The sequence below is a fragment of the Colobus angolensis genome, unplaced genomic scaffold (assembly GCF_000951035.1).
Source record: "Colobus angolensis palliatus isolate OR3802 unplaced genomic scaffold, Cang.pa_1.0 Scaffold45, whole genome shotgun sequence".
NCBI classification, from domain to species: domain Eukaryota; kingdom Metazoa; phylum Chordata; class Mammalia; order Primates; family Cercopithecidae; genus Colobus; species Colobus angolensis.
In genome coordinates this window covers 5,860,733-5,932,821 of record NW_012117932.1, presented here as the reverse complement: position 1 = coordinate 5,932,821, position 72,089 = coordinate 5,860,733, and positions in this window count along the sequence as shown.

Below are 72,089 nucleotides of genomic sequence, written 5' to 3'. Positions count from 1 at the left end.
AATTCACCACGAGGATCTCTAAGGGAAGAGCATTCCTGTGAGAGAGAACACTTGGTGAAAAGATGAAAGAGCTCCTAGAATAGCAAGTAGCGCTTGTGGCTGGAGTGGAGTGAGCGCATGGGACGGTGCTGGTCAAAGTCATTAGAGACATCATGGGGACCAGACACCCTAATGGAAATAATGAGAAGTATGTGATTTTTAAATGCGTTTTGATACTCTCTCATTACCAGTAATCACAATTTATAATGCTGATTACAATTTGCTAGCAGATAGATGTATGATTATTATATATTCCCATATTAATTCACCAATTTCCCAAATTAGAAGTCAGTCCCATTTTGGTACATTCTTTGAAAGATTGTTTCTTAAGTTTCAAAACTATTATTTAGTAGCATCTTACTAGTTTGTTCTCATTAATGATCAATGGAGTCTATTTTTTCTTAGAACATTCATGGTCAGGACTGGTTTTGTCTCCCACTACTGTGTAGTAAGTCCAGTCGAATATTACTTATGCAGTTATTTAAATGGTCTAGTGTGTTCATTTATGACAAAATAAACATCATTTCTACTTGTTATCTACTAAAAGTGGGGTGTTCAAATACTCAATTGTTGTGGTTTTCTCAATTATAGCTGTCAGAATTATGATGCTATTAAATTACAAGTGCAAGTTTCTGCAGTGATTTAAATGCAGGAGGCCTGCATTGATGAGTAGTGCCTGTCTACCTGCATTGACATGTGACTGAACATAGCCTGATTATAGTAGCAAAGCTCTCTAATGTGAGTCAGATTCCAGTGAAGAATTGGTTATAGATTATTTCTATTTTAAGTTGGAATTAAAAATATTGAGTAAATTCTTGACTGTCCAAAGTGAGAGGGAAGAGGACTGCTTTCCAGAATGGACCATATGCTAGTCCATAAAGCAAACCTCAACAACTTTAAAAGGAAAGAAATAATACAAAGTACATTTTCTGACCACAGTGGAATGAAGTTAGAAATCAATAGCAGGAAAACATTTGGGAAACTCACAAATATATGGAAATTATATGACAGACTCTTAAATAACCAACAGATCAAAGAAGAAATCAAAAAGGAAATCCAAAAACACTTTGAGATGACTGAAAATGAAGGAAACATAGTAAGACTTTGGAATGCAGATAAAGTGTTACTTAGAGGAAAAGTTATAACCATAAAGGCTTATGTGAAAAAGGAAGACTTAAATCAGTAACCTAACCTTCCACCTTAAGACGGAGAAAAAAAAAAAAAAAAAGGAAATGAAACCTAAAGGAGAGAGAAGAAAAGAAATAATAAAGATTTGAGCAGAAATCAGTGAAATTTAAGACTACAAAAATTATAGTAAAAATGAAACTAAAAGCTGGTCGTTTGAAAAGATCAAAAAAAAATTGACAAGCCTTTAGCTAGACAGATGATCAAGAAAAAAAAAAAGAAGACAAATTACTGGAATCAGAAGTAAAAGTAGGGATGTTACCAGTGATTTTACAAAAATAAAAAAAAGATTGTAAGAAAATACTGTGAACAATTACACACCAACAAGGTGGATGACGTTGGACACTTACTTCTCACCATACGTAAAAACTAGCTTGAGGAGGGGCACAGTGGCTCACGCCTGTAATCCCAGTTATCTGGGAGGCTGAATTGGGAGGATTGCTTGAGTCCAGGAATTTAAAACTAGTCTGGGTAACAGGGTGAGACGCCATTTATACAAAAAAAAAAATTAGCCAGGCATTTTGGCGCTCACCTGTAGTCATAGCCAGTCGGGAGGCTGAGGTGAGAGGATTGCCTAAGCGCAGGAGTTTGAAATTACACTGAACTGTGATCTCGCCACTGCACTCCAGCCTGGGTGACAGTGTTGCTTTCATTCTGTGAAAACAACATTCACAGAATGGTTGTAATGCTGTGCCATGGAACATCGTCAGTAATACCTGGTGGTGCTGGGTAAAGGATGTGAGGGATTTCTTGATTCAGCCAAGACCAGGAAAAGAAGAGCAAGTACCAAGAGGAGACCCATGCATGCTGGGGAGGCAAGAGCAGGAGAGGCAGGGTGCATGGAGGGCTTAAGATATCAGGCTGTTTCTCAACATGGTGAGAGGTTAACAAATGATTGATTTCCTTCTCCACACTCAAATTTGCTATAATGGAAAGTTTTTGTTTCAATGCTGTATTAGTTTCCTGGGGGCTGCAGTAATAAATTACCACAAATAGGGGGTGGAGAGATGGTAAAACAACAGAAGTTTACCCTTTTACAGTTCTAGAGTCTAGAAGTTCAAAGTCAAGGTGCTGGCAGGACCTTCCTCTCTCTGAAGGCCCTAGGTGAGAATCCCTCTTGATGCATCCTAGCTTCTCATGGCTCCCAGCAGTCCTTACTGTTCATGCTTGGCTTGTAGCTGCAGTCTCCACCCCTGTCTTCACAAGGTTTTCTCTCTATGACCTCTCCTCTTCTTGTAAGGATACCTGGCATTGGTATCCTGAGCCCTGGTATGGTATTCATACCACCCTGAACCAGTGTGATCTCGTTATAACTAATTATGTCTGCAGAGAACCTAGTTCCAAACAAGGTCACATTCACAGGTGTCAAGAGTTAACACTTTAACGTGTATTTTGAGGGCATACAATTTAGGCCACTATAAAACGCTTTTCCGGAGAAGAGTTAAGGCAACAGGAAATCCTTTTATATATATTGAATCTGTGTCTCTGGCTTTTTACTTGATACAGTGCTGCAAACAGTCTGATCTCATGGTGGCCTGCTGATGGCAGAGAAAATAGCCCGGTATTATTCAGCCTGGGGGCTAAGGGACTAAGTGCGATTATTATTTGACAAGTTTAACATTTTCCAGTATTTTGTAACTGAAATGCCATCACATAGCTACTATGTCGCTCTGCATGGTTGACAGGGAGTTTTAGCTCAGGGATACTATTTAGTGAGGGAATATATTCATCTAATATTACATATATATTTCATACATAAAAATCTCTCCTGGCTTTCACCTAAAGAACACAAAAAGGTAAAATAAATTGAATTTATATCACACCTGATACTGTAACTTTTTGATGCATTTTTTTAAAAGGCTACAGATGAGGAAATCTTATATAAGTTTGTAGATGAGAGTTCTTCAGAAGCAATTTTAATGACAGAAGTAGACAAAGAATTATGCAGTTCTAAGAAATGAGATAAATATATATTTTTTATGAAATACACCATTTAATACTATTCATACTCTTCTACCTTAATACTAGCCTAACTTCATAAAGTTGGAATACACTGCACAGATCATAAACCTAAAATATAAAAACACCTGAATATAGTCATGAAAGAAAAAAATGGATAAAGAATTGCAAGGAGGAAACTTGGTCTCAGTCTTCAAGTGCTTTCTCTTGCAGCAGAGCCGTTTCTGTGTTCTCACCACAGAGCCTACTAAACATGAATTGTATGCATCAAAAAAGGTACTTGATTTAATGAGCATGATTACCTGTTTCCTCAAGCTTTAAGGTCTTCTCAAAATATATTCACTCATTTCAGCATAATCAATATTTACATCATTAGATTTGAAGCAGAAAGGTCAGAAGCAAAGGGAAATAGGTGGGTGAGATCAGACAGTTAAAATCACTAAGAAGTAATAATTGAGACTGAGGGATGATAAGAATCACCACCTCCAAAAACCTTCACAAATCTGATAGCATTTAGTGGAGGGGTAGAAAATATTACAAAGACAGGCTAATGCAACCACAGATGTCTACAACGATAATATTGAACCATCAAAAAAAGATTAAATGATGTCTAGTATATTTCTTCAAGGTATAGACTTACGTAATATTTATTAGAAAAATCCCCAACAAATTTGGTTAAATATTTAATATTCACCATTGATAGGCCAAATTTCTCTTATTTGTAGTATTCTTTCATTCATAATAATCATTCCCAAAGGATACCAGACAAATGATGTGTTTCTCTACGAATGCCTTCCTTGCTGTCAATTCATAGATGTGAAATTAGGTAGTATCATGAAAACCAAGAACAACATGGTAAAGTATTTGTAAATGTTCTAACTAGAGGTCTTCAACAGTTAGAAGTACTTGGGAAGCTTCAAAAAGATTGGTCCCTGGGCCTACTCAACACAGACCAATTAAATCAGGACCTCTTGGGATTGGGTCTGAGCTTGAGGTCTTTGTAAAACTTCCCCAAATGATTCTAGTGTGAAACCAGCTTGGAGAAAGCTGTTCCAAATAAGAACAGCTTTCTGCACCCCAAAGAACTCAACCACTTTCTAAGTCAAGAATACTCCCCCTTTATAGAGAGGATTGTGAATCAGCTGGCTTCTGTGTCTTCTGGAATATGAGTCAGAAAAGAAAACTACCTTTAAAATTCTGTTTCTAAGCTTTGGAAAATAATCCACAGGGGAACGGAAAATTTTCTTACGAAAATTGTTACTTCATGAAATGTTCTAGTGATAGGATCCAACAATAAAAGGACATAGTAATTAAGGAATCTCATTCACCATGAAAACGACTTAAGGCATAAGTCAACATCTGCGAACAGCATCTCAGACATGCCCACACAAAATACATGACTGCAGTTCTATAGAAAGTTGTTCCTGGAACTTTACTTTTGGAAAGTGAGCATACAGAAAAGCACCTGATGACTAAATTGAAATTCAACCTACTAGTAATAGCCATAGAATGCTTGTCTGAGGCTTTGAAAGGTATATTTGGAGGGAAGGAAAGGAGTGGAAGAGCTCGAGTTTCCATTTTCCAAATGCAATAAGTAATCTCAAAAGATACTTTGTTTAATATAAAGGAAAAAAAAACTTTTTCTGTGTTATAGGTCTTGTAAGTGTTCCTTATTTTCAATAAAGGCTCCTCTTCAGAAAAATATATTCCAAACATTAAAACTTACTAGTTTCGTGTGATGAAACCATCAGTGTGAAATATTTTGGAAAAATATTACATTATCACTAATTATTCTCATGACAAGTTATTTACTTAAGTTTTAAAGTAACAGATCATCTGTCCTACACCAACTGTTTTATATGCGTCCCAAATGATGCCATTTGAGCTAGTGGGAGAGACACTGACACAGTGAGCTGGAAGGAGAAATGTTGCTGCCTGAGAGTAGGGTGTCCCCAGAGGAAGAGCAAAGTGAGGCTTGGCTTTGCACTTTATGCTAAATAAGCTGCAATATGAAGAGGGGAAAATGAAATAAAGCCATTGCAAACAATCTACCTGAGAGGTGCCACGCGTGAATGAACCTACCCTGTGTTAGTGATGACAGTGCAGTAGTGCGTCTCATCTGCAAAGGGACTTTCTCAGAGAATGAGAGAGATCTGGTTCCTTAATAAGAGGAACTTGAACCATTTTGTCAAAAACTAAATTTTAACACAGAGCTTCTGAACATTTAAAATTGTACTACTGTAACATGTGAAGGATCCTACGTGAATAGCATGAATTTCTATCTCAATCATTAGCATGCTAAAGTGAAGCAAGCTGCACTAGAAAAGGCCTTTGTAAAGGGAACCTAGAAAGAATATTTTACTAACAGAGTTTATAACAGGCAGAAGTTCAGGACAAAATTATGTCACAACTCAAGAAATTCTCCCCCTAGTACTCATAGTCAGACCTAGTATTTTCTAGATAAATGTATACATTTGTAGAATGTCTGTGATGTTTAATAACTAGACTTATCATTGGCCATTTTAACTACATAGCTGTAGCATTAATTATAGACCACGTCAATGGCCCTTTCAAATGGCTTTTGTTTCTCGGTGAAAATAAAATAATATTAGAATATGGCCGGGTGTGGTGGCTCATGCCTATAATCCCAACACTTTGAGAGGCCGAGGTCTGCGGATCAGGAGGTCAGGAGATCGAGACCATCCTGGCTAACACGGTAAAACCCCATCTCTACTAAAAATACAAAAAAATTAGCTGGGTGTGGTGGCGGGCACCTGTAGTCCCAGCTACTTGGGAGGCTGAGGCAGGAGAATGGCGTGAACCTGGGAGGTGGAGCTTGCAGTGAGCCGAGATCGCGCCACTGCATTCCAGCCTGGGCAAAAGAGCAAGACTCCATCTCAAAAAAAATAAAAATAAAAAATAAATATACATATCTATATATATATGAATATGAATGGTGGTGTGATTGTTTTTCAAAGAGAAATTATTTGTACTTTCAGGGAGTCAACATTATAGTCAGTATTACATGAAAATTAAGTAGATATATGGAAAGATCAGGCTAGTGTTTGTTGGATACACTTACTATGATATCTTACTGCAATTTGGGAGAAATTCAGTAAGTAACAATGGATGTATTTAATCCTTTAAAAGGGATTTCTTGATATTATAAGAGTTAATGTTAACTGGGACCACTCTGATTTACCAATTTTTAATAATCCATCAATCTGACATGTACATTTTGGCTTTGTTCAAATTATGCCCAAAAAACTGTTAATAGTAAGCAGGAAAAACATTATATATAACAAAATACTGAATAAAATAACTCTTCAAAAATTATTATTATTTATATGGTGGATCTGATCTCTGTATTGTGTAATTTCTTAAAATTGGTACTGGACCAATGTAAAACTTATTAAATACATTGATTTTAGTCCATTGGGTTTTATATGTTTTCAAGCAAGAAGCAGACATGAAATCTATTATCTTTAAAGTAAGAATATGTATTTATGGAGTATTTCAAGTTCAATAATTATTTCTTCTCAAAATAATAGTTTCTATATTTAATATCTAAAATAATTCTTATAGAAACCTAACAGTTCTGCCATATTTTGCTGGAAACTACATAAATGAAATTGTAGTTGCAAGATATTAGAATGGCTCTAACCCACAAACCCTGCTATTGAAACTAGAAAATAGAAAATTAATCTGGTACTATAAGGAGAGAAGAGAGGAGAGATGAATTACGGCCAGAGTGGCAAGAGTTGTGGGGTAAATGTTATCCTAATACCTACTTCAGCATCAAATAGTATTCACTCCAGTCTGTCTATATTCATAATCTCCCTTTCTCTTTTATTCACCATTTTTTTCTTCCCTGGCATGCTTTCTATTTAACTACACTGTAGAATAAAATTATTAAAAATACTGTTTATTCCTTTTTGAAATTTCCAAAAATATCAAATTGAAATGTTCATATTCCAGTAACTACAAGCATATATAAGCCATCAACATCAAGCGAATTGTACTTGTTTCTTTCCCCTCATCTCTAATGAAGTTAAATTTTGACCTGTCTGGGAAGAGCTAGTCTAACAGTTTTAATTGTACAGAGATGGAATAGACTGCCACCTGAGGCAGTAACCATCCTGACAGAAACTGAACAAACTTCTATGACAGCCAGCCTCCAAGATGGCCTCTGCTCACCACCCTCTCGTGGTTGGTATTCACACCTTTGTGCGGTCTTGTCCAGAATTTCAGTAATATTTGACCAATAGAATATGGCAGAAGTGACAGTATGTCTCTTCCAGGATTTGGTTGTAAAAGGCACTGCATCATGTGTGTTGGTCAGTCTCTCTCACTCCCATGGATCACTCACTCAGCCGGCTGCCATGTTGTGAGTGGCCCTGTGGAGAGACCTATGCAGTGAGGAAGTGAAGCCTTTTGTCAACAGCTGCATATGTGTGTGTAGAAGTGGATCCTCTTGCCACAGCCTAGTTGTCAGATGATTGCAGCCCCAGCTGACAGCTTCACTGCAGCCTCATGCACGATCCTGAGCCAGAACCACCCGACTAAATTGCTCCCACATTCCCAAACCTCAAATTGGTGTGATAATAAATGTGTGTTGTTTTAAATTGCTAAGTTTTGGAGTAATTTTGTATGCAGCTGTAGATAAGTAATATACCATCTGACAGGAATATTTCCTTTGGGTGCCAGATGAGATTTTATGATTACTCACATATCTTCTAATTCTTATGTTTGTTAAAACAAATAGAGGTGGGGAGAAACTTCCCATTAAGCATTTTATAACCAGACAATGTAACTGTAGAGTTTAACCAAAGTAATTTTGTAAGGCAACAAAATGCTTTTTCAAGGGAAGGAGAAATAGCAAGTAATCTTTGTAGTTTCCCATTGAGATTCCATTTATCTCTGCCACAAATTAGAAGTTGTAAAGATGAGGTGCACAGGTGGGCAGGTAAGCATAGCATTAATCATAGTATTAAGACAGTAGTTGACTGTAATATTAGACTCATTAGATAGATATACATACACACATACATTACAGTGATAGAAACAAATATCAATCTTTAATCTCACCAGGATATTGTGTTTGTGATAAGCTGTTATCATAAAATGTCCCAAACTAATATATAAACCTAATAAAAAGTCAGGCAAAAGGAAAAGAAAAGGCAACTAGATGCAAAAGAGTAAGGTAAGAGTTGTTCAACTAATTCAGCTATCAGTGCGTGGTTGAGCACATTGGTAAACTCAGCATCTGAGATGAGTGTATGGATATCAGACTTGATCAAAATGCCAAATTTATATAAAGATTACACTTGGAGTCTTTTATTTGTTTGTAAATGTTACCTAGTGAGTTACTAAAAATTGTACATATAGCCAACATGCTGATTTCCAAAATCATTTTTTAAAAAAATCACAGATAACTTGTTTGCCCAGGATGCAGTTGATTTTTGATCATTGTTGTCATAAGACATGGGTGTATTAATCTTCTGAAATTTACCCAAATATCATTGAGTTTTCAGTTTTGACTTTCCAGCAACTGGTGCACCTGGAGAAACTTGTGCTATCTGCTGTCTTTAGACAGAAATTTGCTGGAAATATGAAAGAGCAATTGAAATAATTATCTTTACTTTCTTGATCTCCTCTTGTTGCCTGCTAATCAGGGAAATAAAGAAAAAAGCGAACAGACAAAGAAGCAAAGGTCCTGCCCAGTCAGCTCTGAAGATACCTATACTCTGTGCCCCCATTGATCTGGTGAGGCCTTCAGAAATGATTTAGCCCACTAGGAGTCCTCCAGTTCTTAGGATGAGCATGTATGCCCAAATTGCCATTATAGTGACTGACTGTGCTCCCTAGTCTGTGTCATTGTTTTTTTATCATCCAAGCAAGTGATTAGTGGAATCTATTCATGCTTTATCTGTGGCAAACTCAAATTTACATTCTTTTCCCGCTTGAGGGCTTTTTGTTGTGTGGTTAGATAGAGTGTAGAGCTACTTATAAAGGGCCTGCAAGAAGAAGTGATGGAGGTTGGTTGGCTAATGGGTAGTTTTATTTAATATAACTTATTTTGAAAAATAAGCTAAAAGAAAAGCAGCTCCATGGTCAAAATGATCTTTTGTGTATTCTACAAATTTCAAATTCCATTTTATCACTGAGATTAATAAACACATAAGCAAAATATCTTAAAAGAGTTTCTCATACTGAACTATTCAGTGTTAATTATATTAATAATTGGGCATGGTGGGTGATACCTGTAATCCTAGCACTTCTGGAGGCTGAGGAGGGAGGATTGCCTGAGCCAAGGAGTTCAAGACCAGCCTGGGCAACATAGGGAAACCCTATCTCTCCAAAAAACAAAAACATTAGCCGGGTGTGGTGGTACGCACCTGTGGTCCCAGTTACTGGGAAGGCTGACGCAGGAAGATCAGTTGACCCTGCGAGGTCAAGGCTGCAGTGAGCTGTGAGTGCACCATTGCAGTGGAGCCTGAGCAACAGTGAGATAAGGAAGGGAAGGGAAGGGGAGGGGAAGGGAGGGGAGAGGAGGAAGGAGGGAGGAAGGAAGGAAGGGAGAGAGAGAAGAAAAGAGAAGAGAAGAGAAAAGGAAAGAAGGAAAAAGAAAAGAGAAAAGAAAAGAAAAGAATGGTGGCTCATGCCTGTAATCCCAGCACTTTGGAAGGCCAAGGCAAGTGGATCACGAGGTCAGGAGATCGAGACCATCCTGGCTAACATGGTAAAACCCCGTCTATACTAAAAGTACAAAAAAAATTAGCCGGGCGTGGTGGAGGGTGCCTGTAGTTCCAGCTGCTTGGGAGGGTGAGGCAGGAGAATGGTATGAACCCGGGAGGCGGAGTTTACAGTGAGATCGCACCACTGCACTCCAGCCTGGGCGACAGAGGGAGACTCCGTCAAGAAGAAAGAAAGGAAGAGAGAAAGAAAGGAAGAGGGAGGGAGGGAGGGAGGAAAGAAGGAAGGAAGATTATATTAATATGATTAAGATTTATCAGAAATCTGTCATTTGAGAGAAAGAATGTTGTCTGATGCAAAGAGAAAGGAAGGGGAGCCTGAGAAGTTCTAGGTGGATATGTTTTGGCTAGCCAGGGCAGCACTGGAAAGCGAGTGAAAAGCACGAAAGGAAATTCAAAGGTAAGATTCAAAGGTTCCAATCATCCTACCTTCCTCATGGTTTTGCCGAGGGCTGTTTCAGCCATTGGTGCACCTGGAGAAAGCCTTGCCATCTGCTCTCTTTGGACAGCCTCAAGTTTGCCTCTGCTGGAAGTGAGCTTCCAAAATTAGTTTGGAAAACTAAAAACCTCAGTTTCTATTAATTCAGCTCAAAGTCCCCAAGGACTAGCATATTTAATCTAGATTTAGCTGATTAGCCTGCATTTCCCTGTGTAATTCCCATCCTTGGCTGCTAAAATGGGAGGAAAAAAGAGCAAGTGAAAGTAACAAGTCCTGTCGGGATTTGGCTCAAGGCAGGAGTTAGAGAAGCCAGGTGGCAGACTGCCTGGGAGGAAGTGTAGAGTGGGAAGCAAGCGTGAGACAGAGGTAGAGTGTACAGTTGAAGGTCAGTGAAGGTGAAGAATGAATCTTATGAAGTAGTTATTGATGCAAGGGCAGGAGTCTAGCTACTGACAGATCATCAAGGATTAAAAGAAAATCTTACACAACACTTACGAGAGAACAATGACATTGGACTTTGTTCCTCTGACCGGATGTGGATCTCAGAATGTGAGTTCAGTGTGGGAGCCAAGCTAGCAGATACATCTGCTGGCTTAGAGGAAGAGGATCTCCAGTATGGGGACGAGAAAAGCAAATGATTGCCTTGTAATGTTTAGAGCAAATGGATACACTTTCCACATCTTCTCTTTCCCTCTTTATTTTTAGTTCAATATACAAGGATTTCTGTGGCTCCAAGAAATCTCAACATCTTTTTCCTAAAAATGCAGGGATCTGCTGGACGGACTTTATGTATTTTCCATTTTATTATTGATTTTGCCTCACCAATCCTGGTCCTACAGAATGTAATTTAACAAAGCACATATGATTTATTTATATTTATGAGAAGTTGTGGAAAAATATCTTCATATGTGATACTTAAAGAAATGTTGACTTGAAAAAGACTATTTGCTTTCATTATCATAATAATTGAGTCAATATTCACCAAATTATTTGTAATGAGTAGGGAGTCATTCATTTGGAGAGAAAATGTTTATAAATCATATCTTCTCATTCATGTAGTTTAATGTTCTGAAGTAACTGCAAACTAAAAGAAAAAAACGCATTAAAAAAAATTTGTAAAAAGAACACATGTAAAAAGAGCACTATTTGAAATCTGATAGCAACTGCCCTTTCAGAGGATATGCTGAGATGAACCAGAATTGATTAATTGCACATTTATCCATTCATTTTTCTTTTAAATATTGAAGTTCTGGGCACCAAGTACCAAGATAAAGTGAGGAGGAGGACATAGGCCTTGCCTTTATTCAACTTAAACATTTAACGGAAATATTTAATGGAAGTATTTTCATTCTAGACAAAGAAAGTCTAGAATTTTCTTTGCCCTCTTTGGCCATATTTTGTAGTCTATCAGATTTTAGGACTATTCATAAAGTCTTTTTGTATTTCTTAAATTTTGCATTTTGTTTAATATTTACTTAAATATTATTAAAATATAGCTTAATAATTCATTTAAATGAATGGAAGAATTTATTAAATCTCATATATGGGCATTTTGGGTAATTAAAAGCAGTGCGGAAAGATACCTACTGTGTTAGTTTTCTAGTAAGTAATATTATTTTACTTTGTATTGATAGTTGCAGAACCACTCAGTATGAAAATGTGTCCTGGTATAATAATAGAAGGCAGGTCTGGCATGGTGGCTCACACCTGTAATCCCAGCACTTTGAGAGGCTGAGATGGGCAGATCATGAGGTCAAGAGATCGAGACCATCCTGGCCAACGTGGTGAAACCCCATCTCTACTAAAAATACAAAAATTAGCTGGGTGTGGTGGCACGTGCCTGTAGTCCCAGCTACTAGGGAGGCTGAGGCAGGAGAATCCCGTGAACATGGGAGGCAGAGGTTGCAGTGAGCCGAAATTGCGCCACTGCACTCTTGCCAGGCAAAAAAGTGAGACTTTGTCTCAAAAAATAGTAATAATAGTAGAAGGCAATATTGTGAATACTTAACCATGTTACACCTCTGTTCTTAGTGCTTTACAAGGGTGATATCATTTAATGCACCTTGCAATTCTATGAAATAGCTAATATTACACCCATTTTACAGATCTGAAAACTGAGGGATGCTGTAATTGAGTAAACTGGCCAGGGACACATAACTGGGGATTACTGAGGGTGGTTCAAGCCCAGGGAGTCTGGGCACAGATCGTGTGCCCATTGGCACTCTGCTGTGTTGCCCACGTAGCACCTGGATATTCCTGTGTCCCTGAGGATTTTAAAATCTTTTGCTTTTCATGTTTAGACACAGGATCAGGAGTCATTTGAACAATTACCAGTTTTATTCCTATTTCCTTGCAAGTAATTAAATGCTAACAATCATTTAATTTAGTGTCATGTAGTGCAAAATGCATTCATTTGTTTCATTTGTCCTGCAGTGTGGCCACTGATTCCTGACAGTGCAAGGGCACCCTGTAAGGGTTCAGTGTCTTCTCATCAGTTATTTCTGATAATAGAGCCCACTGAGACAGATATGCACCGCATCCCTGAATGCACACATATTGTACACACGCGCACACACCTACACAGGGACTGCCCAGGAATTCCTTTTACTTCCTTAGTTAAGGGAATTAAATAGAAGATGTGCTAAGTACTAGCTCACGTTTTTGCAGTTTGTGTGTGACTGTATCCTGCTTCTCTGCAGCAAAAGCCTTCTTTGAATAGCTTTAGTTTTAATTTCATGTAGAACTATGTGGCTATGGATGTCTCTTTTAAAGATGAAAATGGATCTCCCTCACCTTTGAAACAGGGAGGAAGTAGTTGAGACTATAGAATGTTAGGATTGGAAGAAATCTTAGAAAGTACCTAATGATCTAATATAGCCTCCCAATCATGAAATCATTTTTATATGGTACTCCTGGCACTATCAACGATGGTTAACATACTTCATTACCAGGTATTCTTTTCCATCTTTAAGCAAATCTGGCTACTAGAAAGTTGTTTCGTTGTTTAAATGAGTTTCTATTCACCTTTTCTTTCCTTCTGGTATTGTCTAGCTCACTAAGTTTACTGCTTGGCACTCAGTAGGCACTTAGTATACATTTGTGATTAAGGAAGTTCATTTACCTTTTAACATGATGAACATAGAGCCCATTTCACCAGATGTCTTTTCACAGCCACAAGCAGATAGAATCTCTGCTTAGCAGTTCACCAGCTATGGAAGACAGTCATACACAGATCATTTTAATTCACTATATGCTAAAAATATATATATATAGTACAAGATGCTACAGGATTCCAGAGGAGGGGCATTGGATGGGGTAGAGAGGAGGAATAGAGAGGAAGGGGGACACAAAATGTTTTCTAGAGTAGATAAGTTTGAGCTGAATCTTAAACATGAGGATGATTTATCCCATGAAGAAGAAAAGCAAAAGAGCACTTCAAGGGGAAGAATAGTAGCAAAATTGCATGGAAACACAGCATTGTATCAGGAAATTCTAAGGGGCTCCATAATGCTAGAAGATAGAGTAAAAGTGGGAGCAGAGGAGCAGGACTGGAGAACAGGGTAAACCAGGTCATTGGAGGTTTTGAGTGCTGCGCGTGCTCACTTCATGTTTGTGAGAGCTGGGGATCAAGGGCAGCATAGAGTCCCACTTGGATGGCTACCCTGTATTCCTTAGTTCAGTTTCTTTTCGGGCAAAGCAGCTATTCCCTTTCTTTCTCTGTCTCCTCTGTGACATATTTTCAGTGCAATTCCCATCATAGACATACTCTGCCTTTTAGATACCAATGTACCACTTGAAATGAGGATTCAAACATTGAACTGAATATTCTAGAGGTTTCCTGACAGAATCAGGGCATGAAAAGATTCGTGTTTGTCCTTTGCACACTCTCATTTCATTAACACAACTTGTTGGTGTTCACTTTTTGGTAAGCTGTGTTATGCTGTTGATTTGTGTCTATAGCCAATGAAAATGCTAGATGTTTTTTGAGATATCTTACTTTATAGCCAAGATTTTCCAGTTGTTTCTGGATGTTTTTCCTTTTTATTTAACCTATGTGTACTTGTTTGTATTATCCAGTTCACCATGTCTTATTATTAGTTCCTGATGAGATCATTAGAATGCAGATATTGTCTCTAGTATAATCACCAATTTACCTTTTTGCTATTTACCTATTTGATAAGCATGTCTTTGGATCTTGAGACAAAGTATCATGGATCTGTTTCATCCTATCCCATATAAAATATATATCTGATATTTATCTAGAAATATGGGTATTAAATAATGAAAGCAATTTAGTCATATGAGATATTCATTTATATTATATTTAATATATCTTTGGTTATAATAAATTGGAGACTTGAAGAATCTATGAGAAGACTAAGACAGGCCTCATAAGTCACCTTAACTTTGCTTGATTTGCAAACATAAGTGAAACTTAACCTGAGCTTTTTCTTGTAAATGCCTATATTAAAGAAAAATGAAACTTAAGGCTTATCAATCAGAAGCCACCAACTCATGCTTCTGCAGGTGGGGACTTTCCAGCAGCATCGTAAGGTAACTGTATAACTGTAACCAATCAAATACTTGCTTTGCTTCTGTGTTCATCCTATTAAAAAGCTTTCCCTTTGTGTTCCCTCAGCAGAGTCCCCAACCCATTTCCAGTTTGGAGTTGCCTTTAACGTTTCATTGTGCCTCAGTTTACCTTTTAACAATTTACATAAACGGAACCACATTATCCTAAAGAAGATAATGATAATTTGTTTTGTTCTCATGTTAGGCAGAGGTGAAGACATTATTAAATATTTAACCGTAAGATAGATACTTCTTGTTTTCAACTTACATGACCCTAAATTTATACATAATATACTTGACCTTCATGGTTGTGACCTTTTCATTATACAAAATTGTTTTCATCTTCAAAGGAGTTCTGGTCCATGATGTTATAGACTGGAATATTTAGAAAGTAGTAGGGAATTCAATGCATAAAATAGAATAATAAAAGATAGCAGCAGTAGACTTAACACAGAGAGATGATTCTGATGGACATTGGATGTTTTGCATTTGAAAATGTCTATTTCATTAATCAACTTATCCTCTCGCTAAGGGCACAATAGGCCCCTTGAAATTAGCTGTTTTATTTTTGTTCTTTATATTATTTCTCTAACTTAAATTATCTATCAAAACACATTAACCTTGCTGCTGAATATTGAGTGTTACACTATGTAATAGCCTTGGTCAACCACTGAAGCGAGTGAAGCTCAAGGGGTTATTTAGATTTCTTAGCAATCTGGTTTATTTCTAGAGATCACATTGTCCTTCATTTCAGATTGATGCAGACCCAGAAACTAAGCCTCCCCACTACAACTGCTGAATATGTAATTTCAGTAAAAATTTCAGATCACAATCTTCTGTCTACCATTTGCCAGGAGGAAAGTTGACTGTGTGAAGTAATGAATAATTTATCTGTGCCTTCTCTACCTCAGAGTATCCAATTTGTGTATGAGTTAGGCACAAGTCTAATTCAGTGTCTTCTAAATGACTTTCTGAGGAGTTATTTCAAATGAAAACAGCAAAGTACTACATCTTTGAGTTGGTTCCACCTTCCATCCCACACACCCTAGGCTCCTCTCACTGACACCGTTGGGGCTTTCTCAGATTCCCTTTCTTCTCTTCCCTCCATTTTCACCTCTGCTGTCTCTAGATCTGACCTAATCACCTATGGCAGTGGTTCCTCACCTGTTAACTACGTACTATCTGGAGGGTGAATGATTGCTAGGAGTGCTTCAATCCATTTATGTACCAGGCACGGTTAAAACAAAAATCACAAATGCCCTGCACATATGTACAACGAATATATTCAAATATATCTAGAGGCTTTAGGGACTAATAAAATATAAAATCATGTAAAAACATGGCAGAATTTGCTTGGCAGTATTCCTAACTGATCTGTAAGGTCCACGTTCTATGAGATTTGCATTAGGAGTGTAGGAAGATGAAGGGTTGGAGGAGTCTCTGCTTGGCTCCTATTGTTCCACAAGATTTAAGATCATGCGGGGCTTTTGTTCATGACCGAGAAGTAGGAAAAGGCAAAGTTTCAGAATCTTAGTCCTTTCATCTCCTTTATTTTGCTGATCATTTCTATTTGAGTAAATGCACTCCAATAAGGAGCAGTATTGCTCTAATGAACGATAACCGGTTAAGAAACTATTGAAATGAAATCAATTAAATGTTATTAATTTTATCCAACTCACAATATAATTTAGTTGCCATGTATAATATTTTAATATTATATATTTTTTCACTTTTCCCACTTTGGTGTTTATATTTTTCTTCCCTTGATATAGGAAATGTTCACAATTATATGCCTTTTTTTTGTGTATTTTTCACATAAGCACATATGTAAAAGTGATGCTTACTAGCTGTGAGGGAAATGGGATGTAAAACAAAATGTGACTCCAAATCAAAACATTTTATCCTTCAAAAATGGAAACTTTAGAAATGGGCATTCATCGAGAGGTGGTCTTGATGGCTACGTTGAAAACAGACAAACAGGCATCCTGGGCTGGGCATCGTGGCTCAAGCCTGTTATCTCAGCACTTTGGGAGTCCCAGGCGGGACAAACAGTTGAGCCTAGGAATTCGAGACCAGCCTGGGCAACACAATGAGACCTCATCCTTGTCTCTACAGAAAAATAAAAAAATGAGCCAGGTGTAGGGGCGCACGACCGTAGTCTTAGCTACTAGAGAAGTTGAGGCAGGAGGATCGCTTGAGTCCAGGAGCTGTGATCATGTCACTGCACTCCAGCCTGGGTGAATCAATAACAATTGCTAGAAAATGAACTGGGCCGGGCGCAGTAGCTAAAGCCTGTAATCCCAGCCCTTTGGGAAGCCAAGGCAGATGAATTACTTGAAGTCAGGAGTTTGAGACCAGCCTGGCCAACATAGTGAAACATGGTCTCTACTAAAAATACAAAAATTAGCCAGGCATGGTGGCATGCATCTATAGTCTCAGCTACTCAGGAGGTTGAGGCAGGGGCAGGAGAATCGCTTGAATCTGAGAGGTGGAAGTTGCAGTGAGCCAAGATTGTGCCACTGCACTTCAGCCTGGGTGACAGAGCAAGACTCCGTCTCAAAAAAAAAAAAAAGAAGGAAAAGAAAAAGAAAATAAATGAACTTGTTAAAAGAGCTTTGGGTCTTCAACCAGAGTTTATAAAAATTCTAGGAGATAGTTCATTGAGGGATGTAAACGATATAATGTATAAACTTCTTTGATGAATAAGGTTTTAAAATAAGTTTTTGTTACAATTTAAATATTATAACAATTTCCTTATTTAACCCTATTTAGCCAGATACTGCCAAGTACAGTAACATATACATTCATTGCATATTATAAACTACAAATTGTAGATTTAATCGGGTAACCAGTTGATATCAGACTCTATATTCCCTTCTGAACTGCAAGACTTTGCTGAGTGCCCTCCTCCAGCCCCTGAATTTTACCATTTTGATACTTTAGGCATCCCACATGCCATTTGGACATTTCACTCAGTGTTTCTCTCACTTCCTTATTATAGATCACAATAGCTTTCTGCTTACCCTGGCAATTCTGTAGCCTATACTTTCAAGGGATGATTAGTGGTTTACACAATTATTAGTGTAAACATAACTAACCATGACTACCATGACTAACCCCCTTACTCTGCTTTCTATAGGCTTCTTCTTCCTTTCTGCTGTGGGTACACATGCTAACATTTGCATCCTGGGCAGTGTGTCACTCTGCTGTTCGCCTCAGCCAGAATCCATGCCAGAGTCACCCTGTGTGAGTGCTGACAGTGCTGTTCACACGTGCTCTGTGCTGGGGAAGAATCCAGCACTTACGGTCCTTCTCCTCCTTTCCAGCTGTCTGCACCCTTCTTCTTCATAAAGGCACATTTCCTGTACCCTTAGGCTCTGGAGGAAGCCTGGCATTAAAGAGCAAAAAGAGTGAAATCATCTTCATGGCACATTATGCTTCTCAAGGAAACTGCATTCTCAATGATTTATACAGTTTTGCTACTGAAAGTTCTCTCAGGAAAGCGTAAAAGCTAGAATATTCGTATAATCTGAAATATTTTATCGAAGATTATATTATTAAAAAAGCACTCATGTAACAGGAAAATGAAAACTTCAGCACATATATATGATTTTCCCCGGAAGGACCGTAAGTTGAGTACATTTTAATGTATACACATGCACGCACACCCACATATTTCCCCCTAAGGAATCGAAGTTGAGTAAGTCTGAGTAAATTTTACAAAACACAGTGGAGTAAAAGAAATTCTCTTTAAGTAGGAGAATTTATATACAGAGGTATGATTTTTATTTTATTTTATGTATATGTATTTATTTATTTCTTATAGAGAGGGGTCTCACTGTGTTACCCAGGCTGGAATGCAGTAATGCAGTCATAGTTCACTGTAACCTCGACCTCCTGGGCTCAAGCAATACTTCCACCTAAGCCTCTTGAGTAGCTGGGACCGTAGGCGTGACCCAGCATGCCCAGCTAATGTTTTGTTTGTTCGTGTGTGTGTGTTTGTTTGTTGTAGAGATGGCATTAATTTTGTTGCCCAAGCTGATCTCAGAAGAAGTATGATTTCTATTATGTGGTATTGCTTTTGATTCGTTGTGGCCACAGGGCTGGCCAGAGGAGCAGGGCATCAGAATGATTTGCTTACAGTAATGTGGAGAGTCAGTGGTTCAGCCTGGATTAACATCTACATCCTTATTAGTTGTCTTGAGTTGTCAGAGACCTCTGTGCTTGCCTTCAGTCCTTGTTCTTGCACATAAATGTTAAAAGAAACTTGGGTGGGGTGGCAAAATCTGACCTTTCATTCTCTCACTAAAGAAACCAAATAATGATTGATACTGAATTTCCTTGGGATTTGTTGAAATTTTCTAGATAAAATATCTCTAATATTTTATGTTAAAAATAGCTTTTTTAAATATGTTTTCTCTTTCAAAAGTTAAAAAACATTAAATTTGTATTTAGTTTATTTGGGGAAAAGTATAATTTTTAGCATTTCACTTAGAGGTTTAGGTAGTAACAATTCCTGGCTTCAGTGTTAGACCTGACGTATGTGGAGATGATTTCTAAGCAATAGCCCAGATTTCAGGATAGATGGAACTGTCCAGAAAGACGCAGGGTTTCACTGGTGGTGCTCTTTTCCCAGTGCTTAAAATTGGCACTTTACTGAATAGGGAAAATAGTGGCCACTGATGACTACAGTTGGAAAGATATATATATATCTTTTCACCTGTATATATACACACACACACACACATATATATATATCTTTCAACTGTATATATATATATACACACACACACACACATATATATATATCTTTCAACTGTATACACATACAGTTGCAAAGAGAGAGAATAACAGAGAGAGAGCCAGTTTAAAAAACAGTCGGAACAAAAGGAGGAGAAGAAAAATATAATTTACTTAGGGAAATGATGGACAGCAATATTCTGTTGAATGAACACACGAACTAAGAGCTCAGAAATCTGCCACTTAGGACTAATGAAAATGAGTTTTCATATTCATTCGTCAGCTTCCTTGTTTCCACCCCTGCTTCTCAAGTAGTTCAGTAAATCATGTCAGAAGGCAATGTAAAGGATAGATGAACTTGAATGTGCGCTCTGTTCCAAAATGCATCAAGTCGAAATCCCTGTGCAGAGGTTTTAATCTGGCATAGGTAAAACTAACTCCTGTCTCATTTCCCGCCGTGCCCCAGCACTTGGCTCTGCTTTGGCCGGGTTGGTTTCCTCACTAGTCCATCACGCTAATCCTGTGCATTCCTTTATGCTTTCTCCCTTGGTCTCTTCAAGGCTCAGCGTGTCTTGCTAGATGATGTTCCATTGAACTCCATTGTATTGCACACAGTGTAGCACCTTACTACAGACTGTCTTGATTCATGTTTTTGTATGTCAGTATTTCCCCTGCAAGGAAGCTACTTCAGGTCCTGTCTTATAAATGTATGTTTCTACGGCTGTCAAAGAATCAAAGGGAACTGCAAAACATTTCTTGATTCAGTGTGTGTTTCTCTGAGAATTAGGAAGTAGAGTCGTATGGTAAGAAAATGTGTTCACTTTAATCTCTTTCCAATTTTCATAAACCAGGACAGAACGACATATGCATATTTCTTGCTTTCTAACCATAGAATTTTGTCTCAATGTCTGTCCTCTAGATAATATGAGATGATATGGTTCCAAGCATTATTTTAGATTTTGGATAGTGCTCCCAAATGCAGGACAAATATACCTGGAGATAAGAGTGATGTTTTGGATAAGTCCTAATTGAGTTTAATAAGACCTAGGTATTAGACCTGAGTCAATTAAGAAAAACTGGGTATCTCAGAATTAACTTTTTGAGTGATAAAGCTTCTACTTCCAAGCTGAGTAACCATCAGCATGATACTTACTTTCTTTGGGCATAACTGTCCTTACCTTTAAGTCAGATTGGACCGGTTGATCCATCTCTAATCAACCTTTCGGTTCCCAAGTTTCGGTTTCCATTTAATTGTTAATAACTAGGGTCATCAACAGAAGCAGCCTTCTATACAAAATGGGATATCTATATATCATGGCACTTGGAGGGGGCAATCACTTCTAGAAATGAGGATTCCAAATTCATAAGAAGAAGGTACCTTCTATGAAACTTGTGCCATGAATGAGTCTTGTTCTTGCTCCTATCAACAATCCCTGCCTGACATAGTGCAGTGTGGGAGAATAAAAATGTGCTGATCTTCAAAGTTATTGTGCATCATGGGTTATATGGAAGGGATGGAAACACTTCATTGAAGCATGAAAATTTCAGAAAGGGAATGGGGGAAGTAAGGGACTCACATGAATGTGGCAGTCTCAGGCTGCCAAACCTGATAACTGAAGTGAGTAGAAACAACATACAAAGTGCAAGTATAAATCAGCGAATCACTGGAATTTAGTTGAATTCCAGTGGAATTGAGTCTCATCTCTTGCAAAATCTACCAAGGGTTGGGTAAGTATTTATGTTTTTCTGTTCCAAAACCATTTATATCTAGAGCCTTAATTGTGATCGCCATGGATAAAAGGGTAGTGTCTTTTGATAATAATAGTTCTGCCAGGCACAGTGACTCACGCCTATGATCCCAGCACTTTGGGAGGATGAGGCAGGTGAATCACCTGAGGCCAGGAGTTCGAGAACAACCTGGGCAACATGGTGAAACCCTGGCTCTACTAACGATGTAAAAATTAGACGTCATGGTGGTGTGCACCTGTAATCCAGCGACTCGGGAGGCTGAGGCATGAAAATCATTTGAACCCAGGAAGTGAAGGTTGCAGTGAGCAGAGAGCATGCCTCTGCACTGCAGCCTGGGTGGCAGAGTGAGACTCTGTCTCAAAACATATATAAAATAAATACAATAAAATAGTTCTAAGAAATCTCTCTGTTGTGTTTGCTATGTTAGAATATTTCAGAATACTATTTTCCTTTTCTCACTGAAACTTATCTTTTGGGTAAATCATAACCCCACTGCTTATTCTTTTGTAATTCTTCATAGTATCTAACACAGCATCCTGCAAAGGGTTAGTTAGGGCTGGATGAATGGAGTTTATTGGCCATAAAATCCTTCTACATAATGCATTAGTGTATTTCTTAGGATTCTTTCCTTTATGTGACTTTACTAAGGGAGTGAATGATTCTTTGCTACTTCCCCAGAAGCAGAGAGAGTCGGTGAGTACGCTGATGTACAGCTACATAATGCCGCATACTGCAGGAATTGCCTGCATTTGTCTTCTCCCAGGGATTCCAAATGCCAGCTACTGGCCCTGGGCCTGTTGATAAAAATCTTTAGCTGCTATGGTATTTTGAACTGGAAGATCAATCTCCAAGTATCTTGAAATCATTCAGCTTCAAAAATTCTTGAAAGCAAGAAGAATGTGACTTTGTTTAAGAGAAAAAGTAGCTCATGATTGGTGCCACAGCCATTGTGATGTGTGAATTGGTTTCTGATGTTCAGCTCTGTGGCGATAAATAACTCTGACATCTCGGGCAATGTTCTCTTGTCTCATAATCAGCAAATGTTTTATCTTCAATGGCTGCATTTGAATTCTGCAAAAATTATTACGGTTGAAATTGAAGGGAAACCTAACAGTTTTGTTTTGTTTTGAATATTTGGCTTTCCTTTCTTTAGCTATTAGTTCAAAGGGAAAGTTCAAATATTCTGTAAGCCAGTTGCTGTAAGAGAGTCATGAGTGCTCTTTTATGCAAAACAAAGGAGTCTAAAACATAATACTGCATAGAAGCACTGCTTTTTTTAATTCCTTACTCTCTCAATATGAGTATGCACAAACTTTCTTTCCAAGTTATGCAGTGAAACTGTTGCCCACCTCAACTTCAAATACTCTTCTGTTCCCCCATCAATACTTAAAGAGGTTGTTGTTAATTTCTGAAAAATACCCCTTCCCCCAAATTGCTCATATATCAGGCTCCTATTTACAGTAATCTAAGTGAATGGATATCATTCACACCCTCACAACCTCAGAATTAGAAAAAGGAAGCAAAACAGAAATAAGAGGCTAGCCCAAAATTCTATAGCATACCTTCCTTCCTAGTCACAGTAGAATAAAACTCTCCTCATTTGCAGACTGAAGCCTCCCTCCATGAAGGTGTTGCTCTCCGTGACCCAAGCTACCAGGCCAGCTCTCTGAAGGTCCTTCAAGGCTTGAGATGACTCAGTCCAACTCTGCTTGGGGCCACATTCTTTTTGGTGGCAGATGCCTGGGCACTTATTAAGCTGTTCAGTCCAGAACTCTGTTGACTCCTTTCCAGAGCTCACGGAGAGCCAGACTGGTGCCTGGAACAGAGCAAATGCTTAATCCCTGGGTGTTACCTCCCCATCCCAACAACACTGCCAAAAATAAATGTTAGGGCTCGGGAAGGAGAGCCATAGAAATGATGAATGGCTTAGAAATAGATAAAGAAGTTCGGGTTGTCTTAGAGACAGGGAAGCTGAAAGTGATACCAACAATCTTCCTCCTACAGAGGTAACACAGTCGTGCATTCATGGTTCCCTCCTGAGCCTCACCATAGAGTGGGGGTCAGGAACCACCCCCTTTGCTTCTTTAGACAAACTCAGCTTCCACTGTTTTTTAGTAGTGGCTGTTATGCACAATTTTATTTGCACCAGGGATTGTGGGGCTACCACATATCTTTAATCCTGTTTTACAAAGAAAAAAGTTTGTGACACACATACTCTATTTTCACTGGATTTTAAATGAGATAAAGCTGTCATGGGCATCTGCTTATTCATTTGTCAAATGAGACACTGAATTCTTTTACTCTAAGCAAACTGCATAACTCTCCAAGGAGACTGTAGTACGTGGGCTGTCTCTGACACTGGTTACTAGAGGCAGGCATCGGGGGGACACGTTAGGACTCCCGTGGTCCAACCCTGCCTGCCTGCAACTCACTGACCTCCTCTGGGTCTGGTGCTTCCATCTGTAAAGTGAAGTTCTTGGACTAAATGAGTTCTGACAGACCTTCCAGCTTTAAAAGTTGTATAATCTCACGTCTGGAAAACTTTCTTACGAGAAAAGCAATTTATAAGATTTATGTCTAAGAGGATTTTAAGGAGAAAGATAACACCGATCTCTCTTTCTCTCTATCTATCTCTGTCTCTCCCTCTCTCTCTCGAATGCATGTTAGAGTATTTTTCTGAAGGCCGGGAGGATTTAAAGACCCTTTCTTTAAAGACTCTGTCACTTCTGTGTTTCTTAAGTTTTCAATTCTTTAATACTCCAGTTTAACGCCGTTTCCTGGGGCGTTATAGATTTCACTTGTTTTGTGTGTGTTTTTTTGGTACTGAATATAGTAGCAGACTGAAGCTACATGGTTATATTCTTCCTGAATTCATGCTTTAGGGTTTTATTTTCTTTTTTCCGCTTCATGTAGGTCTGCTTTTGAATAAGTCATTGAAGCAACTGAAAGATATTTCTGAAATCTTGTTTTATAAGTTTGCTTCCACACGCTGGAGTCTACTAAATGGAAGGGATGTATTTTCACTCCATAATGGAAAGTTATTAATACATAGAACAGGTACTAAGACTCAGCTTTTCTCCATGTTTGAAATCAAGATGTTTTGGTCCTTTTTAGCAAAAATCTTGCTAAAGTACGAGATGACAGGCATAAGATACAATGCCACTAAATATGAACCACATTACAAAAACAAATGTTCCTGAGCTGAAAATAAAAATTAGCTCCTCAGTAACTTAATGAAACATGAAGTATAAAATGGTAGCAAAATAATCTTTAATAGTGATCTTCAAAATTGTTGACATCAGGACTTTCTCAGGTACAGAGGAACAGTGTGACACAGCAGCTGATGACATTATTTTTCGTTCCTGTTAACTACTCAAGGAGGTGACAGCTGTGAGTGTTGTACCTAATAGCAGAAGTGAGCTCACCACAAATTATAAATACCAAGGGTAATGTAGTGATAACTTCTCTCACCTAAATATTTTACTCTCTTGGATAACAAGGCCTTCTGTTTCACCGGGGATATCATTTCTTTTTTGAAATTGGTGTTATGAGCCCAGGGAAGAGAAAGTATCTTGGAGCAGGAGAGAAAAAAGCAGTCTCCCCAAACATCTACAGGCCTTGCCCTGCCTCCAACAAACTTCCAGCATCTGCTGAACTCTGAAATGTGATTTGCTTAGTGGGATCTAAACCCTTCACTCTGTAAAGAGGAACAGAGGTAGTTACCTACCCAGAGATCCATGACTGAAGTATATGAGCTTAAAGACTATCAGATATAGCTGTGGACAGTGGAACAGGACAGAGAGAGGAGAGTTTATAAATATATGGATATGGAGAAATTGAAACTTACATGGCCACGCTTGGTGGCTCACGCCCATAATCCCTGCACTTCAGCAGGCTGAGACGTGAGGATCCCTTAAGCCCTGGGGAGCATAGTGAGACCCCCATCTCTACAGAAAGTAAAATAATTAGCCAGTAATGGTAACACACGCCTACAGTCCCAGCTACTCAGAAGACTGAGGTGAAAGGATTGCTTGAACCCTGGAGATGGAGTCTGTAGTGAGCTATGATTGTGCCACTGCACTCCAGCCTGGGCAATAGAGTGAGACCCTGTCTCAAAAAAAAAAAAAACTTGAGAAACAAACACAGAAATCCATCATGACTGAGTGGTTACTGTACTTCTATAGAGTAAACGTATTGCCTGACTCCTTTGTGTGAGCATATCTAATATGCATAGTCAATATTCACTTGTTATTTTTGTTTATTTTTTTTTTTTACCAGAACATTCGACCACATCAGACCATTAACTTGATGGGATCCTTAGTACTATCATGTAGCCAGGTGCACTCTTGCTCTTTTTCACATCTAGTCTCTTTATTTAAAAAAAAACAAAATTCCGTATCAGGAGCTCTACGCTGAGCATTTTACTTTGTGTCCACCAGTGTTCTCGGCAGTGTTCTCTGCATGGGAAATGAAGCATGAGCAAAAGAGACTAAAAATTTGTCCTCATGTAGTTCACGTCTTGAGGGAGTATACAGCAATGAACAAAGTAAGTGATCACAACATATAAGACATAAGATATGGTGATGAGTACAATGGAGAAAAATAGAGCAGGGAAGGGGAGGGGAGTGCCTCGGGATTTTCAGTAGGGGAGTGAAGGGTACAGCCTTGCTGAGCAAGGCATATTTGCATAGAGACAGAAATAGATGCACAGGTGCCCTATGTGGGTATCTGAGCATTCCAGGCAGAGGCAGCACACACATGGGCAGGAGGCCGGAGGGTGCCTGACCAATTCAAGGCACTGCATGCGAACCAGTGCCCTGAAGCAGTGGGAGTGATGGACAGGGATGTGGCCGGTGGGGCATGAAGGTCAGGCAGGGACTGGATGATGACTTGGGCCTTACTCTGAGGAACAAAGGAAGCCGTTCGGTAGTTTTTAAGAAAGGAGTAACATGATTCGACTGACTTTTTAGCAGGATCGCTCTGCTGCTGTGTTGAGAATAGTCTGAGAGGGAGAGATTGGAAGGTCGTTTTTAAGCTTGAGAATAGTAATAGACATCCAGGTGGAGATGACTAGGCGGCACATGAGTCCAGAGTTCAGGGCAGCTCTCCGTCAATATTTCTAGCTCTGCTTTGTCTGCATTCATGGTAAGTCAGTGTGTCAATGTCTCCCGTCTCCCCTCTTGAATAATTAAACAGATTCAGCAGTCTATATAAGAAAATATGAAAACAGGCAGTTAGGCAGTTAAAGTAGAGAGCCATTTGTGCACCTGATTTGCTGGAAAATGATAAAGAAGAAAAGAAAGCTTTACTCCAGGATAAGATAAATCCTCATGCAGTAAAATCCTCAAAAATGTTACAGACTCCAATGAGTCAATATCCTGAAGGAACTGAAAGTATGGTTAGGGCTCCTGCTCTGTTCTTCGTTTCACCATGAAGGTCATTGTTAATTATTTCCTTTGAGCTTTAAAGTCATCATTCAGGCTTGTTTCCTCATTTTTTCCCACTAAACAAATTAATACAGTTATACGGGAACCCCAAGATAGGCTTTTGGAGAGGCAGCAAGGGTTTGCAGTGAAGGCCCGAGTGAAGGTCCAGGGGACTCAAGTGCCAAGTCTAACGCTACCATTTGAGGGTGACTTTCACCAAAATCACTGATATTTTTTTCATCTCTCCATCTCCAAATGCCGTATTAATACTCCCAAAATTAAAATGGTTTTGCTTTGTCACCGACATATTGAATTTTAGATCTCAGTATATCCTGAGTTCTCAGATAGTGGGAATTTGAAGATCAAATAGAAATGAGTGAAAACCTAGGTTAAGTCCCAAGGGCCATCATTTAGTGACCTTCCAAAAGACATTTAATCCTCTTGACTGCAGTATCATTACATCTCAAACCTTGCTGTGAAAAATATATGGGATAACTTTTTTTAAATTTTTTTTAAAGATGGAGTCTTGCTCTGTTGCCCAGGGTGGAGTGTAGTGGCACGATATTGGCTCACTGCAGCCTCCACCTCCCTCCTGCCACAGCCTCCTGAGTAGCTGGGATTACAGGCGCCTACCACCATGCCTGGCTATTTTTTTATATTTTTAATAGAGATGGGGTTTCGCCACGTTGGACCGACTGGTCTCAAACTCCTGATCTCAGGTGATCTGCTCGGCTCAGCCTCCCAAAGTGCTGGGATTATAGGCATGAGCCACCGCGCCCAGCCTGGGATAACATTTTTAAGGATACTTTTCACAGGAAAGAGGCATAGAAATAAGGCAGTATGTTGTAGCTATGAAAACCATGGAAGCTGAAACCAAGGCTACATGGGTTCGAATTCTGTTTCTCTTCCTTACTAGCCAGGTGAACTCAGACAAGTGTCTTAATCTTGTGTGCTTCAGTTTCCTCATCTGCAAAAATGGGAATAAGAGTATAATGTCTAATTTAGCTGGTGGTTCTAAAGATTAAATGACTTCGTATGTGAAAAATACATCACTGTGAAACACATGAATACACTCAGTAATGATTTACAATAAATATTACTATTACTACTAGTAATATAGTAATACTATTGTTACTGCCATTTTCCCCTTTCTCTTCCTCATCCTTCTCCTCCTCCTTCTCCTCCTTGTCCTATTAAAACAACTACTACTACTCCAATTTAGGTGAAATTCCAAACATAACAGAAGCTTTTTAGAGACTAGGATAATTCTAAGCCATTATCATTGAATAAAATAAGAGAGCTTATATCTAATGGGACTTTACAACCTTGAAACAAGATATGATGATGAAAGAATTGGTATCTCATTCCCATCCTCTCTCACTTTCTCTCTTTCCTTTGCTTTTTCTGAAGGAAGAAATAAAGGTAAAATGAGCTAACAGATGTCACAACAAATTGAAAAGAAACTAACAACTAACTTGAGTGCTTCTTAGACAACCTTTCTTGCTTTTTTTCAACCTTTTTTGTCACTCTTCTTTTGTCCAGTGGTATATTAACAGAACCTTGTTTTCTGTTCTAAGCAATTACCCTTGAGATGGAAGTCCTGATAAACAAGAAAGAGATACTAGGGATTAGAGGGTGGGTATGTGGGGAGACACAGGAATCACCTCTGACCTTTCAGCCTGGGGTTTGACACTGTGCGCTCCCAGGCCAGCACTGGCCCTGGGAGGATGCCTGACTCTTCACTGGAATAAGAGGTTGTGACCAGTTCTGTTCCCTGCTGAGTTCTCTGCACCCCAGAAGTTAAGAGTTTCGAAGGTGTGAGAATGTCCCAGATTGATGCTAACAATACAGTTAGTGTGCACTTTTATGTTACTGGAAAATCATACAGTTTCCACCAGAACTGTTACACATAAATGCTTTGTCCTAGAAATTCTAGATAAAATTTGTTTGGCCTTCCTGAAATAACATCTGCCATGGCTATTTTTTTTTTTCCTTTTTCTTTTTTTTTTTTTATCAAATCAGGAAGTGAAAAATATCATTTAGAACATTGCCTCAGCATCTATGTGAAGAACTTCACAACACCTAATTACATTTTACCGCATTTTAGAATTCAGTTATGTTGCTCCTACTGGGGAGTACCATGCAGGCAGCCCCCAAATAGCGCCAAGCTACATGCACACACTTTGATAGGAATAAACACACGGACTCTTCAGCGATAATAAGGTGAAGACGCACAGGGAGAGTTTGTCTCCCATCAGCAAGTGGTATTAAAAAACGAGCAGCTTTTCAGAGGTAACATTTGAATATATATTTAAGGGATTTATTATGAAAAGCTTCCCCTGTACCATGAGGATGACTTGAAGTGGAGACTTGCACAGGCAAAGCAGACGAGTAGGAGGAGCCCTGTCCCCAAGCTCTTGGCTTTTTTTTTTCAGTGTGTAGTTGTGATCATATTAGGTGAATGAAAGAGTATGTTTGCACTTCATTGATATAAACGCTCCCAACCTGTCTAGAAATAGCAGCAAAATCAAATCTTACTTGAAAAGGAAGCCTGATGCTTCATGGCAAAGCGATACCACCCGAGTGGATTCTGATGATACATCATTGGTTCCTGCTGTAAGGTCGATGAATTGCTCTGGGACGCTGTTATCTCTGTGCTGCTGTAGTCTGGAACTTGCTGCTCATTTGAAAATCTAGGCCTATTGCTTATAAAAAATAATAGCTTTCTTAAGATTCATACTTTTGAGAGATTGGAATGTTTGTTTTGTTTCATTTAAAAAACAGAGCAATAAAGCTGCTAAAACGGCAAGCTTTGCCTTTTTTCTGAAATCCCTTACTTCACTAAAGAAACGTACAGGAAAATCTCTTTGTGACATAAGCTCCCAAAAACGTACATATGTCTTTTGTAGATTTTATGTCACAATTGTAACTCATCACAATGTATGTTTTCATAATGCTGATGAAAGAAAAGTTGTGCACAAAATATTGAAGCATCAGTAGCAGTTAATATGAAAATATTTGGGTTTTACAGAATATTATTATACGGATGATACCCCTCATGAATTGAATGTCAAGGACCAAACACTTTCCTAAGCACGTGTACAAGCTTATACACTTCAAATATTGGAGCAATGTTCTGAGTTACACCGGTAGCAGCTAACAACGTAGCAGACCACAGCTCTCACAGTTGCTAGGTTGAACAATATGAAATTGCTAATGTAAGATCACTTTTAACCTCTAAAATGGTAATTTCATGTGATTTAATCTTACTATATTTATGACAGGAATAAGGGAGAACTGTTTATGGAATCTTACAAACTCTTCAGAAAATGTATTACTAGACGCTTGCTGCATTATTAGAAAAGTGCTAATGTGATAGGCTATGCTAAGTACTTGGCTAAGACCCATTTTGTTACGCTGGATGATAGCAGGTATCATTGAGCTGCACATAGCTTGGATTTGTGTTATGCCCTGGCACTTAGGAACTAAAAGCAATTTCATCCTATATCCATTAGCCTCTTAATATCCTTGTGATGTTGATGGTGATATAATCATTCCTATTTTATGGCTGAAGAAAATGACACACAGATCATGTAACTGATTCATTGTCTCTTAAATATTTTGGCTCAGGAGGGGAACAACCTTTGATTTAGAATCAATGAAGAATGAACAGCAGTATTTATTTAATTTTCATTGCCATTTCCCCCATCACTGATTTGGTAACCCATAGTTCTCATTACTCTGTTGCATCTAAAGCAGTATTTACTTCAAAAGATATACCACATGAATTGCTGTAAGCATAAATAGGTAAATTATGTGAATTAAGTAGTTTTTTTTAATTTTCAAGAGTGAATTTAATACAATACTATCAGAAATCTAGAAACATCTCAAAAAGTCTAGAAATTAAAAGATGTCATTTAATGTATAATTTTTCTTAAATGGAAAACTAAAGTCATGTGTTAAATTCTTAACAAATTCACATTAATCTGGTCAGAGTGTGGTTGTCTTAAGCATCTTCCCCTCCTACATAGGACTTGAAGGGGGAAGATGACCCTGGTTAGCCCAGATTTCCTACTGGCACTCTTATCCCGGAATATAGATTTCAAATGATTACCTTGATAGAATGGACTACATATTAAATAAGAGCTATTTTTGATGGACTTAAGATAGTATGATTATGTGGAATATATGAGTTCTTAAGGTATGCACAATGTCTACAACTTCAGGTGGTACAGAAAAAAAAGATAGCAAGAAAGCAGAATAATGGTCGACAAAGTTAGACAATGGGCACCCAGGTGTTCGTGGCATTACTATTAATTTTTCGGGAGGTCTGAACATTTTAATTTTCAGAGGTAGGGAGAAAATGTTCCAAAATATGGCTGCGTTAATTTTTAACTGCCATTTTGGCGTTGTGTGCCTTTCAGCCACAGTGTAGGGTAAAAAAGATAAGCTGGTTTCATTTGTTTTTCCAGAAATCAAAACTACACACCTGACTGAAACATCCCACTTTCCTTATTTCAAAACTGGTAACCATTTCTGGTGCCAAGGAGCTATCCCAAAATGATAATATTTATCACTGAAGTGAGCGCTCTTAGAAAGAAACATCGTGGAACATGAGGATATCACGGAAGATCATGTTGCTGTGATGTTGTTTTGTTTTGTATTCAAATTTGTGTCATCCTGAGTTGGATACTGAAATCTCTAACATATGTACCGTCAAGTGACCTCGAAATAGCTTGTTATATGACGAGATCACTGATGAAGAATACCTCTTGCTGAGGGGATGAGTTCTCTTCTCATAAAGCCTCAGAAATGCAGAGCCTTGGGAGGATCTGGCAGGAAGTCCACAAAAGCAAAACTGAGAACAAGGCTGTCCTCAGACTGTGTCCATCCATGGTCAGTCCACCTCCAAATGCCTTAGAGATGATAGCAATCAGACTTAGGAGCTTTGTTCCGGTTGTGTAAGGAGTACTTGTTATATTCCAGGCACCATATTCTGGAGTATTCATAGAGGCATAGAGGCATTCATCTTCATAGAGGCGCTTTTTACCCCAAAAGAACTATTAAGGAACTATTATTGCATCAATTTTACAGATGAGGAAATTAGAAATTAGAAAGATTTTAAATAATGTGTTCCAAGAAACAGGTGTTTTAGGTGTCCAAGAATGATTCCACTAAACACTCCAGCACAAGGCACAAGCCTCACAATACACCATCTAAGAACGGTGAGAGGGCAGGTGAGTCAACTGAGCACTCTCCGACACTTTCTCACCAAATCGGTGTGATCCGGGCCAGTGAGGACCACTCCAGGGCCGCTTTGTGTCAGTGCGTCTCTAGTCCTCATAGTGAGTACTCCTTGAGTGACCTAGCCTTCATCATGGGTATTACATGCATCATCTAGTCTTCATCAGGGGTACTGCATGTGTGATGTAGCCCTCACATGGGTACTGCATGCATGGTCTCACCTTTATGTGTACTACATTTGTAATCTACACCTCATCATGGGTATTACATGCATGATCTAGCCCTCACAGGTATCTACGTATGTGATCTAGCCCTCAGGTGGGTATTACACACATGATCGCAGGCCCACCAGGTATTGGGTTCCTAGTGCCACTGCCTGCCCTTCTCTCTTTCCTTCCCCCAGGTGTGCAAATGTTTCTAAAAAGAATTTTTGAATGAGCATGCAAGGTGCCTTTGTCCTGCCACTTCCCAAAGAAAGTTCTGACTCTTTTTTTGAAGTGGAAAGTTTTTCCTAAGTTTGCATTTCCAAGAGCAGATTTACCCCAAATCCTCCTTAATGGCTGGCTGCTTGTGTTCTCCTTCATTTCAGATACATGTGCCAGAATTCTGGGCGGACTTTCTAGCACCCACTGGAGCAGTCAGCTGCGAGAGCTGATTGTGTCCTTGAAAAGGTGATCCAAGAACAAAGTTAATTCCAGTGGATTAAAAAAAGAATGCATGAAATATTTCAAGATGTATCTTGATAGGTTCATCATATGGAGAATAGTCTTTTGTCACCTAAAAGCCTGGGGAGAAAGCTATAAGCTTCCTAAAACAAAGAAATGGAGTGTATTTTATTGTAATAGAAAGACACATTCTACAAAAAATCAGAATCATACAATACTAGGTCGAGGGCTTTGAGGATGAAGGGGAACAGCTTTTCAGTAGCAGAGATGTCTGGCGCCTGATGGTTTTCATGATGGAAGCAAAATAATGTATCATTTTTCTACATAATGGCAGATGACCATCCCAGATACATAACTATAAGGGACAGCTTAATTTACCCGTTCCACAATGTATATGTATTTCAAAACAGCATGTGGTACACAATAAATATATACAATTTTTATTTATCAATTAAAAAATAAATTTAAAAATGTTTATTAAACTTATGATAAGGAAAAAAGTCTTACAACAGTATCTCTGGCCTGTCAATAGTCTAACAGAAGTATTGCCTAAATTTCTTTCCAAAATATTCAGGACAACACTAATGTGTAGCAATCTAATGGCAGTCCACAAAAACAATTTTTAGAAAAGTAAAAGAAATATTTAAAATACTTTTTACTGGTGGCATCCCATATCCTCTAGACAGTGCTGTTGGATTTTGCATTTCTATTTGTTTCAGAATGATAGTATATTATTTCCTTTTCCTCCTTCATCTGTTTAACTAAGATTTATCTGTTTGTAAGTGCTATGTAATTTCTATCATATGTTTGTATTTCATATGAGACCATTTTTTTCTAAGAGTTGTGTTCATAGCTGACGCAACTTTATGGACGTACAGTGAGATTTCATTATCATAACTGACAGGAAATGAAAGGCAGTCTATGAAAATTTGCAGACGGGGTTCATTTACCAGTGCTGTAAGCAAAGTGTGTTTCTCAGATAATAGCACCAGCATCACCTGGGAACTTGTCAGAAATGCGACCTGGGGGGCCTAACTCCAGACTTACTGAATCAAGAACACTAGGAGTGACCTCAGCAATCAGTGTTTTAAGAACCATGGGGCATTGGAATCCCCAGGAGAACTTGCTCAATCACACATTGCTATGTCTCATCCACGTAAATTCTAACAGACATAACCAGTCACAGGCAAGTTTTGTGCACTGATAAAAGATGTGACTCAAGTCCTGGGCAACTTATTGTTTTGGCTTTTAATAGATCAAAATGAATTGCTCAAGTTAACCAAAAAAGAAATGAAAAAACTAATATTTTCTCCTTTAGTTCTCAGTACCTCAATAAACTGGGGAGTAAAGTAATAGTGAATGATAGGCCCATGAATGCTGAGATGAAACAGCAGGCACATCTTGTGCTATATTTGTTTTCCATCACCATTTAGCCAAAATGAAATTGTGTAAGTTCGTATGATTGCATAGAAACCACATGGAGGTTTTGAGAAGCCCATCATTTGTTGATCTTTTCAACAGCATGCATTGGAAGAGATTTGAAACTTTTGCCAATATCTAACAAAATACATTCCAAATTTCAGTGCTCTCACAACTCAGTTCACATCAGAAAAGAAGAAGTTATTTCTATGGATCATAACTGGAATTATCCAAAAGGCTCTGATTATGTGAATTATGTTAGGATACTTATGATTTTTATTCTATTTGTTTCATTTTCATAGTTATCTATGTATAGGAAAAGAAAACTGATGCACAGCTTAATCTCTTTTTTTAACATTTTCATTCTGGTCTTACATAAGTTCTACTTTCACCAGAAAATCTGATTTCAAGAGATTATAATTAGTCTGATATTGATATTCCAGAAACTTAGGAATCTGTCATTTTCTTTTCAGTTCTCATTTTCTTTCCAATATCTTTTCTGATTATATTTTCCTCTAGCAGTATATTTGATAAATAAAGTTAAGGCATTATGGTGTTCATTCTTACTGATAAATTATACCTACTAGATTTTAATGCATAAATATAGATGTAATAAGATACATTATCAGGGCTATAAGGAAAATTACAAGTAAGAAAATTCTTGACTTTTTTTAATTTAAAAAATTCTTATAAACACTGTGGAAACTATGTAAACAATAATTATTCACTGGGATTTCCTGGCCTATTAAAAACAACTATTTGAATCTGAAAACTAGTTTGCATTTCAGTGAAGGACTATTTGGTTAATTGACAATTCGTAACACAACAAGTAAATTACAAGACAAAGGAAATGTCTCTTTGGAGGGCTAACTTGACATGCTTGAAAGACTTAAGAAGATGAAAAAAGGTTTAAATGAACAAACAGAGCATGGAAAAGGAGGATAAAAGATATGGGGAGGAAATGATATTAAGTAGGTCCTAATGGATTCAATGTGGATTTGCAGACCCATATCTGGATTGAAAAATACTCTTGAAGTTGGACCAACTTGGTCAATCTGTACTGAGAAAAGTAGCAGTCAGTCTCTCTTTGTAAACCTTCCAAATAAATATTATTTTAGATTCTGTTTCTGAAAAGATCCATGAGCATGCAGACAACTAAGGAGGCCTGTATAGTTTGATTTTAAATTGAAGACGTTTTGTTTAGCATCTCATTTGAGGAAATGGGTGTTGAGATGCTGTAATTTTGCTGTGGCTCCAGAGCCACTCACCCTGAATATCACTTGAATGTGGGCTAATTTTCATAATATGAGACTATTTTTTAAAGCAGTATTTGGTGCCACTTTCGTATAAAAAAAGAAATCAATTTTTACAGTTTTTTTTTTCTTTAGGGACATTCTGAGTATATCCTAAAAAACTGCAGACTAAAAGCTGATAATTGTCAACAGGTAAAATTGTTTATTCAATACTTTAATGACCCAAAATTTCTAAACAAAAGATTTTCTTCTTTCTTCAGTTCCTTGGTTTAAAAAACCTAGAATTCATCAAATAAATGATGAAAAAAACTGATCTTTTTTCAGTGATGTCAATTATCCTTTTAGGATTTAGGAGATCAAAACACAACCCTTCACACGTCTCATGCTTGATGACATTGTAAAGCTGAAGATTTGAAAAGTGCACATGTGACAGATTCTCTCAGTTGCTATTTTGGTAGCTTCTCCTTAGCAACCATAAGATATGAATTAAATCTTGCTATCAGAGCTGCTGTACAGTATAAACTATGATACCAACAGCACTCTCTGAAGTTGTGCACTGCACAACGCTCCCAACATCACGTAGTGGCCCACTTTGACTGTTGCCTACTCAGTGATAAAGTCTACCACAGATGATCGAGTTATCGTTCTCAAATGATTATTCCCGTATTCTACTTCTTCAGACATTGTAATTCAATCATTTGGGGTGGAGAGGGGCCTTTTTCAAATTCACCTTATTGAAAAGTTATTTCAAGTAATTTGGATGCACATGGCCCACAGATTACTCTTGGAGAGCTCTTTGCCTAAAGGGACCCATTTCTAATGATCTGAAAGCAGCTTCTATTGCCTCATTTGCTTTCAGTAACCTGAAAGGGTAGTTACATATTTCGATTAGAATTTATAGTGCTGCTATACATATGTAATCCCTCATTACCTTGTATCATCATGTTCATATTTACTGAATAAAACTTCTCAATAAGTAGTTACTAAGTTTTTTGAAGGAAGGATACCAAAAATAGAGAGTGAAAAAGAAGTATCATTTCTCAAAACTTCTATGTTGTATTTACGTAGTTAAAAAATTTCAACACTGAGATGTCTTTTCTGCTTCTATTTAATTAAAGGAGAACACAGTTCATCAAAATATTGTCAAGAAGTTGTCAAATTGACTTAAATTAAAAAGCTAGCTTTATGCTTTCTTATGATCTGAGTAACTTCAGATGTCAGGCTTTTTCAGTCAAAGATGTAAACCTGACCTTGGGTTTTCAATAGAACATAGTTTGGAACGACTATTTAGATTGGAGTCATAACTTGCAGAAGTTCTTCTAAGAACTTTAACAGATACCATCTCATTTAGCTCACAATATTTTGAAGAAAATAGCATTATCTTTTATAATTGGTGACACAGAGAGGAAGCCTACATTGTAAAAATACAAATACAAATTGAGCATCTCAAATCCAAAAATCTGACCCAAAATCCAAAACATTTTGGGCACCAACAGGATGCTTAAAAGAAATGCTTACTGGAGCATTTTGGATGTCAGATTTTTGCGTTTGGCATGCTCAACCAGGTTGCTATACCTGAAATACTTTAAATGGCATGTGGCATCTACAGATTTGTTTTCAGGTAAGAGAGTCAAAGGAATTTTTCATTTGGCATGTATGATAATATTGCATCATAATATTTTTATTATAGCTTTACAACTCATAATAACTTACTTGGCACTAGTCATGATCAGTGATATGAAATAATTGCAAAGTGATTCATGTTAACATAACTTAGTTTAAGTTCAGTAATTCACACCGTCACTGGAGCCGTTTGTACATATTGAATTTAATCTACTCATAACTCAGGCAAAAATTGCTTCCTTTTTTTTTTCATCTCTAAATGGAGTCTATTAAGGCCTCTTGCTGAAAAAAGAAACTAACTCTGGATAACATAAGCAAGCAAGAATGTATTAGAAGAATCTTGAGGAAACTAGCAAATTTGAAGAGAAGGCGGCAGAGTCAGTCTCAGAAAAGGCAGGAACCTGGACATTCCAGAGCGGTGGGTGGTAGGAATAGTGTGGCTGAACCACTCAACTCCCCTGCTTCCCCAGAATCAAGGCATTAACTCTAACCGTTTCTTCTGTCTTTCGTTTCTCGACTCAGTTCAAAATCCCGACAAAAGGAGGCTCCAGGGACTCCTTCAGCTTCTAGGATTTATCATCATACCAAGACTGCACCCACTGGAGGAAGGAAAATTCCCCAAAAAGAACTAGGTATACTGCTGAGAAAGGGAACGAATATTACTAGCAAACAACAATGAGTACAAACTTAGAGTTTCCAGTGCAGGATCTACAGGTCTATCCTGTCCTTTAGATCACAAATAGGCAAGGACTGAAGCTTCAGATAGCGTAGTAATTGGCGAGTTCAGGATTAGTAACAGAAAGGCACACACAGTCATTTCCCTTGTTAGGACTTCCTCTGTCCTAACACCGAGCTACTCGATAGCTTCAGACAGTGAAGTCTGAGAAGAGTGGAGAAAGCACAGTCTTGACTAAACCCCTAATGTTCCTTGTCAGGGTGAATATGCCTGAACCAGAAGGAGCAGGGGAGGCATGATTCATTTATTTAGTTTTCAAGGATAGGAGAACTGTTTATATGTTTCTCTCATGCCAAATTGTGCCACAAAGCACATCTCTTTGAACTGCTCAATAAATGTTTGCTAAATTAAAATGAAGGAATAAGAATAAAAGACCTATATGCAAACAATTGGTTATGCAATATTCTAGCGACTGTTAGGGACGTGGCTTTATATGTTTGTAAATCAGCTAGAAAAGACAACTGCGCAGATATTACTTTATTTTATCTAGTAGAAGCCACCTCACTTAAGATAAATATCAGTGAAAGTAGCTCAACATGGGGAGTAAACAACATTGCATTAAAGCATTAAAATAATTCATTTAAGGGAGGGGAAAAATTATTTATAAAACTTAAAGAGTCTAAGCTATAAAGTGCAGCCTGGAAATCAGGTGTCACTTTTGACTGACCTTTGAAAATATTGGCTCAGTATGAGGCAGTGGCATATAAGCAAACAAATTCCCAAGCATCGTGAGGAAGAGGTGTAAAAGCACAAGGGAAATGATTGCAATCTCCTTCTACATGCCATGCTTCCATGGCACATTTCCTAGGTGCAGTTTGCACACTTGTCCTTCCAAGAGACATGATGGACTTGATGAAGATCCAGCGAAAGGAATGTTAAATGACTAAAGGAATTATGGCACTTCTGATAATAATTATAATTGTGTCCAACACTGCTTTAGTCCTTACTGTATGTAATCCATGTGGGAGTTCATTTTCATGTACTGACTGACTGAAACCTCACAGAATCCTATGAGGCAGGTAATATTATTTTATCCTCATTTTACAGATAAGGTTAACAAGGATCAGAAGCTTTAAACGGCTTGCCCAAATCAGAAAACTAAGTAAGTGGCTGAGGCAAGATTTGAACCCAGGCAATCTGGTCCTAAAGTTCATGCTACATGAAGACAGAGAAAAAACATTGAGGCCAGGTATGGTGGCTCATGCCTGTAATCCCAGCACTTTGGAAGGCTAAGGCAGGCAGATCACCTGAGGTCAGGGGTTCAAAACCAGCCTGGCCAAATTGGTGAAACCCCATCTCTACTAAAAATACAAAAATTAGCCGGGCTTTTTGGCACATGCCTGTAATCCGAGCTAGTCGGGAGGCTGAGGCAGGAGAATTGCTTGAACCCAGGAGGCAGAGGTTGCAGTGAGCTGAGATCATGCCACTGCACTCCAGCCTGGGCAACAGAGTAAGACTCCAAAAAAAAAAAAAAAAAAAATTGAAATTCAAATTTATAAACCTGTAAACCATGCTGACAGACATAACTTGGGTTTATCTTTTATTTCTCAAAACACAGAAAATAGGTTGTATTTTCAGTCAAATAAGAGAAAGTTTATTTAAGCAGTGGCAAAAACAAACTGGCAAAAACAAATAAACAAATTTTATTTAGCACATTATTCCAAATGGTGCTAGGAATTAAAAAAAGAGCAGGTTCAAACAAAGCTTAGATAATTTCATGGATTATAGCTCGATTTGCAGAGTAACTGCTATTTTACAGACAAACATGAGCAATTCCCAAGTGGTTCATATGATGTTACTCTCATAATGTCTCCTCTAGGCCCCCAGTTACCCCCTCACATTTGAGGGGGAGGAAGTGCAGCAAGGTCAGTGCTTCCCTAGTTTTCTCCATTGAATATATGCAATTTTTGAATTTTTAAAATAAAACAATTTTTCTAAAATTCAACTTAATAAATAGTTAATGGGTGTCCACTATGTGGTGGGCGCCATGAGGGTACAATACGAATGTGTCATTCTTCTAATTTCAATGAGTGCTTCACCAAGGGGTGGAAGAATATGTGCTTCCAATAAGCTGGAAAGCAGGTTTGAGTAGGGTGTTCAAAAAGAGACAAAAATATTGTGGGTAAGCTCAGAAAAGGGAACAACCCTGACTGGGCAGAAGTCAGGAAGCTTCACAAATGACGTAAAGTTATCTTTGAAATTTTCTTTTTCTTCCCATATCAAGAAAGGGAAGAGGAGAACAAGGGAGCAGAGGAAGGAAGGAAGATTTAAACACAAAGTTCAGGGTTCACATGCACATCCTTTTTTTATTACATTCTTTTACTTCTTTTAAGTCCTTCTTTTAGATTTATTTTCATGAATAAGTAAAGCAGGAAAAAAAAAGAATGTCAGCATCTATCCAAATTGCCATGAGTTGAAATGGGTGTAGTGAGAGTTGATGCTGAGACTTGTAGAGAGGTGACATGGTAATATAATTACTACAGTTATCTGAGTGGCACTAAATTTGTTTAACTGTCATTCTTCTAGCGGTATATGTATTTGCTAAAATATGATTCAAAGAAGTGTTATTGTTTTTATAACGTGAAGAACAAAAGGCCTGTATTATATAAACTATTTTCCATTTGATATATTATTTCTATAAAAGTTAAAAATCCAAAGAAATCTTTCAGAGTAAATTATTGTTCTCGGAAGGGTAGAAGAGTTTATACATTTGAAATTAAATTGGCTGGGTGCATAACTAAGAACATATTGAAAACCTACAGCACTTGAACCCTGCTGTGTTATCATCATAGTGAATCACAAGTTTTGCTTGGTTACTGTCAAATGGAACTAGAAATTAAATTTAAACAGAGCTTATTAAGAATTGTTAGTCTGAAGAGCACTTCATCAGCTTTAAAGTGTATGTAAGTGTCATGGCTAATTAAAATTGAGTTTTAGTGCGACTAACATAATTTTCTATCTTAAAAATATGCTATCTGGGAACCTCTCCAGTACTTTGTCAAGATGTTCTTGGTACCATTATTAGTAATCATTAGGGACCATTATAGTTAATGTCTATTTGACCTTCCAACCAAGAAACTAAAAAAAAAAAAAAAAATAGCAAAAAAGAAACTTTACATGCCTTTTGTTTGGAGGACAGTTCTTTGGTGTCATTTTTTGTAGATGATTGGAATTTTTCTCAAATGGAGTCAGAAGTGAAAATTAAGATATTTAAATATTGAGATCATGCTTCTCAAAATATTTTATAAAATTTTGATGTAGTATAGCATGACAGGAGGAAAATATAATACATTTGTATTATTAAAATAAGTGCAGGAATACAGAAATGGTGGACCGTGAATAATCAAAATAAAGTTGAAATACTTTCTGAGATTCCCTGTGATGTTATCTGTTTCCTATACAGCCCTCTGTCTCCATCAAAAAGTGTCTTTTATCTCCAATTAAAAACTAATTGATCTCTGAGGGGGTTTTAACATATGCGCAGATTCCTTGATAATACTGCCTCCAGGAAGTGGAGCTTAATTCCTTCCCTTTGAGTGTTGGCCAAACTTAATGACTTCCTTCTAACAAATAAAGCATGGAAAAGGAGAAACAGTAACTTTACAGTAGACAGAGCCAGCATACAGCATCGTAACGGGGCCGAGGTTAACAATAACAGTGATAAATCATGTTGATGTCATGTACCCTGTGATATAAGGTAATGAGAAGGCACCTCACCTCTGAGGTAATCTCCCCCTAAATCCATAACTCCATTCTATTTGTGAGAAAAATATCAGACAATCTCAAACTGAAAGACCTTATGCAAAATATCTGACCAGTAAGCTTTAAAATGTGAAATGTTTAAGGTCATGAAAGACGAGGAAATACTACGGAATTGTCACAGATGAGAAGAGACTAAGGAGACAGGATAACAAACTTCAATCTGTTTTCCGGCTTAGATCAGGGCCAGGGGTAGAACATAAGTGGGAAAATGGGAAATAAGTAAACTCTATAGTTTAGGTCTTAACACCGTACCAGCGTTTCCTTGTTTTTCATCATTGTGATGTTGTTATGTAGGATGTTAACATGAGGGGAAGATGCATGAAGGTATGGGAGACTGTGCTCATTTTTCAACCTTTTATAAATCCAAAATTATTTTTAAATAAAACATTTTAAAAGTAACAAATTCATGAGCAGTCATGATCCTCCTCATTACCCGGAAGCTGAGCTTCAAGGTGGTCCCTATAATCTTGCCTTCTGTGTTCCCACACTTGTGTGGTTTCCTTTGAAAAGGAATCAGCTGACCTGTGTACAAGATTTCTGCAGAACTGAGGGTCTGTGGTTTCTAAGGCTAGGTCACAAAACGTGCTGTCACTTTCACCTTGGTCTCTTAAGTTGCTTGCTCCAGAGAAAGCTAGGTTTCATGATGTGAGGTCCCTTCTGCTGCCCTAAGTCCCATGTGAGAGGGGCTAGTTCATGTTTCCTGGACCATGGATTGAGTTACCTTCCAGAGGTCCACCAACCAAAGAGTGTAAAATTTCTTACATTTGTTATGATGGAGCTTTGTTTCCTTGTTCTTAATGTCTGATTTTAAAGTAGATAGGAAATTTAGGCTCTTGCACTTCTTTCTGCAAAAATGGCCTTTTACATTGCAACAATATTGTCTTCTAAATTCTCTTGCACTTTTGTAATTCTAAGACCTTCATTCATAAAATGATACATTCATTACATCAGCCATCAGACTCTTCCAAGGTGCTGTTTTGTTGCAAAAAGTTCATTATTGAGAAAACAAGTCTAACTATTTATGATTTCTCACAATTCCTCTCTTTGGTGTGCACTGACTTCTGACTGATTTCTCTCCTATATAAATAAGAATACCTTTAGCCACATTTAAATTTAAGTTAAGCTTCTTTCAAATGTGATTTTTTAAAAAAAATTTAAGGACCCATCAATCGAATAAGAGATCACATAATTTTTTGCTGTGATGAACATTACATTTTCTGACCAACAACATCTGTTTCTGTGTTGGATGGCAGGAATTCGTGGGATAGTTTCTAGGTTTTATGCTCATTGTTTTCTCTTTGTAAAATTAATAGGCATAAATGTGACAAAATGAATACATGATTTCATAATACCTTACTTTTAAACTTCAAGTTCACCTCTTAGTAAACACCAAATAATTATGAAATCGTTATTATTCAATTTATTCAGTTCTACATGAACTGAACAACTATGTATTAATACTTATTATTCATAATAGACACAACGGGCTTAACCTATTAGGGATTGAACAGTGACCGATAGCCACAGAATTTCATTCACAGTGTCAATAGCGTATTCCCTACTAACGTGTGCATCTTGTAGACATTTAATGTTCATTTCTTCTCTATGAATATTCTTTCCTCTCAATTAGATATATTAGTTTTGATATAAACATCTTCGGAATCATTCATTGTCCTGGAAGGAAAGAGGATTTACTCAGATAATTTAAATGAAGAAAGCTTTTAAAATAAAGAATTTGTTTGCTAGGGAAAGAAATAGAGGATATGGAAGGATCCAGAGAATAGAAATGGTAGGAATGAGTTATTTAAAAAAGAAAAAAAACAACTGAAAACAAAGGAGGAAGTCCCAGGGAGGGCTAGAGCTCTAACAGAGAGATCACACAATGGGAGTGGTAGTCTTTAAAAATCTAATTGCTTCACAGTAATTGTTTCAAAGCAGTGAAGGTGCAGGGAGGAAATACCCCAGTTTCTCTCTCAGCCTATCCGATAATCTCCTGGTGTACTGCCATTGCTTCCCACAGGCAAAATCCAGTCAGAAGCCAGCTAGCTTGGCAGGCTGTCCTAGAGATCAGCCACCCAGGCTTCCAGAGCAGTGCAGAGAAGTACACCCAACGGATTATAAATCATGCTGCTATAAAGACACATGCGCACATATGTTTATTGCGGCACTATTCACAATAGCAAAGACTTGGAACCAACCTGCATGCCCATCAATGACAGACTAGATTAAGAAAATGTGGCACATATACACCATGGAATACTATGCGGCCATGAAAAAGGATGAATTGATGTCCTTTGTAGGGACATGGATGAAGCTGGAAACCATCATTCTCAGCAAACTATCACAAGGACAGAAAACCAAACTCTGCATGTTCTCGCTCATAGGTGGGAATTGAACAATGAGAACACTTGGACACAGGAAGGGAACATCACACACCAGGGCCTGTCATGGGGTGGGGGGGTTGAGGGAGGGATAGCATTAGGAGATATACCTGATGTAAATGACAAGTTAATGGGTGTAGCACACCAACATGGCACATGTATACATATGTAACAAACCTGCACGTTGTGCACATGTACCCTAGAACTTATAATAATAATAATAAAGAAAGAAAAAAATAAAATTAATTTGGAAAGGTGGCTAATGGAGAGCAGACACCATAAGAAAATGCTTTATTGACAGCAGGCATTTTGTCTTTCCAAGTCATATTTTAAATATGCTTAAATATAAGGAAAAGTTTATATGTGTTTGAGATTTCATTTAAATATTTATATAAGTTGAATAATTATAATATTCCTGAATGTGACATTTATTTCTTCTCAAGAGATAGTATCTCTGACAATAAATAAGAAAGAAAAAACTACTTGATAGGTAATCTTGAAATTAATTTGTATAAATTTGAGCAAGTGTTGAAACAAACCAAAGTGGATTCCTATTCAGGACTGCGGACGAGTACCATGGACAGCTACCACAGTGCTGCTTTTTAGGTTTTTTGTTTTTCTGGGTTTTTTCCAAATTATTTATTTTTAATTTTGGAGTATGTAGTAGGTGTATCTGTTTACAGGGTACACGAGATATTTTGATACAGACTTGCAATGAGTAATAATCGCATCAGGGTAAATGGGGTATCCATTACCTCAAGCATTTATCCTTTGTGTTACAAATCATCCAATCACACTTTTTAAGTTATCTTAAAATGTACAATTATTATTGACTGTAGTCACCCTGTTGTGTGGTCACATACTAGATCTTAGTCACTCTTTCTATTTATGTACCCATTAGCCATCCGCATTTCCTCCCCACCCTCCACTTCCCAGCATCTGACAACCATCATTCTATTTTCTATCTCCATGAGCTCAAGTGTTTTAATTTTAGCTCCCACAAATAAGTGAGAACATGTGAAGTTTGCCTTTTTGTGCCTGGATATTTTACTTCACATAATGACCTCCAGTTCCATCCATGTTGTTGCAAATGACAAGATCTCATTTTTTATGGCTAATAGTACTCCATTGTGTTTATATACCACATTTTCTTTATTCAGTCATCTGTTGATGGACACTGAGGTTGTTTCCAAAATTTGTCTATTGTGAACAGTGCTGCAATACACACGGGAGTGCAGATATCTCTTTGATAATACCGATTCACTTTCTTTTGCATAATGTATCTAGCAGTGAGATTGCTGAGTCATATCACAGCTCTATTTTTAGATTTGGAGAAACTGGCGAACTGTTCTCCATTGTGGTTGTACTAATTTACATTGCTACCAACAGTGTATGAGGATTCCCTTTTCTCCACATCCTCATCAACATTTGTTACTGTCTTTTAGATAAAAGCCATTTTAACTGGGGTGCTATAGCATTGTAGTTTTGATTTGCATTTCATAGATGATCAGTGATGGTGATCACCTTTTCATACACATTTGTTTATTGTATGTCTTCTTTTGAGAAATGTCTATTCAGATATTTTGCCCATTTTTAATTGCATTATTAGACTTTATTTCTATAGAGTTGTTTGAGCTCCTTATATATTCTGGTCATTAATCTCTTCTCAGATGCGCAGTTTGCAAACATTTTCTGTGGGTTTGTGTCTTCACTTTGTTTGTTGTTTCCTTGCTGTGCAGGAACTTTTAAATTGATGTAATCTCTTCTGTCCACTATGGCTTTGGTTGCCTGTGCCTTTGGTGTATTAACTCAAATTGAGTTTCCCTAATGTTTTCTTGTAGTAGTTTCATAAGATGATGACTTAGATTTAAGTATTTAGTCCATTTTGCTTTTCTTTAATATGGCAAGAGACAAGGGTCTAGACTCATACTCCTTCGTATGGATGTCCAGTTCTCCTAGCACCATTTATTGAAGAGACTGTCATTTCCCCAATATGTTCCTGGAATCTTTGTTGATAATAAGTTCACTGTTGATGTATCAATTTGTTTCCAGGTTCTCTGTTTTGTTCCATTGGTCTATGTGTCTGTTTTTATGCCAGTATCATGCTGTTTTTGGTTACTGTAGCTCTGCAGAATAATTTGAAGTCAGATAATGCTAGTCTTCCAGTTTTGTTCCTTTTGCTCATGATAGCTTTGGCTATTCTGGGTCTTTTTTGGTTCCATATAAATTTTAAGATTGTTTCTCTATTTCTATGAAGAATTTCATGAGTATTTTGATAGAGATTGTATTCCATCTGTAGATATTGTTGTAAGTAGTATGGACATTTTAAGAGTATTCTTCCAATCTATAAACATAGAATAACTTTCCATTTTTGTGTCCTTTCTAATTTCTTTTATCAATATTTTGTAGTTTTCATTATAGATCTTTCACTTCTTTAGTTAAGTTAATTTCTAGCTATTTAATTTTATGTGTAGCAATTATCAGTGGGATTACTTTCTTGATTTCTATTTCAGGTTAATTGCTGTTGGCATATATAAATGCTACTGATGTTTTATCTTGATTTTGTATCCTGCAGCTTTATCGAATTTGTTTATCAAATAATTTTTGTGGAGTCCTTAGGTTTTTCCAAATATAAGATAACATAATTTGAAAACAAGGATAATTTGACGTCTTCTTTTCCAGTTTGGATGCTCTTTATTTTTTTATTTTTTTCGTTGACTGCCCTAGCTGGGAATTCCAGTATTATGTTGAATAAACGTGCTGAAAGTGGACATACTTGTTGTGTACCAGATCTTACAGGCTAGGCTTTCAGTTTTTCTCCATTCAGTATGATGCTAGCTGTGGATCTGCATATATTGACTTTTAGTGACTTTTATCAGTCAGGGTGTTTTCCTTCTATACCCAGTTTTTTGAGGATTTTTATCATGAAGCAATGTTAAATTTTATCAAATTATTTTTCAGCATCAGTTGAAATTATCACTTGGTTGTTTTCCTTCATTCTGTTGATATGATGTGTTGATGGATTTGCATATGTTGAACCATCTCTATTCCTGGGATAAATCTCACTTGGCCATGATGGATGATGTTTTTAATGTCTTGTTGGATTCAGTTTGCTAGTATATTATTGAGGATTTTTAATCCATGTTCATCAGGGATATTGGCTTGTAGTTTTCTTTTTCTTCATGTGTCTTTGTCTAGTTTTGGTATCAGGGCAACACTGATCTCGTAGAATGAGGTTGGAAGTATTCCCTCCTCTATTTTTTTGAACAGTTTGAGTAGGATATTTAAATGTTTGGTAACATTTAGCAGTGAAGCCATCAGGTCCCAGGCTTATCTTTCCTAGGATACTGTTTATGATAGCTTTGATCTCGTTACTTCTTATTTGTCCATTCAGCTTTTGGATTTTTTCATGGCTCATTCTTGGTAAGCTTCATCTGACTAGGAACTTTTTTTTCATTTCTTCTAGTTTTTCTAATTTATTGGCAGACAGTTACTCATAGTAGCCTCTAATGATCCTTTGAATTTCAATGGTATTGGGTTTAATGTCTCCTTTTTCATTTCTGATTTTATTTATTTGGGTCTTCTCTCTCTGTTTTTTGTTAGTCTGGCAAAAGTTTTCTCAATTTTGTTTATCTTTTTAAAAACAAACTTTTCATGTTTTTTAAATTTTGTGTTTTCTTCATTTCATTTTCATTTATTTCTGCTCTAACATTTATTATTACTTTGATTTGCTCTTGCTTGTCTAGTTCTGTAAAATGCATCATTAGGTATTCTTTTTATTTGAAGTTTTTCTACATTTTTGATGTAGGCGCTTATAGTTATAAAATGTCCTCTTAGTACTGCTTTTGCTGTATTCCATAGGTTTTGTATATTGTGTTTCCATTATCATTTGTTTCAAGAAATTTTTTTAATTGCTCTTTTAATTTATTCACCGACTCACTAATCATTGGGGACATATTATTTAATTTCCATGTGTTTGCATAGTTTTTAAAATTCCTCATTATTGATTTCTAGTTTTATTACATTGTGGTCTGAGAAGACATTTGATATATTTTAGTATTTTTAATGTTTTAAAACTTGTTTTCTGGCCAAACATATGCTTTGTTTTTGAGAATGATTCATGTGCTGTGGAGAACGTGTATTCTGCAGCCATTGGATGAAATGTTCTGTAAATATCTATTAAGTCCATTTGGTCTAGATGCAGATTAAGTCCAATGTTTTGTTGATTTTTCTGTCTGGGTGATCAGTCCAAGACCGAAAGTGGAGCACTAAAGTCTACTTCTGTTAATGTATAGGGGTCTACCTCTCTCTTTAACTCTAACATTTGCTTTAAATATTAGGGTGCTCTAATGTTGGGTGCATATATATTTACAATTGTTATATCCTGTTCCTGAATTGACCCTGTTATCATTACATAGTGACCTTATTTTTCTCTTTTTATAGTTTTTGTTCTGAAATCTATTTTGATGTAAGTATAGCTACCCTCTCTTTTTTGGTTTCCATTGCCTGGATTATCTTTTTCCATCCCTTTTATTTTCAGTCTATATATTTCTTTGTAGGTGAAGTGTCCTTGCAGGCAACAAGTCATTTTTTAAAATTTTATCTATTCAGTCACTCTATGTCTTTAGATGGGAGAGTTTAGTCCATTTACATTCAGTGCTGTTACTGACAAGTAAGGACTTACTCTTGCCATTTTGTTACATGTTTTCTAGTTGTTTTGTGGTCTTCTTTTCCTTCTTTTCTTCCTTCCTGGCTTCCTTTTAGTGAAAGTCGTTTTCTCTTGTGGTCTGTTTTAATTTATTGCTTTCTGTTTTTTGTGTATACACTGTAGTTTTTTTGAGGTTACCATGAGCCTTGCAAATAATATCTTATAACACACTACTTTAAACAGATAATGGGCTGGGCGCGGTGGCTCAAGCCTGTAATCCCAGCACTTTGGGAGGCCGAGACGGGCGGATCACAAGGTCAGGAGATCGAGACCATCCTGGCTAACACGGTGAAACCCCGTCTCTACTAAAAACTACAAAAACCTAGCCAGGCGAGATGGCGGGCGCCTGTAGTCCCAGCTACTCGGGAGGCTGAGGCAGGAGAATGGCGTGAACCTGGGAGGTGGAGCTTGCAGTGAGCTGAGATCTGGCCACAGCACTCCAGCCTGGGTGACAGAGCGAGACTCCATCTCAAAAAAAAATAAAAAATAAAATAAACAGATAATGTCTTAATACTGATTGCATAAACAAATTAACAAGCAAAGAGAAAACCAATAAAAATTCTATGCTTTAACTTTGTCCCCACACTTTTTTAACTTTTTGTTATTTCTATTTATATCTCATTATATCACCTATGCCTTGAAAAGTTTTTGTAGTTATTATTTTTAATCAGATTACCTTTTAGTCTTTCTACTCAAGATATGAAAAGTTAACACACCATAGTTACAATGTTATTATATTTTGTTTTATTGTGCATTTACCATTACCATTGATTTTTACACCTTCAGATGAGTCTTGTTGGTCATTAAAGTCCTTTTCTTTTAGATTGGAGAACTCCCTTTAGCTTTTCTTATAGGACAGGTCTGGTGTTGATGTAATATCTCAGCTTTTCTGTTAGTCTTGAAATGTCTTTATTCCTCTTTCATGTTCAAAGGATATTTTTGCGGGATATCCTATTCTAAGATAAATGTTTTTTTTTTTTCCTCCTTCAACACCTTATATATATAATGCCACTCTCTCCTAAGTTTCCACTGAAAAGTCTGCTGCCAGGTGTATCGGACTTTAATTGTATGTTGTTTGGTTCTTTTCTCTTGCTGCTTTTAGGACTCTTTCTTTAATCTTGACATTTGGGAGATTTATTATTAAATATTTTGTAGTCTTTAGGTTAAATGTGCTTGATGTTCTGTAACCTTTTTATACTTGAATATTGCTACCTTTCTTTAGGTTGGGGAAGTTCTATGTTATTATCCCTTTGAATAAACTTTCTACTATCTCTCTCTCTCTCTCTGTCCTTTTTAAGGCTGATAACTCTTATATTTATCCTTTGGGGGCTATTTTTTTAGAACTGGTAAATATGCTTCATTCTTTTTTATTCGTTTTGCTTTTATCTCCTCTGTGTATATACAAATAGCTGTTTTCAAGCTCACTAATTCTTTCTTCTGCTTGATCAATTCCACTGGTTAGAGCCTCTGATACATTCTTCAGTATGTCATTTGCATTTTCAACTTTTTTCTGCTTGATTTCTTTTAATAATTTAAGTGTTTTTGTTAAATTTGTCTGATAGGATCCTGAATTCCTTCTCTGTGTTTCCTTGAATTTCATTGAGTTTCCTCAAAACAGCTATTTTAAATTCTCTATCTGAAAGATCCTATATCTCTGTCTTTCCAGGATTGGTCCCTGGTGCCATATTTAGTTCATTTGGTGAGGTCTTGTTTTCCTGGATGGTCTTGATGCTTGTAGATGTTCATCAGTGTCTGGGCATACAAGAGGTAGGTGTTTAGTGTAGTTTTCACAGTTTGGGTTTGTTTATACCTGTCCTTCTTGGGAGGATTTTCCAGGTATCTATGGGTTGTGGGTATTGTGATCTAAGTTTTAGGTCATTGCAACCGTAACTGCATTAAGTGGCACCCCTGTCCTTGTAATGCTGTGACTCTTCCAGCCTCATAGAGGCTTGAAGATCTGACCGCTGAAATGGATAATTCCCCTCTAGCTAGAGCTGGTTTAAATGCTGCCTTCATGGTTCTTGGTAGTACTGCATGATATACAAAAGAATTTTCTGGATTACCAGGCAGAGTCTCTTGTTTTATTCCCTTACTTTCTCCCAAAGAAACAGAGTATCTCTGTGTGCATGTATGTGTGTGTGTGAGTGTGTGTACCTGAAGCTGGGGGAGCAGTGACATAAGCCTTCCTGTGGCCATCACCACTGAATGCACTAAGACCTAAAGCCAGCACAGCCCTGGGTCCCCCAAAAGCCTACTGTAAACACTTTCTTGCTACCTCCTTTGTTTTCTCAAGGCCCCAGGGCTCTACAGTCTGCAGGTAGCAACACCAGCCAGGCTTGTATCCTTCTCTTCAGTATAGTGAGTCCCCCCAGACCCAGGTGAGTTCAGAGATATGGGTCCAGAGCCAAGGCCTGGAGACAGATACCTTCGGAACCTACTTGGTGCTCTGTTCCACTGTGACTGAGCTGGCACCCAAACACAAGACAAAGTTCTTCCCACTCTTCTCTCCCCTTTCCACAGGCAGAGGAGTCTTCCTCTGTGTCCACCACTACCACAGGCCTGCAGGTTGTATTGCCAGGCTACTGCCAGTGTTCACTAAAGGCCCGAGGGCTCTTCAGTCAGCTTGTGGCGAATGTGGTCAGGCCTGAAACTCACCCTTCAGGGATGTGGGTTCCCATATGGCCCAGGGCAGGTCTAGAAATGCTGTCCAAGAGCTTAGCCTGGTAACACGGACCCCAGGATACCCCTTGGTACTCTATCTCATTGTGGCCAAACTGATACCTAATCTGTAAGCAGTTTTCTATACTCTTTCTTCTTCTTTTCTTAAGAAGGGGTCTCTCCTCATAGCCATGACAGCTGTGAAACAGCTGGTCACACCTGTGGTCAGCACATCCCAGAGTCTCACCCAATGCCCACAGTGTGTGCGACCTGGCTACTGCTGCTGATTATTCAGGGGCCAAAGGCTCTTTACTCAGCAGGTGATGAATCCTGCCAGGACTGAGTTCTTCCCTTCAAGGCAGCAGGTTCCCTTCTGGCCCAGGTTGTGTCTAGAAATGTCATCGAGGAGTTAGGGCCTGGAATGAGTGTCTCAGGACTCCGCTCAGCGTTCTATGCTCATTCTCATTTCTCTAAGTAGAATCTTCCAAGTTGTATTTAAATGATTGAAGCTATTATCTCACTGGTTATATAAAAATGTTATGAGGTTACAGGTAAGAATTAAGTTATAATGATTGAACTCTTTAATGTAGACATTCACCTTCCTATGGCAATGATTATGTACCATAAGGATGCTCTTTGGACTACTTCTCTGTTCTCTGTGTAGACTGGGAAGGGTGATATTTTATGTTATAGTAGTGGATTCTGAAAAAAGTGAGTCTGACACCACTAACACCCTTTCAAGAAAATTTTGCACTTCTGACAAGGAAATATAAACATTTAGAGTAGCATTCAGAGTTACAGTAATGCCTTTACATATCTGGTGACCACTTTAATATCTATTGTTGTTTCATAATCTTGAGATTTATTAAAATAAATGATGAAATTCTGCATGACTTCACTAACCATACTTTTCTAACTATGTAAACTAGATTATTTCCTGTAAACAAATGCGATGATACTGTGATCTTTGCACATCTTGTTCAAATGTTGTGAGCACCCACTGATACTTCACAGTGCTATCTAAAAGCCTGCAGCTATTTTGGTACATAATTGTAGACTAACATACTGAAATACAAGGTTTCAAAACATGGATCTGTTCTTGGAATACTTCTTCCATTTGGAAAATATAAGGAATAGGGAACTAGGCCAGTCTCACTCTCTAATGAATTATACATTTTATTCCTGCATAAACATATTTCAAACTCAGCTGGAGATAAGACATTGTATTTCTATATGTTTATTAAATATTAATTTAAAAGACAGCAGTATTTATAAAACATCTGTAGGGTATAAAGTATAAAAAAGTACTAAATGCTTCACACACAGTTTAAAAAGAAAATAATAACAATATTTTATTTTATTTTCTTAGAGAGACAGGGGTCTTGTTGTGTTGCTATTATGATGGTCTTAATCTCCTGGACATAAGTGATTCTCCTGCCTCAGCCTGCAGAGTGGCTGAGACTACATATGTGTACCACCAAACCCAGCAAAAATCTTTAATGTGTGTTCATCGTTTCTTTTATTTCTTTTCTGTTTATAGTCATTCCAATATTTAATTATGTCCTCTTATTTTCTTTCTACATTTTAACTTCCCCAAATTAGACATTATTATGGTTTTATTCAGTGAGTACCTGTATCAATTTACCCACATTTTTGCCACTTTCCTGTCCATCATAATTCTGCATCTCAGCCTTCCATGTTGTATCATTTTCTTTTTCTATCTAAAACATATCTTTTGGAATTCACTATAGGGAGACACCACTGGTAAAACAAACTCTTCAGTTTTTAAAATTTATATTAAAAAGTTCTTAATTCTGCCTTGCTCTTGCAAGATATTTTTACTCAATATACTCTTCTAAGTTGATAGTATTTTCTTGCAGTTTTTATATTACTCCACTAGCTCCTGACCTAAAAAGCAAACTGCAAATGATCACATCTTTATCTGCAGTTTCACCCTGTTGTATGGAATTGTTAGTTGTTTTCTTTATCGTGGTTGGAATTTTGGTGCCTTGTACATCAGGTACTCCAAGATTCAAAAATGGGCACGGGCCCTGCCTCACGGAGTTTATGAGGGAGGAAATGAAAGAAAACAAAATAAACACCAGAAACAAGCATGGTTTGGGGCAAAAGGTTCAGCATTGTCTTTTGGGTGTATCAAATATGACTTTAAGGCATGTAAGTAGAGACATAAACTAGGCAATTGGATATATGTGTCAGAAACTCAGAGAAGTTTGGACTGAAAGTATATGAACATCATTTAAGTAAAGAAAGAAAATAAAATCATTGGATGAAGTTGACTAAGAAGAGAATATAGAATGAAAAGAGATGATGGTTTAGGAGATAAAATTGAGAAACTTCTATATTTAATAGTCAAGGAAATGAGGAATAAGAAGGGCTGAGGGGCAACAACAAGGTATAGGAAAAAATACAGGAATATTCTGTGTTAAAAGATGCAAGAAATTCTCTTAAAAAGACTGTTTCAAAAAGAAGATAGTGATCAACTATTTGAAATGTCCCTTAGGGAGATCAACTTAAGTTACACTGAAAAATCGCCATTTAACTTATTGACATATAAATGTGAGGAGATAACCCTGAAGTCAGATTTAAGCAGGTTGGGGAGTAATAGGGGGGAGAAAATGGAGGTAAAAAGTCATGTACAAGTCAATATAGGGTAAAGTATGAGGCAGTAAAAAACACCTTTAAAATTTCAGCAGGCACGCTATTGCAAGGGTTGATTTTGTGCTCAAACTACCATGTAGTGTCGGTGAACTTCACCTCTGCTGATGTCCTGCATCTTCCAGGACCAGGGTGAAGCAGCTTCTGAGGCATCGTTGGTCTTATGATGGAAGAAAAAGAGAAAGGGGTAGGTGCATGCAATTGCTCTAAAAGCCGCTTCTTGGAAGCGGCACACATAACTTTCATATATATTTTATTGATGAGAGAAAGTCACGTAACCAAACCTGATGTCAATGAGGCAGCAATAGAGAGGGGATATTTTAATTAAATATATAATCTGTCATATGTACAGAGAGCTCTTTTGATTATTTTTATTGTAAATGAGGAGAATGGGAAACAAGAAGCCATGTAAGTTGAGAGAATTTTTTTAATGGAGATAATTGATAATGTTTAATTATAATAGGCAAGGGATTCAATTGTAAGAAAATTATTGACTATGTGGGAATAAGAGCGGATGGTTGCTATTTTGAGGTTCCCAAAAACATAGGGATCCAAGTTACAGTCTTGCATTGCATAGTAACCAGAATACATTCTGAGAAATGTGTTGCCAAGCAAATTCATTGTTGTGCAAACATCAACAAAAACCTAGATGGTAGAGATGACTATGTACTATATGATACAGCCTATTGCTCACAGGCTACAAACCTGTGCAGCAGATGACTGTACTGAATACTGTAGGTGATTATAACATAGTGGTAAATATTTGTTATCTAAACATAGAAAAAGCACAGTAAAAATACGGTATTATAATCTTTATAGGACCACTGTCACATATGTGGTTCACTGTTGACTTAAATATCATTATATAGTGCACTGCTATGTAAGGAGAGGCCCTGGACCTAGATAGAAAGAATTTCTTCCCTGCCCATCAAATAAACATTTTTAAAAAGAGTAAGAGTTCATCTAGATAGATTTGTAGGTTTGTTACGGAGTACTGGATGGAATTTCCATATATGTGATGGCTTCTTCTTGTGTTATGTAAATCACAAGAAATTTCCTATGTCGATGGGTAACAGTAAGGAATGTGTCCAAGCTTGAGGCAAATGGAAAAGTTTTGAAACAATCACTATGGGAGAAAGTAGAGAGAATGGTAAGAAAAATATAGTCAAATTGCTCATCCATCCTGAGGGCCATTTGATGTTGCCGATGACAAATTTGCAGTGTCACCATCCACCCTCTTCTGATTTCACCAGCTGTGCTTGCACAAATGGAGGCAAAATAAGCCAGTTGAGTTACACTCATGCACAGTTGGGATTTTGCCAGATGGAAATGAAGAAATGAGAAGAAAGGATACTAAGTTCTTGGCAAGAGTCTTAATGAAATTATGAGCCATAGAATCTAAACTGGAAAAGGAAGGAAAGCGAGATTTGATGTACTGTCTTTGTTCACAGATGTAAAGCAATCGATCCCATTCAAAACAGCATAAAAAATACTTAGGGGTAAATTTGCCCAAGAAGATGAAATACACTGAAAACTATAGAACATTGATGAAGAAACTGTAGACGACACAAATAAATGGAAAGGGATTCTGTGTTCACAGATTACAAGAATTAATGTTAAAATGCCCACACTACCCAATATGATGTGCAGATTCAATGCAATCCCTATCAAAATTCCAATGTCATTTTTCATAGAAATAGAAAAAACAATCCTAAAATTTATATGGAACCACAAGAGACCTAGAATAGCCAAAGCAATCTTCAGCAAAAAGAACAAAGCTGGAGGAATCACACTACCTGACTTCAGAATCTATTACAAAGATATATTAATCAAAACAGCATATTCCTGGCATAAAAACAGACACATTGAACAGTAAAACAGGATAGAAACACCAGAAATAAGCCCAGCCATTTATAGTCAATTCATTCTTGACAAAGGTACCAAAAACTCACAATAGAGAAGGGATAGCCTCTTCAATGAATAATATTAGGACAACTGGGTATCCACAAACAGAAGATTAGAATTAGATGCTTAGTTAAAACCATATACAAAACTCAACTTAAAAATGGATTAAAGACTTAAATAGACTAAAGACATGAAACTATAAAGCAACTAGAAGAACACATAGTAGAAATCTCCACAACATTGGTCTGGGCAATGATTTTTTAGATATGACCCCAAAAGCACAGTCAATAAAATAAGAAAATAAACAGATAGGATTATATCAAGCTAAAAAGCTTCTGCAGAGCAAAGGAAACAGTAGTGTGAAGAAACAATGCGTGGATTGGGAGAAAATATCTGCAAACCATATATCTGATAAGGGGCTAATTTTCAAAATATTTAAGGAACTCAAACAACTCAATGGCAAGAAAACAAATAACCCTGTCCCCCCAAAAAAATGGGCAATGGACCTAAATAGACACTTCTCAAAAGAAGACATACAAATGACCAACAGATATATGAAAAAATGTTATTATCCTAATCATCAGGGAAATGCACAATAAAACCCCGATGAGGTATCATCTTATACCTGTAAGAATGGCTATTAACAAAAAGACAAAAGATAACATGTCGACAAGGGTGTGGAGAAAAAGAAACTGTTGATGGGAATTTAAATTATTGCAGCCGCTATGGAAAACAATTTAGAGATTCCTCAAAAAAAAAAACAAAGATAGAACTAGCATAAGACCTAGGAATTCCACTGGGTATATATCCAAAAGAAATGAAATCAATATATCAAAGAGATATCTGCACTATCATGTTTATTGCAGCATTATTCACAATAACTAGGATGTGGAATCAATGTAAGTGTCAATCAGTGGGTTAATGGGTAAAGAAAATGTGTGTGTGTGTGTGTATGTGTGTGTATACACATTTTCTTTGTCACTTAGGTACACACACACAGCCTAAGCCTGGAGGATATTATGCTAAGTGAAATAAGGCAGGCACAGAAAGACATATACTGCATTTTACTTATATGCGGAATCTTAAGAAGTTGAATTCATAGAGGTATATGAATAATGGCTATCAGAGGCTGGGGTGGGATGTGAATGAGGAAAAGGAGATGTTGGTCAAAGGGTATAAAATTTAATTTAGATAGGAGGAATAAGCTTTAGTGATCTATTGCACAGAATAGTGACCATGATCAATAATAATGTATTATATATTACAAAATTGCTAAATGATTCGGTTTTGAATGTTTTCATCACAAAAAGATAAGTTATGTGAGGTGATGAATTTTTTAATTAACTCAATGTAATCATTCTACATTGTAAATATATACCAAAATATCACAATATATCACCCCTACAAACATATAGAATTATTATTTGTCAACTTAAAAAGTTTTGAAAAGAACAACTGCAAAGCTACAATAATTAACACAGCATAGTATTGGTGAAAAAACAGAAAAATAGATCAGTAGAACAGAATAGAGACCCCAGAAATAGACTCATGCAAATGTTATCAACTGATCCTTGACAAAGAAGCAAAGGCAACTCAATGAAGAAAGGACAGACTTTTCAACAAATGGTCCATATGCAAAAAAAAAAAAAAAAAAATTCTAATAGATCTTACACCTTTCACAGAAATTTAAAAAGAAAATCATAGACATGTAAATTGCAAAACTGTATAACTTCTAGAAGATAACATAAGAGGGAAAAATGTACATGACTTTAGTTTTAGCAGTAAGTGTTTAGATATAATACCAAAAGTACAATTCATGAAAGAAAAAAAAATTGATAACTTGGACTTTATTAAAATTAAAAACTTCTAGTTTCAAAAAAAAGCCTTTTTATGCATCTATTGTTTTATTGAGGGATCTCCATACTGTTTTTCAAATGGCACAATAAAGATAATAGAAAGACAAGCCACAGACAATGAGAAAATATTTGCAGAATATATGTTTGGTAAAGCACTTGTATCCAAAATACACAAATCTTAAAACAACAATAAGAAAAGATAGGAAATGGAAAAAAGGTCTGAACAGACACCTCACCAAAAACAATATTCAATCTGAGTCATGGCACCAAACATATACATATATTTTGTGTGTGTGTGTGTGTGTGTGTGTATGGAACATCATCTATCATTAGGGAACTGCGATACCAAATGCTGCAAGGATGCAGATAAACAGGAACTTTCATTCATTGCTGGTGGAAATGTGAAATGGTACAGCCACTTTGGAAAACAATGTGACAGTAACTTACAAAATATAACCACATGTACTAGCAATCACATTCCTGGTATTTATCCAATTCAGTTAAAAACTAATTTCCACACCATAACCTGAACGTGCATATTTATAGCAGCATTATTCATATTTGTCAAACCTTAGAAACAACCAAGATACCCTAGGTGAACATTTAAACAAACTATGGTGCAAAAATGTAGTGAAGTATTATTCACTGCTAAAAAGAAATGAGCAGTCAGGCCTCAAAAATACATACAGGGACCCTTACATACATATGGCTAAGTGAAAGGAGGCAGCCCAAAAAGGCTGCATATGGCATCTTCTCAGGTATATGACATTCTGATACAGGTGAAAATACAAACAGAAAAAAGATCAGTGGTTCCCAGGAGTTCAGAAAGAGGGAGAGAGGGGTGTATATGTGGAATACAGGAGATATTTAGGACAGTGAAACTATTCAGTGTGATACTGTAACAATGGATACATAACATTATTAGTTTGTCAAAATTCCTTGAACTGTACAACACAAGCAGTGAATCCTCAAGTAAATTATGGACTTTGGTTAATAATAATATATTAATATTGGCTCATCAATTGCAATAAATGTACCCCACTGATGCAAGATGCTAATAATAGAGGAAATGGAGTGATGTGGGGTTTTATGACAACTGTCCATACTTTTCATTCAGTTTTTCTGTAAACCCAAAACTGCTCTAAAAATAAGGTCTATCAATTTAAAAGTTCGGTCATAATCTCTTTAATCCTAACTATGAGGGAGTAAGATAGAAGTTGTCTATTCTAAGCATTTTGTGCTTGTCTCAATAATTGAATCCTACAAAGATAGTACAAGGTAACTCTACAGATTCAATCATTGTTACATTAAGCTAGGAAATTTCTATTCATGCTTAGCAAAATGATGTGAATGTGTCTGTACATGTGTTTGTGTATGGCATGTCTGTGATTTTTCTAAGCATTCAAAATGGTGTTTAAAAAATTTGACTATGAACATGAATGAAAATAAACAGGTAGAAAATTAAAGAGTGTAACATTTAAAATTAGTTGGTAGGTGATGTGGTTTGGCTGTGTCACCACCCAAGTCTCATTGAATTGTAGTTCCCATAATCCCCATGTGTCATGGGAGATACCTGGTGGGAGTAATTTAATCATGAGAGTGGTGACACTCCTGCTGTTCTCATGATAGTGAGTTCTCACAAGATCTGAGGGTCTTATAAGGGGCTTTTCCTCACCTTCACTCTGCACTTCTCCTTGCTGCTGCCATGAGAAGAAGGACGTGTTTGCTTCCCCTTCTGCCATGATTATAAGTTTCCTGAGGCCTCCCTAGCCAGGCTGAACTGTGAGTCAATTAAACCTCTTTCCTTTATAAATTACCCAATCTCGGGTATATCTTTATTAGCAGCATGAGAATGGACTAATACATTTAGGAGACAGTGAATTTAAAGAACGCAGTATGTTTTTGTGTTCTAAAATTGCTTCAGGTGTATTCCTTTTTTGCCTATGTCTCTAGTGTAATCCTTAATCTTCTTTCAGTGAATTTTCAGTCTGCATCTTCCTACCCAAATGTGTTCCTGCTCCCACTTTTGGCAGGAGAGAGGGACCACCCACATCAGGAGGAGACGCACTGCCAGAGATGTGATGTTTTACCTTTGCTATGAAAATTGCATTACTGCTTGTTTTAAAAACACACCAAGCCATTACTTGAGTGTTAAAAATCTGCCAATATCCTTGGCGTAGAAAGGATGCCCCAAATTAATACTGATTCGCTTTTGGACAGTAAATGAGCGCATCTGTTTTAATATAAGGGGAAAAAAATGTCCCTCTTACTTGCCACATAGAACCAGAAATACTGACTGCAGTATCAGGAAATGGTTGCTGTCCTTCCAAGAGTATTTACTTTTAAGGTTCATTTGTTAGATCTATTTATTGAAAACACAACATCAAGGCTGACAGAAACCTGGATCATATGAGATACGCCATTCAAAGAATGAGACTCTGCTTGTCCCCTTAGTTAGTTGTTAATATCTTCACTATTTCTCATGAAAATCTTGGAATTTGTGTAAAGCTTCTCTTGAAATATTGACATAGATAATGGGTAGCAACATAAGTGCTACATAAAATAGCATTTTGTCACACATAATTTTATTTTCAGATATTTCATGGTTGATACCTCTGAGTTGATGTATATCTAGATAATTTTTAATTTTTAATTTAAATTAATGCAATAAAAATTTATGCATATGACATCATTTCAAAATATTTTAGCTTATCATTTTCTTGGCTATTTGGTATATAAGATATTGATAATACAAAATTATCTTGCATATTATAAAAAGGGAAACGGGGCAAAATACAATAGAGTGAGAGTAAAGTGAACAAATTTGATATTACAGTAAAATAAATCTCAGCTTTCCTGGTAAGTTAACCTGAACTCTTTATTTATCTCTTTCCTTATCTATTAGCCTAAAATGTCCTTCTTTTTATTGTACATTTTCTTATCAGAGGAAAGACACACTATATCAAGAATTGCATTAAAATCCTAATAATTAAGGAAAAAATTCTGGTGTTTGTGTTTTCTTTTGTTGGAATTTTCTTTCTAAATGAACCGGATAATTAATTTTGTTCTCCAGAATAGAAAATTGCCCTGATTAGACTGAGGTCAAATGGAATTCACTGCTAAGGTTAATTAATTCTAGTCCCCTGGCTACATTTATAACTAATGTATCTATATAGTGGTCAACATTTAAAAGATTGCTGTTTGCAATTATGTTAAGGAGGGTGAACTATTTTAATACTGGTGTTCATGTCTGAGAGACAGAAAGGTACATAGAGCTTTCCAGTGCAAACTGTAAATCTATGCTAAGATTTCCACAGATTGTCTTGGATTAGAAATGTACATGTGTACCCTCTGCCTCCACCCCAGCTCCAGCAGGGTGGGTTTCTTGTGGGCAGGGACCTTGTTTGATTTACCACTGTATCCTCTGTGTGCCTAGCACAATTCCAGGATGAGAGAGACCTTCACTGAGTCTTGCTGAATGAATAGGAAAAATGGGCCACACTGTGAATAAAATCAGAGTCAAACGCAGGGTTTTATACTGAATCCTTTTCCCTCACCAAAAAAAACTCTGTTTCCTTAACCTGTATCTGTATGCCCTGATAGTCTGTAATCCACGACTCCAGTTCCCATCTCCTCCTGCCACCTTCCTGTTCCTCAGTTTCCCTCACTTTCTTTTTGCCTTTGATACTGCCTTCTCTTCTGTCTCTTTCTTGTAAGGTTTAGACAGTTCTATCTTCAAGCAAACGAAGTCCAAAGTCCTCTTTTGACCTTGGATCCATCCTGATGGTTTCTGCATCTTGGAAGCATCGTCCTCACCTCGTGTCTCCACCTTATCTTCTGTAGGGATGACTCCTCAATCTAGGGCCCTCTGGCGTCCGATGAAATTTCTTAGGCCACAGTCTCAGGAGACTCTTGTGCCAAATCAAGAAGACTTCCTGCATGGACTCTGCATCACCTGCTGCCCTCAGCCAGGTCCTCTTTCTTTCCCACTGGCTCCTGGACCGTAACACCACTTGCTGTGTTAATTTCCCTCCTATTCATCTGAATATTCTCCAATCTTCTTGTCAGGCTTGTCACTACTTAAATCTTGGAAGCCCAAGACTTGTTCTTGTATTTATTTGTCTTGTTACTCTCAGAAAACTTTCCTTGAGATACGGGGGACTTCCCCATTGTCTTCTGTAGCTATTTGACGTTGTTAATGCATATATCTCTATAGCCCGCACGGAAATATCTCCCCTGATCTTCAATGGGTACTATTTCTACTAAAATTTTCCATTGACATTTCTGATATAAAATGTCCAAGTTTGATCTCATTGTGTCCCAAGGTTAAACGTGCTTTTCTTCCACAATTTTACATCTCTGAGTGGCACCATATCTGCCCAGAGACCCCAATTAAAGTCTGGAAATAATCTTCCGCTAATTAAGTCTCAAGCTAGTGGGTTTTACACTCTCGCTATCACTCCAATGCATCCACTGCTCTCCATTCTTCCTCCTGACTCAATGTTACTTCAGGGGTCAACGTGGCATCATTTCTTGCCTCAGTTTCTGCCATGCCCCTCCAACTGGTTCCCTCAAATCATTTCCCAAGAGAATCTCTGTGCAAAGCTGATCATATCACTTTGCTCCTCCAAACCCTTCAGCGGTTCTGTTTGCCCTCAGAGTAAAAATGAAATCCCTTGGTTCCAACTCTCATGTTTTCGCCCCGATTTGCTTTGGCATCTTCTTCAAGGAAGGACAGAGACTGTATCTCATTAATCTTTATACCTTCGAAGTCTAATTTCACGCTTTGTACTTAATCCCCAAAACATGTTTGCTCAATTAGTAAGCAAACAAATGAAAGTAGTAAGTACTATGATTATGCTTCAATATGTGAAAAAGTACCTTATGAAATAATGTAAATGTAATTTATTTGCCCCTGTATTATCTATAGATTGTTAGTACATCTTTAGATGACAGAATCTCTTATTTTTGACAAATATAATTGTTCACATACTAACACCAGTTTGTCAGGCCTTCCTGAAACATTTTTTGAATGATTAAAATTGATAAGTTATAATAAATATGATTTATGTGATGGGATATTTTTATACTTAGTAAAAAATTTATAATCTGTGTGATGTATGTTGATTCCCAATTAACCAGAATATTTGTATTTCGAAGGATATTATGAAAAGTATACCGATTAGGCTATTTAATTTTTGTAAAAAACCTATGATGAAGTATCATTATTATCCTTTTTTTCTCTTTTTTTTTTTTGAGATGGAGTCTCACTCTGTCACCCAGGCTGGAGTGCAGCGTTGCAATCTCCTGCCTCAGCCTCCCAAGTATCTGGGATTATAGGCACGCACCACCACACCCGGCTATTTATTTTATTTTACTTTATTTTATTTTATTTTAGTAGAAACCTGGTTTCACCATGTTGGCCAGGCTGGTCTCGAACTCTTGACCTCAAGTGATCCACCCACCTCAGCCTCCCAAATTGCTGAGATTACAGTTGTGAGCCACTACGCCCTTTTAAAAATTAAATCACCTTATTTCCTTTTCCTGCATTTCCATATTACTAGCAGAATCTGTCAGTTTGGGAATAAGTGACATATATGGTATGTTTTAAGGACTAGATAGCTCTGGCAGTACCTGTAGTCCAGCAGGACTCATCTCAGAGTCGTTGAGTTTGATGACATTTGGAGTTCGGTGTCCTTTGCCCCCGCCCCCTTCCTTCCTGTCACAGAGTTAAGTAATGTACAATTTGCCCTGTGTGGATTCTAACACTGCAGGAAAAATGTATTTCTATTGGGAATACCTGCTTCTGCAAAAAGAAACTGTGTATATCAAGTGCAGTAAACGCATACATTTTCAAAAATGTGTACATGTATACATGTATACAAAACACAGACATGTTTATGTTTTTAAAAAAACTTTCTTGGGACTGCTGAACATATGAAAAGCTGCTTGCATCCTCTCCTGAATTTGGTAAAGAAGCTGCAAAAGAATGGTCAAAAAAGGAGAAGGGGCAAAGAGTGAAGCTAAAATCTAATTCAGAAAATCTTCATTACTACAGTGACTTTTGTTGACATCACAAGAACAGCACCTTGTCACTTGCCTGTAGTGATTCATTCATTTTACATAGTGGTGTATTGCTTTGTCCTTGTCTCGAGAGACTAAGGAAAATGCTGACCATTGTTTCTCTGTGGAAGCTAATTGAGTGATTGCTGATCTTTCTGGGTAAAATGCAGGGAATCATGACTCACCATCAAACCCTTTCATTAGGATCTATGCTCATATGTCCTCTTCTTATTGGAGACTGCCTAGGATATTCCACTGAGGAAACATTTAAAGGCAGAGGTCTCACTGGGCTCTAATACATCAACTGGTATCACTCTCTGTCATTTGGAAATATTAGGTCTAATGTCTTCCAGATTCAAACTAAGGACTTACCAAAAATGGTAATTAAACAATCTCCATTGATAAACCTTTCTAACATTTACTAATGAAAAGAGTTCATTACATATCCAGCCCGTCAGTAACACTATCATCTTGGTCCATCATTTTTCTTCTGTACTTAGGAGTTATGAAGAACAGATGTTTATCATTCTCTACAAGCTCCTCATGATTCATGCTATTAGTAACTCACCCCTCAACGTAAAACCCCCCAGCCATCTGTAGATTCATTGTCATCACAGGCCTGGAAATCTGTGAGGTTCTGTAGGTTTGCTGTGATCTTAATGCACTAAACAAGGTGGTTGCATTGTGCAGTGTGGACCCATCTCCTTCTCGAGCTTCAGAACTCAGGCTGAGAGAACTAGTTTCTACCTTTAACTTCAAAAATGTAGTATAAGTAGATTAAACTACACTGTTCTCTTTGAATTTTATTCTTCAGACTTTCAGACTTATGGGTAATTCTTTGGCCTCTTTAGAGCTGATGCTGTGAACCCTGACCTCAAGGTCAGAAGACAGGAATTTTAGTCCTAGCTCACGACCTGCACAGTGTCACTGAACCTCTCCTGGGCTTCAGCTTCCTTACATGTAAATGAAAGGGTTAAACTAGATGAGAAGTTCCCTTTACACATCAGGACTGTCTGAAGTGTTGTAATAGATCCTTAGGCCCCATCTAGATGTAGTATAGTCTTCTGGGATCGGAATCAGGAATCTTCTAAATTTTGGTTTTTATGTAGCTGTTCTCTGTCTGGAAGCCACTGCTGCAGACAAACTTTATGTTCACTCCAGCCCTGCCATTTCTGTTCTCTGAGAGGCCATCGTCCTCTTTCATCTGGAGAGTTTCCCATTCCTCTTGTTCATTTTCCCAAGAGACATCATGTATGTAGTAAATACTGAATCAATAAAGGCAGTAAGAATCATGTGAAAAAGTCTGTTCCACTGGAATCATCTTCTCCTTTTCCTAGCCCAGCATAAATGAGGCATTAATGATAACTCTTGAGTCTAATTTTCCAATCAGTAATGTCCCAATCAACAAAAAGATATCCAAGACTCCCTATGAGCTGAGTACATTTCCACCTTCATCTCCCATCACCCTGTTTTGAACTTGATCTTTCTGATTATTATATCATATAATGCCTCTTCCATTCATGTATTCATTCATTGATTTGTCAGATACTATACAACACCTTTTAATGACCATACTCTTGATAGGGAAGTAAATTTGATAGTGAACATAACTGAAATGGTGCCAACCTTCAGGGAGCTAACAGGCCAGTGAAGGACTCAGACAATGAATTGACTTTTTAAAATTACAATTCATGAGAGAGGACGTGGAGCATTCTATGGGAACAAATGGAATGTGTAATTCACCCATTCTGTGTGGTTAGGGAAAGTTTCCAAGGATGTAAATTTTAAACCCAAATGGAACTGCTAAAGATAATGTAAGCTGAATTAGGGCATGTACAAGTCCCATGAAAAACCATGTAATGGCTCAGGAAGAGAAGTTTTATTGGAGTAGAGCTGAAGTCAGACTGCAGTGAATGAAGGAGTAGGTGGGAGGCCAGGAAATACAGGTATTGAATATTATATGTCCTTGCTTTGGTTTTTCTATTGTATCTCCTATGCCTTATCTTCCAAGAGGGCAAGAACTGTGTCTTTCTTTTACACTATTATATTCACTCCACCTAACATAGATCCTGGCATCAATATGTACCCCCCAAAATTTTGTATGATGAATTAACTTTTATAATGATAGTTAAAATTCCAACACATATTAAGTAATGTAGTATCCTGCTTTATAACATATTTGTTTATACATGTTCTTGTTCTCCTCAAAAAGGATTTACATTTGATATAATATAACCAAATTAAATACATTAAATATGAGGCCTATGATCTCCTTTAATTTTACTAAATTAAAACAGGAGAGTATATACCTCAAATGCTTGATAGCTATATCCGTTTCAATGACTTAAATAATAAGTTGAAAGACTTATTAAAATGAGTATTTTGAAACACTAATCAAGGTAAATCTGCTTATCAGATATTCAGGATTGAAAGAGCAGGCTTTCACTTGTGCACATATAACTCGCTACTGTCCATTAAGTGAAAATGGTATTTCTCTTTATGGCCCTTTTGTCTTCTGGAAATAGTAACTTTAGTCTGTCTCTTTTGGCCTCTTTGCATGGCTCCAGTTCAGTCTTCCGCGCAGCTCGCAGGCTGCCTGGTGGAGAATCAACCACCGCCATAACCCCAATCCTTGCCTCTCCAGCACCACAGTGAAAGGAGTCTCAGGTCCCCTGCCTTCTGTTGCTGGTAGATGTGGAAGCAACATTATTCCCACATGAGCCTCACCCTCAGCACCAGTTGACTCTGAATCCCTCCCTCCCTTCTTTTTAATGAAGGGAGCAGCTTTCCACCGGCCTCACCTGAGAACAGTTACTGTTGTTTACTTCTTTTCCCACTACTTGACAACTTAATTGCCACTGACAGTTATTGTGGTCACGTGGGAGCTCTCTCTGCTTTCTGCAGGTAATGAGTTCTTTGCCTATTATAGCTGCCATTTTGTCTTCCGTTTGAATGCATGTCTATATAGTTAGTTGGCTTGTTCCCACAGCTCTCATTCTCTCTCTGTCTCTCTGTCTCTCTCTCCCTCTCTCCCTCAACCTCTCCTTCTCCCTTTTCCTCTCTCCCTGTCTCTTTCTCCCTCTTCCTCTGTTCTCTCTCTCTCTCTCTCTTTTTTTGTCTGTCACCCTCTTGGTCTTGGTGAGAGAGGGAGTATCTTGAATACTTTGAGTCAAAAGCTGGTGAAAATAAAAATTTATTTCTTGGCTCAAGACCCATTTAACCATCTTTCCCTGTTGCGAAACTCCCAAACTACAGTCAGTATCTTCCCACTCTCATTGTTCCATTCACTCTAAATTTCAGTAGCATATGTTACTGGCATAATGGAAATAGATCAAAATGAGTTCCCAACTCCACCTATGGCTCAGACTCCAGCAGTAAATTAGTCAAGCCATTGGGCTTTGCATTGGTTCAAAAAGTGTTTTAATGTGTGTAAAAGAAAAACAGATCATAATTACATTTGCTATTTCCTATTATTTTATGCAAATTTATGGTATTTCAAGTATGTTGTGTATCAAATTTGCTTTATGAGCTGGCCTGCAAACATAATTACAATTTATAATATTTTTCTATGGAAATTATTTTAGATGTTCCAAACACAAAATTTACAAGTGAACTTCTAAAACACAGCCTGTTCCTAAGGTGGAGACAACCTGTACAGGAAATCTTAATGGCAGAGATTTTATGTTTTATTTCCTCTTTGATTGTTGTATCAAGAATAGAGCAATTTTCATTTTTAAACTTAATTGTGTAGAAATTTTCTCTGTGCAGCTGTACTTTCAATGAAAGTGAAAAATATTATACAGATGAGGATTCTCAGGGTGAGGTAACATTGTAAGTATTTGAACTAAAATGGACACCTGGTATCATTTAGAAAAAGTAGCAGGTTCATTATTTCAAAAACAAATTGTGGATAATTTCTAGTAGATAATACAATATGAGGCATTTATTCTGCTCCACACACATAAATGATTTTTTTAATAGGGGAAAAAACGAAAGCTTAAAAGACAGACCTGGAATTTAAACCAAGATAAACATATACTTGGACAGAAATGCAAATCTGGGATTTGGGTCCCAAAACCAGACAGTGGCGGAGAGCAGTTTGGCTCTTTGGTGGTTAGCTGGACTAAAAGCAGCTCATGTGGTAGGGGGTGTATACAGAGGCAGATCCGTGTTTGGCCTCTCCCAAGGCTGCAGAAGCTGCTCCCAAACCCTTCCAGAAGTCAAGATACGTGTGAAGCTACGTGCATAGAGGGCCAAGCTGAGCCATGCTGCAGGTGGGCTTGTGACTACCTCAGATGGTGAATTCCGTTGAAGCTTTTGGGATTCAAGTTAGATGTTCTCTTCTTTGTGGTCTGCATTCCTGCCTCCTGATACGGTTTGTGTCCCCACCCAAATCTCATCTTGAATTGTCGTTCCTGTAGTCCCTAGCTGTCATGAGAGAGACCAGGTGGAGATAATTGAATCATGGGAACAGTTTCCTCATCCTGTTCTTGTGATGGGAAGTACTCACCAGATCTAATGGTTTTATACGGGGCTTCCCCCCCTGCTTGCCTGTCATTCTTCTTCTCCCTGCCACCACGTGGAGGATGTTTGCTTCTCCTTTCACCATGATAGTAAGTTTCCTGAGGCCTCCACAGCCATGCTGAACTGTGAGTCCATTAAACCTTTTTCCTCTATAAATTACCCAGTCTCAGGTATGTCTTTATTAGCAGCGTGAGAACAGACTAATATACCTCCTTTTCTTCTATGATGATGGAAGAGTGGTCTTTCCTCCACCTCAGTGCTTACTCGCCATCTGCAATTGGATCCCATCGACTCTAGCTTCTTATGAGACTTTACCAACAATCCTTTCTCTTCTGTAACTTCAATGTCTTGGTCTTTACTGCCTCTTTTACATTAATATTTAAACATATTCAGTTGCCCCCCATGCTAAAGAAATTCTCTCAGCTTCATGTCTTCCTCCATCATTAATCTGTTGTATTGCATGCCTTTTGTGACTTCATTTTTGCAAACCAGGAAATTAATAGGGATGGCTTTCTGTGAAACAAGCAGGAAATTGTTGGAAATAAATGAAGGTAACAGAATTTAGAAGTGGAGCATACCTCTGTTTTCTTTGTGATGTAGGAGACTCAGTCAGAAGTGAAAGAGAGGTGAAGAGGCACGAAGAAGGAGGAAATAGAACACTGTAGCTTTTAACTGTGATATGAAAGGAATTCCCTTATCTGACAGTAGGCAGAGCCAGGCATGCTGATGTGGGCCCTCTCCAAACTAGTGTAAAGACTGGAAGACATGGTTTCTTTTTCCTGGTCTGAGGAGTTCTCCCTCCCATGGGCATCACTGACTCTCAGATCTTGGAACTAGGGTGACGCCAGGGAAGAGCGGCCACTTCCTGGTGCCCTCAGCTGGCATAGTTCCTTTGCACTGCTTGTTTGCAGGTTTGGTAGCAAAATGGAGTGAAAAAGCCTTAAACTCAGACTCAGTCATTTTTGCAAATTTAAACCTCAACTCTCCTTGCTTGTTTAACCTAGCTTAAAAACTTCTGAAATCATGAGAAACGTACAATGCTTGCTTGGGGCAGTTGAGAAAGGAAGTGGATTGTAGAGGAAAAGGACTGGAAATTACTCTTGAGACCTATTGACTTAAACCTTCTCTTTAAGTCCCTAAGTCTCAGGCACCTCAAACCCAACAGGTCAAAAAATAAACTAATCTCCTCTCTCCAGTCCACTATAATTTCCTCTAGTGTCTTCCTGTCAAAGTGTTACCATCTGCCCAGGCATCTACACCAGATGGTTAGCAAAGCCCTCTCAATTCTATCCCTGGAAATCTTCTGAAATAGGCAACTTTCTGCACCTCCCCATAGTTAAAGTTTCAGGTGAATCGCTAAACAATTTCCTTCTCACTGGCCCTCTACCCCCACACCCATCCTTCACACTGCATGAGTTACTTTAATCAAGCACAGTTTTCGTCAAGTAAATCTCTTACTTTACAATTAACAATTGGATGTGGCTTCTCCTTATTTAAGCAGCACTGTCCATTAGTATTTGGGGTGAAATGGAAACATTCTCTGTGCTATCCATTATGGTAGCCATGAGTCACATGTGGCTCTTGAGCCCTTGAAATGTGGCTAGTGCCTCTGAGGAACTGAATTTTTGTTTTTTTTTTTTTTTTTTTTTTTTTTTTTTTTGAGACGGAGTCTTGCTCTGTCGCCCGGGCTGGAGTGCAGTGGCCGGATCTCAGCTCACTGCAAGTTCTGCCTCCCGGGTTCATGCCATTCTCCTGCCTCAGCCTCCCGAGTAGCTGGGACTACAGGCGCCAGCCACCTCGCCTGGCTAGCTTTTTGTATTTTTTTTTTTTTTAGTAGAGACGGGGTTTCACCGTGTTAGCCAGGATGATCTCGAACTCCTGACCTCGTGACCCACCCGTCTCGGCCTCCCAAAGTGCTGGGATTACAGGCTTGAGCCACCGCGCCCGGCCTGTGTATTTATTTTTCATTGACATTTAAGGCTGGGCATGGTGGCTCATGCCTATAATCCCAGCAGTTTGGGAGGCTAAGGCTGGAGGATCATTGAAGCCCAGGAGTTTGACTTTACTGCGAACAGTGATCACACCGCTGCATGCTGGCCTGCGTGACAGAATGAGACCCTGTCTCAGAAAGAGAAAGGAAAGAAAGGAAGAAAGAAAGAAAAAGAAATGTAAATGGCCACAGGTAGATAGTGGCTGTCGTACCAGACAGTGCAGGTCCAAAGGATAAAATCTACAATTATTGGCATAACCTGCAAGATCCTTCACAGACCAACCATAGCTTCTCATCGCCCCCTCCCATCCCATCCACTCAGCGCCATATGCTGTAGACTCACACAACGATGGCACCTCTTCAGATCTCCTAAAGGGCCACTTGTTCTCGCCTACTCTGTATGTGTGCTGGTTTGTATGTGTTTCTTTCTGATATACTCTTTCTCTTCTTAACCTCCCGAGAACATCTACAAATCCTGAAAGGCCATGCTCAAAGGTGACTTCTGAAAAGCCTCCTATTACCTCCTCAGGCATCTGTTAACATGCTTTTCAGGGCTCCCACAGCAACTTGTATATTCTCCACTGAAGCACTGAAAGTACTTCCTGGTAATTATTTGTTTTCTTGTCTGTTATCTTTAATCTTAATGTTCCCCTTAAGCAATCAGTTAGAAAGCAGATTTCAAAATTATTATGTCTGATAGATAGTTAATATGTTGAGGGAAAAAGAGTCAAGCCAAAGTTCAAATGGATTATGAAAGAAAACAAACAACAACAAAGAAAAAAAAAGGCTCCCGTCAGTTACCACACTGAATACTTCCGTGCGTATAAGTCTTTTCAGGGAACTTAAGTAAAGGAATTGACTTTGACCTTCATGGAACATCCAATATTTCCCTTTACAATTCTGAACTAAATTTTTTTTACCACTTACTTCATCTATATTTCAAATGTGTTCCTGTTTGATGTCAAACCTCTTAAAGCTAATTAAGTAATAGATTTTTCAATTGAGCACACCATATATCTTTCAAGGTTAAGCAATAATAAAACACTTTGCCTGGATTTTCCACTATGAAATTGATGGTGAGGAGGGAGGGTGTTTTTAATGTGATGCACTGCAGCCGGAAAACAAAAACAGTCTTGTCAGTTAAAACTGCTAAATACAGCCAGCCTTATGAATGTTTTATAATCATTGTAAAAGATCAGAATGAATTAATGATATTTTTGAAATTTCCTGAGAAAATGATTTCCTGCCCATTGAATTGTCTTGGCAAGATTCCTACCTTTTGAGCTTACTGGAGAATGAAAAGAATAGCAACCTTCTTGTCCTAATTTTATGGTAAACGAAGCAATCTGCTGTCTTTTTGAGGCTGCTGTTAGTACGATTTTTTAAAAAAGATTATCTTGAAAGAGTTTGCTCCTTAGTACCTATTCAAACTCTTCAAGTTTTATTGACACTAGTATGTACAGACAGTTGAAAGAATTACGGCGATGAAGCCGAGTTAAATATTATAGAAGATGAATGCATAATGACTGGGTTTCTGTTACTTCCTATTTTCACAATGAAGAGTTTTATAGTCAACCGGATTTAAAGTTATGGACCATGTGTTATTTGACAGTCAAACCTAGAAACATGGTAAATCCTAAGCCTCTTGTGTTTGTGGAGAAGCATTTTGAAAAACAGCTGAAGCATTAACTCAGTGCCTCCTCTTCTGAGTTCCTTCTGACCTCCTGGGGCTGAGTAGGAAGCTGCTCTTCTGTGCCTCAAA